At 41.9% G+C, this 72,089-nt stretch overlaps 1 protein-coding gene across 3 annotated transcripts; it reads left to right on the top strand.

Moving 5' to 3' along the window:
* The first annotated feature begins 48,140 nt into the window (after positions 1-48,140).
* On the top strand, positions 48,141-67,890 carry LOC142097852 (ADP-ribosylhydrolase ARH1-like). 3 transcript variants are annotated; one of them, XM_075180058.1, is made up of 4 exons: positions 48,141-48,215; positions 51,554-51,653; positions 63,844-64,204; positions 66,166-67,890. In XM_075180058.1, exons 1-4 carry the CDS (start codon positions 48,177-48,179, stop codon positions 66,560-66,562), a joined length of 897 nt encoding a protein of 298 aa, XP_075036159.1. In that variant the 5' UTR covers positions 48,141-48,176; the 3' UTR covers positions 66,563-67,890. The 3 variants fall into 3 exon arrangements, with proteins under 3 accessions (XP_075036159.1, XP_075036157.1, XP_075036158.1); XM_075180056.1 differs by having other exon boundaries at positions 51,554-51,911; XM_075180057.1 differs by lacking the exon at positions 48,141-48,215 and adding an exon at positions 50,189-50,253 and having other exon boundaries at positions 51,554-51,911.
* The last annotated feature ends 4,199 nt before the right edge of the window (positions 67,891-72,089 follow it).

The raw sequence follows: 72,089 nt of genomic DNA, 5'->3' as shown, positions 1-72,089 counted from the left end.
TCTCCCAGGATTTGCTGAAAATGGCAATGTCATCCAAATATGCCTGAGCAAAGACTGTACATCCTTCCAGCAGGTAATCCACCACACACTGGAAGGTGGCTGGTGATATCTTCATCCCAAATGGCATGGACTTAAACTCGAACAGGCCAAATGGGGTGATGAATACCGACCATTTGTGAGCCTCAGGGGTCAGCGGTATCTGCCAATACCCCTTGCTCAAGTCAAAGGTGGAAATATACTTTGCTCCAGCTAACTCGTCTAACAGAGCGTCAATTCAGGGCAGGGGGTAGGTATTAGACACAGTCACCTCATCCGGTAGTCTACGCAAAACCGGGTTGTCTTGTACTTCTTGGGAACGAATACAACGGAGGACGCCCACGGACTATGCGATGGCTGTAAATATTTATTATTTAAATCTTACAACCTTATATAAACAAGCTTAACCAAGTGTGGCATCCACAGCATAAAACATAAATATATATTAGGGGAAAGTGCCCCGTAAAAGTCCAGCTTAAGACCATAATAAATGATCAATAAAACATAACATAAAACAGAAAGGTTGGCTCACCAAATAAACAACAGAAATCAAATCATAACAACATATCAAACCTATACAGACCCTTATTCCAAAAAAATTCCAACTCAAGCAAAGAAGAAATAACCAAGACATATGCAAAGCCATATTTGAAAAATTACATTTGATTCAGAAAATATAGTGGGGGTGAAAGGATAGAAAGCTTTAGACAGAGAAAGCCACCAGATTGTGACCCCATTATGGAGGCCTCAGACCCCGCCTGAGTCTAACCCAGTTTGCATTGTTCATCCGGTGCTTCTCCTTATCCCTTAACTTCCAAACCTCATGGAGAATGTCACCCACCACCACTTTACAGGGAAGGACCTTTTGTCTGATGGAAACCTGACACCTAGCATTCCAGGTGAAGTATCTAGTAACTAAACTAACTAAAATAAAGGTGCCAAAATCAAAATCCTGCCACCTATCCTTGAATGCACCATAGACCCATTCAGGGTAACTGAGCCCCGAAACTCAAGGGAGGCCCAAGGACCTGGAAACTCTCCTGTGTATTTTTATGTTAAAGGGGCACTCAAGCAAGAAGTGGTCCATGGTCTCCTCCTGTCCCTGACACTCCTCCCATGGACAACCACAATCATCGGCACTTCTATACCTCAGGTTCCCTCTCACATAGAGTCTCCTATGGAAAGAGAGCCAGGCAATGTCCCAAAAATTAAGAGGACCTCTACTGGAATTAACCAAGGAAAGACCCTCCGAACACACATTCCCTGGGCAGTCGCTCAGTGACAGCTGAACCCATAAATGAGAGTGCAGGATTCTCCTCTCCAACTCCCTCCTAGAGCAGTTCCTGACTTCCCCCACCTTCAGGCCCCAACGCCTTGTCACTTTCAATCCCAGAGAAACATAGATCGGGATATACCCATGACGGACCCGGAAGGTCCTCACTCTGCTACCTTCCATCGAAACATTAAGAAAGGGATGCACCCAGACCCTAAAGCCACTACCCATTGAGGAAGAGTCTCAAGAAAGAGACTTCTGAGGTGTAACTTTAAAAAAGTTGTTAGAAAGTACAGCACAGGGTTAACAATACCCAGGTCTCCATCCCTCCTCGATCTGTAGGTCACAGCTCGCTTGAACAGGTTCAACCTATTCCCCCAAAGTAAAAGGAAGAAAATGGCACTAACCCTAGAGGGTAAAGACTGTAATAAAAGTCACACATATCTAGTGTACAGAAACTCCGGGATCAGGTCTTCACAAGTTCTACTCTTTCCCTCAGAGAAAGTTTCCACCTCCTCCAGTTCTCCACTTTCCGAGAAGCTTCCTCCAGTTTTAACTCCCAGTTTTGCTTGACGTAATCACCAGGTTAGAATTGAATTCCTAAATTTTGATCTTGCTACTAGCCTGGGGATGGCTGTCCGGGAGGTCGAACTGACAACCTTCCTCCCCCATCCAGAAAACTTCACTCTTTTCCTGGTTTACTTTCGAGCCACTGGCCTCGAAAAACCTGCAGACCAGAGTTGCTACCTCTATTGCCTCTGCAGGAATCAACAAGAGGACAATGACATCGTCCGCATAGGCCACCACCTTCAAAGGACACTTCTGGACCCAGCTGCACCCCTCCTATCGATCCACCTTCAATCCTTCAGATGAAAGGATCTATTACAAACACATACAAGAGGGGGCTCATGGGGCAACCCTGCCTTACTCCAGAGTTGACCACAAAGGATGGAGCTACTCAACCATTCACAAGAGGGAAGCTCTCGGCCTGTTTGTAAACAGTACAAAGCCAATTCACCACCCACACTGGAAGACCATACCTCAGATGTAGAGCCCACAGTTACTTATGATCCACCCTGTCAAAAGCTTTCGACTGGTCCAGAGCTGAAATATACTTTCCCCACTTCTCAGTGGCACCTCTCAGTGACACCCAACACCGCTCAATAGCCTCCCAGACCCCCAGGTCAGAACTGAAGGTACTTCGGCCTTTGGCAGTGCAATGCTATGAGGGGGAAAGCATTTGACCAGAAATCTGCATCAGTCTATTAAAAAGCACCATTGCCAAAATCCTTCTGTCGGTATCGAGAAGGGCTATGGAGCGCCAGTTCTCAATACGTGACTGATCCTTCCCTTTGGATAGCAAAATAAGTGCGGAAACCCTCATGGAGGGAGGTAATAAGCATCTCTCCAGGCTCATATTAAAAACCTCCACAAAGCATGGAGCCAGAATATTCACAAAGATCTTAAAGTACCCAGAGGTTAAGCCATCCGGGCCTGGAGATTTCTTTTTAGACAGCTCATCTATGTCCATTCTGACTTCATCCACTGTTATCTCGCTGTCCAAAGCCTCGAGCGAACTACTCAGATACTCAAAACCAGGTTTCTCCCTCAGGAAATGGTCCATATTCTCTCTGTCTAATGATTTCTCAGACGGGAGATCAGAGTAGAAAGACTGAACAACACCAAGGATGTCCTCATTATCCTTCCTGAGCACTCCCTCCGCATTGTACAGGCACCTCTTTCATATCTACCAACTTCCTACATCTCAGGTAATGGTCGGGCGAGTGGTACTTCCCGTAATCCCTCTCCAGAATCAAGGAAGCGAACCGGTCATATTGCACCTCTCTCATCTGAACCTTCACTCGGGAGGTTTCCCCACCATCTCCCTGTTCAGAGATCAGGAATCCAAGTTTCCTTCTTAATGCTGAATAGGTATCACATCTTAGCAAGTTGATTCTAGCTACCAGGTCACGGAAGAAACCCTGGGTCCTCTTTTTAAATACCTCCCACCACCCTAAAGGACTGTCTTATCAACTCTTCCTCTAGGAGCTTAGAGTTCGGGCGCCAAAGGCCCCTACCGAGTCAAGGGGGGGGATTACAGGGGGCACGGTCCAGGAACTGGGCACCCATTTTAAAAAGTGAAGGAGTCGGCGTTCCAGTGCCAAGTACATGGCAGGGTGGACCTATATGCTGCTGAGGACCGCCTGCAGTGTCTGAAGGAGGAAGCCTGGAGCATACAACAGGTAAGGTAACTTAAAAAAAAGAGGACTGTAATATACTGCACACAAACCATCTGGAAATGGCATTCTTTTTTTTATATATGAGCAAACACTAAGGAATAGAATTAACTGATTAGCTCATTTTTATGATGGTTATTTAGCAATGAACTTAACTGATATATTGAGATATTGAAATAAACATTATATCTATTTTGCTTTACTTTATAAGTCAGAATAAACTTGTTATTGATATTGATTATTATGAAGTTATTGGTCTCCAGTATTTAAAGCTGTATATGAACTGTATAATCCGTCAGTGTTGTATGTAAGTTAGGGTTAGTGATATTCTTAAAATGTTGGTTTTAGAGCTGCACTACCTCCCAGGGCTGCTATATGTATATTTTTGTTTCTGGGGCTCTGCCAGTTCTGTAAAACACACTAGCTGCTCAAGGCACAGTCAGTCAGGGTGACCGCATAAGTGGCACCAACAGGACCACCTCCTTTCCTCTGCCCAAAGGATTGCACAATGCCATATATAGACACTGAACGGCCTCTTTGTATACATACAATGTGCACCCTATAACCCCACCTCTACACCCTTTGTGCTACGGAACCACCCCATTGGAGAAAAATACCTGCAGGCTTGGAACCTCTGCAAAACCATAAAGGCAGACACCATCAGACCAACATAATACAAGTGCAGACGTCCAAGGTTACTCCCCCAAAGGGATTCCCACCACCCCTAGTATAAATATTTAATATCTGTATAAATGGTAATGTGACAGGATGGACCGCCTATGCCACCTTGTCTGTTGTTGCTAAACGGCTGGGCTTACTTTGCCACCGTTCCCTTTCATTATCCCAAATGTGCCCTCTTGCCAGAGTAGGAGGGGCTTACTAATGCTGCCACCAATGGACTCCTTACTGGCATCCAGTACCAGGTTTCTTCTGGGTAACTGACGCTGCAAGTGTACCCCGTTGCTGGTATACCTGGGCTGGTACTCCTGACCTCTTCCTATGGATCAGGGTTGCTGTGGATGGATCCCCACTGGCCTATCACACTGGCCACAGCTGCTGGGTAGCGGGCAGAGTGGTGGTACTGGATGCTGGGTCCAAACCTAAGAAACAGCCGGGAACAGATTAGATTTTGGGTCTAATCTGTAGGTTACATTGATAGAGAAGTTTCAAAGTAGGTCTTTGAAGCAGGTGATGTTTATTTGCTCACTTGGTTGAAGGTACCAGGGAGCAGGTCAGATGAAGCAAAAAGAACACTTTTCAATACAAGACAGTGCTTTTTATACAGATTTAGACACAGCCTCACAGGGTAAGCCACCCCCCTGAGGTCTGAGGAATTTTTAGAATCAGAATGCAATTTGTTTACCCAAAAAGGATTTACATGCAATGAAAAGCTAACAATATTTACACTTATCTGTGATATCCTAAAACTTGCTGTGATTTCCTGCATCTTGTTTTAGACGCAGGAAATCTAGTAGCAAGTCTAATTAAACCTCCTTGTGCCTTCAGGTGCTGGACACTCACACATCAAAATGTCTAATAAACATGAGATTAACATGGATCTTTCTTCAGACAGCTGCAGAGTACACATTCCGAAAGAAAGTTACAAAACCCCAAACAAGTCATTTCCCTACTCCAAGATACACAAAAGACTTCCTCAACAAACTCTTATTGTATCAGATATATACCTCAGAAATAATTAATTTCCTCTAGCAAAGTTAAAACAAACAAATTTCTTCCCCAGGTCTCAGAAATAAAGATATCTCCTTTACCAACATACACACAATATCAAAAATAAGTACATTTTCAATCAAATAAATAAGTGCCCTGCGCTATTTGCTTTCAATAAATTTATACCATAAGTTATTTGTAAGTGATCCAGTCACACTCCTCGCCCCCTTGTCCATGCGGAAACAATGTGCCATGTCCCAACAATTTGGTTCCTTATTCCGCAGTATCTTAGGGTCACCGGAGATTAGGCTTTTCCTGTCAAGACAGTCCATCCGCATTGCTGTGAGCCTTTCCTTGTTTGTGAATTATGTGGAAGACATAAATTTGAAGGGCAAGGCTCCAGTGCAACAATCTGCCATTTTCCCCTGAGGTGTGTTGTAGCCACTTTAAAGCATTATGATCAGTCACCACAGTAAAATGTCGTCCACAAAAATAAGGTTGAAGTTTTTTCACTGCCCACACAATGGCCAAACTTCTCAATTCTGGCATACCTCACCTCCCGGTTTAGCAGTTTTCTGCTCAAATAGGCCACAGGGTGCTCCTGCCTATCTGGCCCCAACTGGCTAAGTACTGCTTCCAGTCCATAATGTGACACGTCAGTTTGCACAATAATGTCCTTGTCATAATTGGGCGCCAACATTACTGGAGCACGAACCAGGGCTTCCTTAAATCACTGAAATGCCAGCTCACAAGCGGGTGTCCAGTCAATTACTTTGGGGAGTTTCTTCTTAGTGAGATCTGTCAGGGACTTCGCTACAGTACTAAAGTCTGGAACAAAACATCTGTATTACCCTGAGGTCCCTAAGAAGGCCGATACTTGTTTTTGGGTTGTGGGCCAGGGCCAGTCTCGGATTGCCTCTACCTTAACTGGTTCTGGCTTAACCCTACCTCCCTCCACACGATGACCCAGGTACTGTACCTCTGACATATCCATTTGACACTTGTATGCTCTGATGATCAGACCTGCCCATTGAATTTTCTCCAACACTTGCCCCACATGTTTCAGATGATTCTCCCAGGATTTGCTGAAAATGGCAATGTCATCCAAATATGCCTGAGCAAAGACTGTACATCCTTCCAGCAGGTAATCCACCACACACTGGAAGGTGGCTGGTGATATCTTCATCCCAAATGGCATGGACTTAAACTCGAACAGGCCAAATGGGGTGATGAATACCGACCATTTGTGAGCCTCAGGGGTCAGCGGTATCTGCCAATACCCCTTGCTCAAGTCAAAGGTGGAAATATACTTTGCTCCAGCTAACTCGTCTAACAGAGCGTCAATTCAGGGCAGGGGGTAGGTATTAGACACAGTCACCTCATCCGGTAGTCTACGCAAAACCGGGTTGTCTTGTACTTCTTGGGAACGAATACAACGGAGGACGCCCACGGACTATGCGATGGCTGTAAATATTTATTATTTAAATCTTACAACCTTATATAAACAAGCTTAACCAAGTGTGGCATCCACAGCATAAAACATAAATATATATTAGGGGAAAGTGCCCCGTAAAAGTCCAGCTTAAGACCATAATAAATGATCAATAAAACATAACATAAAACAGAAAGGTTGGCTCACCAAATAAACAACAGAAATCAAATCATAACAACATATCAAACCTATACAGACCCTTATTCCAAAAAAATTCCAACTCAAGCAAAGAAGAAATAACCAAGACATATGCAAAGCCATATTTGAAAAATTACATTTGATTCAGAAAATATAGTGGGGGTGAAAGGATAGAAAGCTTTAGACAGAGAAAGCCACCAGATTGTGACCCCATTATGGAGGCCTCAGACCCCGCCTGAGTCTAACCCAGTTTGCATTGTTCATCCGGTGCTTCTCCTTATCCCTTAACTTCCAAACCTCATGGAGAATGTCACCCACCACCACTTTACAGGGAAGGACCTTTTGTCTGATGGAAACCTGACACCTAGCATTCCAGGTGAAGTATCTAGTAACTAAACTAACTAAAATAAGGGTGCCAAAATCAAAATCCTGCCACCTATCCTTGAATGCACCATAGACCCATTCAGGGTAACTGAGCCCCGAAACTCAAGGGAGGCCCAAGGACCTGGAAACTCTCCTGTGTATTTTTATGTTAAAGGGGCACTCAAGCAAGAAGTGGTCCATGGTCTCCTCCTGTCCCTGACACTCCTCCCATGGACAACCACAATCATCGGCACTTCTATACCTCAGGTTCCCTCTCACATAGAGTCTCCTATGGAAAGAGAGCCAGGCAATGTCCCAAAAATTAAGAGGACCTCTACTGGAATTAACCAAGGAAAGACCCTCCGAACACACATTCCCTGGGCAGTCGCTCAGTGACAGCTGAACCCATAAATGAGAGTGCAGGATTCTCCTCTCCAACTCCCTCCTAGAGCAGTTCCTGACTTCCCCCACCTTCAGGCCCCAACGCCTTGTCACTTTCAATCCCAGAGAAACATAGATCGGGATATACCCATGACGGACCCGGAAGGTCCTCACTCTGCTACCTTCCATCGAAACATTAAGAAAGGGATGCACCCAGACCCTAAAGCCACTACCCATTGAGGAAGAGTCTCAAGAAAGAGACTTCTGAGGTGTAACTTTAAAAAAGTTGTTAGAAAGTACAGCACAGGGTTAACAATACCCAGGTCTCCATCCCTCCTCGATCTGTAGGTCACAGCTCGCTTGAACAGGTTCAACCTATTCCCCCAAAGTAAAAGGAAGAAAATGGCACTAACCCTAGAGGGTAAAGACTGTAATAAAAGTCACACATATCTAGTGTACAGAAACTCCGGGATCAGGTCTTCACAAGTTCTACTCTTTCCCTCAGAGAAAGTTTCCACCTCCTCCAGTTCTCCACTTTCCGAGAAGCTTCCTCCAGTTTTAACTCCCAGTTTTGCTTGACATAATCACCAGGTTAGAATTGAATTCCTAAATTTTGATCTTGCTACTAGCCTGGGGATGGCTGTCCGGGAGGTCGAACTGACAACCTTCCTCCCCCATCCAGAAAACTTCACTCTTTTCCTGGTTTACTTTCGAGCCACTGGCCTCGAAAAACCTGCAGACCAGAGTTGCTACCTCTATTGCCTCTGCAGGAATCAACAAGAGGACAATGACATCGTCCGCATAGGCCACCACCTTCAAAGGACACTTCTGGACCCAGCTGCACCCCTCCTATCGATCCACCTTCAATCCTTCAGATGAAAGGATCTATTACAAACACATACAAGAGGGGGCTCATGGGGCAACCCTGCCTTACTCCAGAGTTGACCACAAAGGATGGAGCTACTCAACCATTCACAAGAGGGAAGCTCTCGGCCTGTTTGTAAACAGTACAAAGCCAATTCACCACCCACACTGGAAGACCATACCTCAGATGTAGAGCCCACAGTTACTTATGATCCACCCTGTCAAAAGCTTTCGACTGGTCCAGAGCTGAAATATACTTTCCCCACTTCTCAGTGGCACCTCTCAGTGACACCCAACACCGCTCAATAGCCTCCCAGACCCCCAGGTCAGAACTGAAGGTACTTCGGCCTTTGGCAGTGCAATGCTATGAGGGGGAAAGCATTTGACCAGAAATCTGCATCAGTCTATTAAAAAGCACCATTGCCAAAATCCTTCTGTCGGTATCGAGAAGGGCTATGGAGCGCCAGTTCTCAATACGTGACTGATCCTTCCCTTTGGATAGCAAAATAAGTGCGGAAACCCTCATGGAGGGAGGTAATAAGCATCTCTCCAGGCTCATATTAAAAACCTCCACAAAGCATGGAGCCAGAATATTCACAAAGATCTTAAAGTACCCAGAGGTTAAGCCATCCGGGCCTGGAGATTTCTTTTTAGACAGCTCATCTATGTCCATTCTGACTTCATCCACTGTTATCTCGCTGTCCAAAGCCTCGAGCGAACTACTCAGATACTCAAAACCAGGTTTCTCCCTCAGGAAATGGTCCATATTCTCTCTGTCTAATGATTTCTCAGACGGGAGATCAGAGTAGAAAGACTGAACAACACCAAGGATGTCCTCATTATCCTTCCTGAGCACTCCCTCCGCATTGTACAGGCACCTCTTTCATATCTACCAACTTCCTACATCTCAGGTAACGGTCGGGCGAGTGGTACTTCCCGTAATCCCTCTCCAGAATCAAGGAAGCGAACCGGTCATATTGCACCTCTCTCATCTGAACCTTCACTCGGGAGGTTTCCCCACCATCTCCCTGTTCAGAGATCAGGAATCCCAAGTTTCCTTCTTAATGCTGAATAGGTATCACATCTTAGCAAGTTGATTCTAGCTACCAGGTCACGGAAGAAACCCTGGGTCCTCTTTTTAAATACCTCCCACCACCCTAAAGGACTGTCTTATCAACTCTTCCTCTAGGAGCTTAGAGTTCGGGCGCCAAAGGCCCCTACCGAGTCAAGGGGGGGGATTACAGGGGGCACGGTCCAGGAACTGGGCACCCATTTTAAAAAGTGAAGGAGTCGGCGTTCCAGTGCCAAGTACATGGCAGGGTGGACCTATATGCTGCTGAGGACCGCCTGCAGTGTCTGAAGGAGGAAGCCTGGAGCATACAACAGGTAAGGTAACTTAAAAAAAAGAGGACTGTAATATACTGCACACAAACCATCTGGAAATGGCATTCTTTTTTTTATATATGAGCAAACACTAAGGAATAGAATTAACTGATTAGCTCATTTTTATGATGGTTATTTAGCAATGAACTTAACTGATATATTGAGATATTGAAATAAACATTATATCTATTTTGCTTTACTTTATAAGTCAGAATAAACTTGTTATTGATATTGATTATTATGAAGTTATTGGTCTCCAGTATTTAAAGCTGTATATGAACTGTATAATCCGTCAGTGTTGTATGTAAGTTAGGGTTAGTGATATTCTTAAAATGTTGGTTTTAGAGCTGCACTACCTCCCAGGGCTGCTATATGTATATTTTTGTTTCTGGGGCTCTGCCAGTTCTGTAAAACACACTAGCTGCTCAAGGCACAGTCAGTCAGGGTGACCGCATAAGTGGCACCAACAGGACCACCTCCTTTCCTCTGCCCAAAGGATTGCACAATGCCATATATAGACACTGAACGGCCTCTTTGTATACATACAATGTGCACCCTATAACCCCACCTCTACACCCTTTGTGCTACGGAACCACCCCATTGGAGAAAAATACCTGCAGGCTTGGAACCTCTGCAAAACCATAAAGGCAGACACCATCAGACCAACATAATACAAGTGCAGACGTCCAAGGTTACTCCCCCAAAGGGATTCCCACCACCCCTAGTATAAATATTTAATATCTGTATAAATGGTAATGTGACAGGATGGACCGCCTATGCCACCTTGTCTGTTGTTGCTAAACGGCTGGGCTTACTTTGCCACCGTTCCCTTTCATTATCCCAAATGTGCCCTCTTGCCAGAGTAGGAGGGGCTTACTAATGCTGCCACCAATGGACTCCTTACTGGCATCCAGTACCAGGTTTCTTCTGGGTAACTGACGCTGCAAGTGTACCCCGTTGCTGGTATACCTGGGCTGGTACTCCTGACCTCTTCCTATGGATCAGGGTTGCTGTGGATGGATCCCCACTGGCCTATCACACTGGCCACAGCTGCTGGGTAGCGGGCAGAGTGGTGGTACTGGATGCTGGGTCCAAACCTAAGAAACAGCCGGGAACAGATTAGATTTTGGGTCTAATCTGTAGGTTACATTGATAGAGAAGTTTCAAAGTAGGTCTTTGAAGCAGGTGATGTTTATTTGCTCACTTGGTTGAAGGTACCAGGGAGCAGGTCAGATGAAGCAAAAAGAACACTTTTCAATACAAGACAGTGCTTTTTATACAGATTTAGACACAGCCTCACAGGGTAAGCCACCCCCCTGAGGTCTGAGGAATTTTTAGAATCAGAATGCAATTTGTTTACCCAAAAAGGATTTACATGCAATGAAAAGCTAACAATATTTACACTTATCTGTGATATCCTAAAACTTGCTGTGATTTCCTGCATCTTGTTTTAGACGCAGGAAATCTAGTAGCAAGTCTAATTAAACCTCCTTGTGCCTTCAGGTGCTGGACACTCACACATCAAAATGTCTAATAAACATGAGATTAACATGGATCTTTCTTCAGACAGCTGCAGAGTACACATTCCGAAAGAAAGTTACAAAACCCCAAACAAGTCATTTCCCTACTCCAAGATACACAAAAGACTTCCTCAACAAACTCTTATTGTATCAGATATATACCTCAGAAATAATTAATTTCCTCTAGCAAAGTTAAAACAAACAAATTTCTTCCCCAGGTCTCAGAAATAAAGATATCTCCTTTACCAACATACACACAATATCAAAAATAAGTACATTTTCAATCAAATAAATAAGTGCCCTGCGCTATTTGCTTTCAATAAATTTATACCATAAGTTATTTGTAAGTGATCCAGTCACACTCCTCGCCCCCTTGTCCATGCGGAAACAATGTGCCATGTCCCAACAATTTGGTTCCTTATTCCGCAGTATCTTAGGGTCACCGGAGATTAGGCTTTTCCTGTCAAGACAGTCCATCCGCATTGCTGTGAGCCTTTCCTTGTTTGTGAATTATGTGGAAGACATAAATTTGAAGGGCAAGGCTCCAGTGCAACAATCTGCCATTTTCCCCTGAGGTGTGTTGTAGCCACTTTAAAGCATTATGATCAGTCACCACAGTAAAATGTCGTCCACAAAAATAAGGTTGAAGTTTTTTCACTGCCCACACAATGGCCAAACTTCTCAATTCTGGCATACCTCACCTCCCGGTTTAGCAGTTTTCTGCTCAAATAGGCCACAGGGTGCTCCTGCCTATCTGGCCCCAACTGGCTAAGTACTGCTTCCAGTCCATAATGTGACACGTCAGTTTGCACAATAATGTCCTTGTCATAATTGGGCGCCAACATTACTGGAGCACGAACCAGGGCTTCCTTAAATCACTGAAATGCCAGCTCACAAGCGGGTGTCCAGTCAATTACTTTGGGGAGTTTCTTCTTAGTGAGATCTGTCAGGGACTTCGCTACAGTACTAAAGTCTGGAACAAAACATCTGTATTACCCTGAGGTCCCTAAGAAGGCCGATACTTGTTTTTGGGTTGTGGGCCAGGGCCAGTCTCGGATTGCCTCTACCTTAACTGGTTCTGGCTTAACCCTACCTCCCTCCACACGATGACCCAGGTACTGTACCTCTGACATATCCATTTGACACTTGTATGCTCTGATGATCAGACCTGCCCATTGAATTTTCTCCAACACTTGCCCCACATGTTTCAGATGATTCTCCCAGGATTTGCTGAAAATGGCAATGTCATCCAAATATGCCTGAGCAAAGACTGTACATCCTTCCAGCAGGTAATCCACCACACACTGGAAGGTGGCTGGTGATATCTTCATCCCAAATGGCATGGACTTAAACTCGAACAGGCCAAATGGGGTGATGAATACCGACCATTTGTGAGCCTCAGGGGTCAGCGGTATCTGCCAATACCCCTTGCTCAAGTCAAAGGTGGAAATATACTTTGCTCCAGCTAACTCGTCTAACAGAGTGCCCCGTAAAAGTCCAGCTTAAGACCATAATAAATGATCAATAAAACATAACATAAAACAGAAAGGTTGGCTCACCAAATAAACAACAGAAATCAAATCATAACAACATATCAAACCTATACAGACCCTTATTCCAAAAAAATTCCAACTCAAGCAAAGAAGAAATAACCAAGACATATGCAAAGCCATATTTGAAAAATTACATTTGATTCAGAAAATATAGTGGGGGTGAAAGGATAGAAAGCTTTAGACAGAGAAAGCCAACAGATTGTGACCCCATTATGGAGGCCTCAGACCCCGCCTGAGTCTAACCCAGTTTGCATTGTTCATCCGGTGCTTCTCCTTATCCCTTAACTTCCAAACCTCATGGAGAATGTCACCCACCACCACTTTACAGGGAAGGACCTTTTGTCTGATGGAAACCTGACACCTAGCATTCCAGGTGAAGTATCTAGTAACTAAACTAACTAAAATAAGGGTGCCAAAATCAAAATCCTGCCACCTATCCTTGAATGCACCATAGACCCATTCAGGGTAACTGAGCCCCGAAACTCAAGGGAGGCCCATGGACCTGGAAACTCTCCTGTGTATTTTTATGTTAAAGGGGCACTCAAGCAAGAAGTGGTCCATGGTCTCCTCCTGTCCCTGACACTCCTCCCATGGACAACCACAATCATCGGCACTTCTATACCTCAGGTTCCCTCTCACATAGAGTCTCCTATGGAAAGAGAGCCAGGCAATGTCCCAAAAATTAAGAGGACCTCTACTGGAATTAACCAAGGAAAGACCCTCCGAACACACATTCCCTGGGCAGTCGCTCAGTGACAGCTGAACCCATAAATGAGAGTGCAGGATTCTCCTCTCCAACTCCCTCCTAGAGCAGTTCCTGACTTCCCCCACCTTCAGGCCCCAACGCCTTGTCACTTTCAATCCCAGAGAAACATAGATCGGGATATACCCATGACGGACCCGGAAGGTCCTCACTCTGCTACCTTCCATCAAAACATTAAGAAAGGGATGCACCCAGACCCTAAAGCCACTACCCATTGAGGAAGAGTCTCAAGAAAGAGACTTCTGAGGTGTAACTTTAAAAAAGTTGTTAGAAAGTACAGCACAGGGTTAACAATACCCAGGTCTCCATCCCTCCTCGATCTGTAGGTCACAGCTCGCTTGAACAGGTTCAACCTATTCCCCCAAAGTAAAAGGAAGAAAATGGCACTAACCCTAGAGGGTAAAGACTGTAATAAAAGTCACACATATCTAGTGTACAGAAACTCCGGGATCAGGTCTTCACAAGTTCTACTCTTTCCCTCAGAGAAAGTTTCCACCTCCTCCAGTTCTCCACTTTCCGAGAAGCTTCCTCCAGTTTTAACTCCCAGTTTTGCTTGACATAATCACCAGGTTAGAATTGAATTCCTAAATTTTGATCTTGCTACTAGCCTGGGGATGGCTGTCCGGGAGGTCGAACTGACAACCTTCCTCCCCCATCCAGAAAACTTCACTCTTTTCCTGGTTTACTTTCGAGCCACTGGCCTCGAAAAACCTGCAGACCAGAGTTGCTACCTCTATTGCCTCTGCAGGAATCAACAAGAGGACAATGACATCGTCCGCATAGGCCACCACCTTCAAAGGACACTTCTGGACCCAGCTGCACCCCTCCTATCGATCCGCCTTCAATCCTTCAGATGAAAGGATCTATTACAAACACATACAAGAGGGGGCTCATGGGGCAACCCTGCCTTACTCCAGAGTTGACCACAAAGGATGGAGCTACTCAACCATTCACAAGAGGGAAGCTCTCGGCCTGTTTGTAAACAGTACAAAGCCAATTCACCACCCACACTGGAAGACCATACCTCAGATGTAGAGCCCACAGTTACTTATGATCCACCCTGTCAAAAGCTTTCGACTGGTCCAGAGCTGAAATATACTTTCCCCACTTCTCAGTGGCACCTCTCAGTGACACCCAACACCGCTCAATAGCCTCCCAGACCCCCAGGTCAGAACTGAAGGTACTTCGGCCTTTGGCAGTGCAATGCTATGAGGGGGAAAGCATTTGACCAGAAATCTGCATCAGTCTATTAAAAAGCACCATTGCCAAAATCCTTCTGTCGGTATCGAGAAGGGCTATGGAGCGCCAGTTCTCAATACGTGACTGATCCTTCCCTTTGGATAGCAAAATAAGTGCGGAAACCCTCATGGAGGGAGGTAATAAGCATCTCTCCAGGCTCATATTAAAAACCTCCACAAAGCATGGAGCCAGAATATTCACAAAGATCTTAAAGTACCCAGAGGTTAAGCCATCCGGGCCTGGAGATTTCTTTTTAGACAGCTCATCTATGTCCATTCTGACTTCATCCACTGTTATCTCGCTGTCCAAAGCCTCGAGCGAACTACTCAGATACTCAAAACCAGGTTTCTCCCTCAGGAAATGGTCCATATTCTCTCTGTCTAATGATTTCTCAGATGGGAGATCAGAGTAGAAAGACTGAACAACACCAAGGATGTCCTCATTATCCTTCCTGAGCACTCCCTCCGCATTGTACAGGCACCTCTTTCATATCTACCAACTTCCTACATCTCAGGTAACGGTCGGGCGAGTGGTACTTCCCGTAATCCCTCTCCAGAATCAAGGAAGCGAACCGGTCATATTGCACCTCTCTCATCTGAACCTTCACTCGGGAGGTTTCCCCACCATCTCCCTGTTCAGAGATCAGGAATCCAAGTTTCCTTCTTAATGCTGAATAGGTATCACATCTTAGCAAGTTGATTCTAGCTACCAGGTCACGGAAGAAACCCTGGGTCCTCTTTTTAAATACCTCCCACCACCCTAAAGGACTGTCTTATCAACTCTTCCTCTAGGAGCTTAGAGTTCGGGCGCCAAAGGCCCCTACCGAGTCAAGGGGGGGATTACAGGGGGCACGGTCCAGGAACTGGGCACCCATTTTAAAAAGTGATGGAGTCGGCGTTCCAGTGCCAAGTACATGGCAGGGTGGACCTATATGCTGCTGAGGACCGCCTGCAGTGTCTGAAGGAGGAAGCCTGGAGCATACAACAGGTAAGGTAACTTAAAAAAAAGAGGACTGTAATATACTGCACACAAACCATCTGGAAATGGCATTCTTTTTTTTATATATGAGCAAACACTAAGGAATAGAATTAACTGATTAGCTCATTTTTATGATGGTTATTTAGCAATGAACTTAACTGATATATTGAGATATTGAAATAAACATTATATCTATTTTGCTTTACTTTATAAGTCAGAATAAACTTGTTATTGATATTGATTATTATGAAGTTATTGGTCTCCAGTATTTAAAGCTGTATATGAACTGTATAATCCGTCAGTGTTGTATGTAAGTTAGGGTTAGTGATATTCTTAAAATGTTGGTTTTAGAGCTGCACTACCTCCCAGGGCTGCTATATGTATATTTTTGTTTCTGGGGCTCTGCCAGTTCTGTAAAACACACTAGCTGCTCAAGGCACAGTCAGTCAGGGTGACCGCATAAGTGGCACCAACAGGACCACCTCCTTTCCTCTGCCCAAAGGATTGCACAATGCCATATATAGACACTGCACGGCCTCTTTGTATACATACAATGTGCACCCTATAACCCCACCTCTACACCCTTTGTGTTTGTGTCTCTCTGTCTTCCCATTGTGGGTGTCTGTCCTTTCCTTCGCCCCCTTTATGTGTCTGTCTCTCTTTGCCCCTATTATCACATGTATCTCCTCACCTTTTTCTACCATTTCCCAGCATCTATTTTTCCCCTGTGCAACCATGTCCAATGCCTCCTCTCACTCCCACCGTCAAGGCTTCTCTTGTGCTGCTCCGCTCCTATGGAATCCCCTACTACGCTCAATCCAGCTCTCCCACAGTCTCCAAATCTTTAGACAGTCTCTTTTTTTTAGAGGTGACCTTATCCTCGAAAACACTATTCACACTAATGCACCCTCAAAGCTATCATAATCTCCAATCTGAACCACAATCGCTCCTCTTGTTCCTCTCTAATGAGCAGGGTCCTCCATACCCTTTGTTTTCAAGTCTTCATTTATTTAGTCTACCTAGTATGTCCCTGTTTTATAAATGTACTATTTTCCCTACTGTATGGCTCTGCGGAGCACTGTGGTGCCTTAGAAATCTACGATAATAAATAATAATATTATTGATACCACCTAACTGAACCTGAACCTCAAAATTCTGATTTTAATAATTTTTGATAAGCGACTGAATGGTAAAGTTTTTCTACATTGTGTATTAGTTAGCAACTCTCTCTTTTGTGAATTATGATACTATGCTCTTAATTTTAGACCATAGCTACCCCCTGTCTTAAGTGCCCCAGGCCACCCAAAGCCTTAATCCAACTCTGGGGGGAGCTGTCCACAGACCGTGTGTGGTGACAGTGTATGTCATCATATACTGTCCAGCAGCCTACAGAGCAGGCCTGGAGCTCCAAATCTCACAAGACAAGAGTTACCTGCTCACTCTGCAAGGCATTCTTTTTTACTCTGATGTCAGCTGCATAGGTAAGTACAGCAGGCTGGGGGGGTGTCATAATGTGTCTCGGGGGGTTATAATATGTCTTGTGTGGCATGATAATGTGCCTTGGGGGTGGCATGATAATGTGACCGGGTGGTAGCCTGATTTGTCTGCAGGGTGGCATGGTGTGATTTGTCTGGGGGGGTATTGTGGTGTGATGGGTGATGTGGCAGGGAGTAGCGTGATGCAGGATGTGGCGTGATGTGTCTGAGGGGTGGCGTTATGTAGCTGGTGATAAATGTAATATTTTATTATAATGTATGTATTTTATACTGTGTGATCTGTGTCATGTACAATGTTCACTTATTGCTCGGTTTTCCATATATACATTTTCCAACAGGTCCCAACATTCCAGGATCTATGCAAGAATCCAGTACCAGGTTGTGAAAGCTGCAATAACCGTTAGGGGAGAGTAACACCATTATAATACATAATGGGGAAATTCAATTAGCTGCAAAGTGAACATCTGCGAGACACTTTGCGGCTGAAATTTGACATAAATCACTGTTCATTTTTCCTCTCAAGGAAAAATAAGCAGAGATTTCTACCGTAATTGCCAGCAATGTGTACTGCGCGATACCCATGTATCACATCACCAGCAATTGAGTCTCCCCCAATTTGTTTTTCCACGCCACATATTGACCACGCCCCAACATTATGCGACCACACCCCTTTACTGATGCCGCTGAGCGACAGTATACATCTCTCTTCCTGTGCACCTGTGGGGGTGGGCAAAATTTCACTGTACCCCAGCCCCAAATTTCTCTTGCCAGTCCTGTGCATACCATTATCTGATACTGGTGCACCCTATGCTGCAAATAGAGATTCAAGCTGCACATAATACATTAATATCTCACGGGACACCATATAACAATGAGCTTTACAAAATGTACTGTAATTATTATTAATCTGGAACAGAGGTGTGCTTTAAATACCAGGACTGATTTTTAGTCCCAGTCCGGCCCTGCTCTGGAGCCAAAGTTTTCGAGCTCTCCTTAAAAAAACACCTATCTATCCTAGACCTCCAGCTACCTCTATAATAAGTGAAACCCATGAGGTCTGAAGAATGTCAAATATGCACATCCACCAGACCTGCCTGCCTTGTCATACTAACTAGAAAAATGGAGTCATAGCCCAGAGAAATCCTTGAACCTTCCCTGTCCTAGGTCCTAATAATAGTGTTGAAGTCACCACCAAAGACTCTCTGCAGGGCCGAAAAAAGATATGGCTTTATCTCCATGAAAAGACACTTTCTTTCCCATTTGGTTTGCGGACCATTGATGTTGCTCAATCTCAGGTTGTGCCCTCTCAGGTTGATATCCAAAACCATACATCTACCTACTTGAATTTCTATAACTCGTTGGACAGTTATCATATCGGTAAAAAGGACTGCCACTCCATCATATGGCTCGGCCGCAAGAGTACAGTATGAAGGCCTATGCCTCCATTCTCTCTTAGCCTTAGCAAGCCGACCTATTCTGGTCTCCTGCAAAAATAAAAAATCAGCCTCAACCATGCTGAAAAAATCAAAGGCCATGAAATAAGCTCATTTCGACAGAATAGATTCCACATTAATGGTGGAAAACCTTATAGGCTGGGAAGGCATCCTTCTGAGTTATACAAGTAGGACCCAGGTTACTTCTTCTTTCCTCGTTTGATGAAGTCCTCTTCTGATGAACCCCATCTCTTTACACTTAAAGGGACATTCTCACTGTCAGAGAGGAAAATTTCTACATCCTCCTCTCCAGAAGTCTCAAAAACATAAGACATCTTACCCCTTGTTATTTTACATATTACCAACTCGGACTTAGATGCCTTCGCTACATCCACAGAAGATTCCACCCTGTTTACCCCTAAATTACCCAAGGGAATAGGGGCTAAAGAATCTGGAGGACCTGGATCTATAGGGACAGAAGTGGGGTTGGCTAATGGGGGAGGAGTTAGGGCTGGGAATTCAATTTTCTCAGAGGGAAAGGTATGAACTAGGGCCATCAAAGAAGAGGAGCTAAATCTTCCACACTTAGTGGATTAATCTTAAAATGTGCAGATGGCTTTAAGAAGTCTTTATCCAGGTGAGAATCCACTTTTTATTTTCACTTTTATCTTTTGTTTTTTTATATACGAAACTTGGTTCACATTGTGTTGTTAGCTTGAGCTTACTTTTCTTTCTCACTACCTTAGTTCTAAGCATCAAACTCCCATCTACACTGTCTCACCACATCCCCTTCCGCTTCCTCATCACTTAAAAAGAACAAGGAATCTATTTTCAAAAATAAATTCCTCTTTCATTTTTCCAACCTCCCTCCACCCCCCTTTTTACCTTTCTTTTTTGGGACTATAAATGGCTCCTCTGCTGCTTTCTCCACCACAGTCACTGACCGTATCTTCCTCGGTGCAGAAACAGGTTTCATTGGAGCAGGATCAGGTGTCAGTTGAACAGTAGATGTATTTACCTCTGCCACTACTAATTCCGCAACCCGAGCCAGTTCACTGTCCGGTACTTAACCTTGTGGAAGGCTTGGGGACAACGACTAAAGGGGTGCCCAATTATGCCACATATATTTGTCACGGGCACTAGGAGTCTTTGCCCAGGATATCACCAGATGATGGACTTACCAGAGTAATATAGTTGGTAATATGGTTCTCTGGTAGCAGGGTGACAACGGAACAGGAGAAACAGCAGATGGTGAGAGAATGCTCGAGGAAAGTCTATGACTAGCAGCAACTGGTAATGAGTAGATGAATGTACACGAGGAACCAGATGGACAAGGAAACGTGAGGACAGTCAGTGGTCTGCGTATAGCAAGTTGTACCACTGCTATAGTGAGGTGGAATGTCCAGGAGTAGCGAGGAGGTAGTGAGAGTCAGCGGTCTGCGTATAGCAAGTTGTACCGCTGTCTAGGTGAAGGAATGGAATCCAGGTGAAGGTAGGTAACAGGGAAGTCAGTGGTCTGCGTATAGCAAGTTGTACCACTACTTATGTGAGAGGATACTTGAAACTGGTGTCACAGGGAACAGGAGTCAGTGGTCTGCGTCAGCAAGTTGTACCACTGCTATATATATGTGAGGAGGGGCACGAGGAGATGAATGTAAAGCAGAGTATACACGGGGCACACAGAACTTGATCCCACGATGATATCCACAATACAACGAGAACTGACAAGCACTGCTTAAGTATACAAAGTCACAATAACTATCCAGGTAATAGGAAACAAAATCAATGGTAACAATAGCTTCAGTGGATAGGAGGCTCCGGAGGAGAACACAACTCAGTCCAGATGGATATGCAATACACAAGCACAGTCAATGGAAAGTATGCATACCGCGGTTCAGGAGAGCAGGCTTTTAGAGAGACGTGCAGGGATACCTGAACGGCTGAAGGCCAGCAGGAGGAGAGACCACTGGAGGGTGGAAGCAGTAATCAGGTTGGTGCAGCACACGGCAGGTAATCCAGAATGAATGAAGCAATACTCAGGAAGCAGTAGTAAGTGGAACTGGAAACATGATGAACACGGGAGAGTTGAGGCTGTCTGGTTTCCAGTAGTAGAGGTGGAGGCAGCGGAGTGCTGACACGATAAACCCAGGAGAGTTGAGACGATCAGGAACTCTGTAGTAGTAATGGAGGCAGCGGATAGGAATCAGCTGAGTGCAGGCACGATGAACACAGGAGAGTTGAAGTGAACAGGAACTCTGTAGAAGTAACGGAGGCAGCGGATAGGAATCAGCTGAGTGCAGACATGATGAACACAGGAAAGTTGAAGTGAACAGGAACTCTGTAGAAGTAACGGAGGCAGTGGATAGGAATCAGCTGAGTGCAGACACGATGAACACAGGAGAGTTGAAGTGAACAGGAATCAGCAGGAGCTGAATACACGAGGAACACAGGAACACCTTCAGAGGCTCATGGGGAATGAGACTCCAAGATCAGGCAACCAGGTGATGATCACAGGTGGTTTAAATAGGGAGGGTTGCCTGATCATCCAATCAATTAAAAGCAACAGGTACTGAAGGTTTGATAAGGGCTGCACATGCGCAGACCCTCAGGATGGCGGACGGCCACGGTTCCTGAATACACGGGAAGTGGCACTCACAGTTCGGTGAGTGACAGTACCCCCCCCTTTAAAGGTGGGCACAGAACACCTGGAACCGGGTTTGTCCGGAAACTTGGAATAAAACTTCTTAAGAAGAGCTGGAGCATTGAGATCTTCTGCTTTGATCCATGAACGCTCCTCAGGACCAAAGACCTTCCAATGAACGAGGAAACGAAGAACTCCTTGCGAAATTTTTGCATCCAATATGTGAGTAATCTCAAAGTCCTCCTCTTGATGAATTTGAACTGGCCGAGGTGCTGAAGGAGGGACCGAGAAACGGTTGATGATAAGAGATTTGAGCAAAGACACATGGAAGGCATTGGAAATACGAAGGTTCTTAGGAAGTAGAAGTTTGAAACAAACTGGATTTATCACTTGAATGATCCTATAGGGACCAATAAAACGAGGAGCGAACTTCATAGATGGGACCTTCAAACTAATATTTTTGGTTGATAACCAAACACGATCTCCGATTTTCAGTGGTGGAATAGTCCGCCTCTTTTTATCTGCAAAAGACTTATATCTGGCAGATGTCTTCTTTAAACAGGTTTTGACCTGAGACCAAATATTTTTGAAGGTTTGACAAACAGTCTCTACAGCAGGAACTTGGGTGGGAGGGAGGGCAGGAAATTCCGGAAAAGACGGATGGTGACCGTAAACCACAAAGAATGGAGTTTTAGAAGATGACTCATGATACATGTTGTTATGAGCGAATTCAGCCCATGGAAGCAATTCTACCCAGTTGTCTTGATTGGCTGAAGAGAACATCCTTATAAAAGTCTCAAGATCTTGATTGACCCTTTCGGTTTGTCCGTTTGATTGAGGATGGTAGGAGGATGAGAGTGATAATCGGATACCCAAGGTCTTACAGAGGGCCCGCCAGAATCTGGAAACGAATTGTACTCCTCTATCTGAAACAATCTCGGAAGGACATCCATGAATACGGAAGATTTCTTTGATGAAATAATCAGCCAGAGTAGAAGAAGAAGGCAAACCAGTCAAAGGAACGAAATGCGCCATCTTCGAAAATCTGTCCACCACTACCCAAATAGTATTGCAGTTTTTACTAGGAGGAAGATCAGTAACAAAGTCCATACTAATATGGGTCCACGGCTTGGAAGGAATGGGTAGTGGTTGAAGCAAACCCGCTGGAGTTCTGCGGGGAGTCTTGAACTGGGAACACAATTCATATGCAGCCATAAAATCTTTGACATCTCCCCTCATAGAAGGCCACCAGTAACTTCGAGAAAGAATTTCAAAGGTCTTGCGTTCACCAGAGTGTCCAGAAAAACGAGAAGAATGAAACCACAAAAGGATTTTCTTCCTAAGAGCAGGAGGCACGAGGGTTCTCCCAAATGGTAGCACCTTAGTGGAAGAAGCAGCCAAAGAAACACATTTGGGGTCTAATATAGAGTGGTTGGGACCATCTTCAACGTCTGAGGAAAACACAAAAGCTTGAGATAGAGCGTCTGCTTTTTTATTTTTTGCAGCTGGTTTGAAGGTTATGATTAGTTCAAAACGAGAAAAGAAAAGAGACCATCTTGCTTGACGAGGATTCAAACATTGAGCAGACTGTAAATATGACAAATTTTTATGATCAGTAAAAATTGTCACAGGATGACGAGCTCCCTCCAACAAGTATCTCCACTCCTCTAATGCTACTTTTATAGCCAGCAACTCCTTGTTCCCGATGGTATAATTCTTCTCCGCAGGCAGAAGACCCCGAGAGTAAAAGGCACAAGGATGGATTTTTTGTTGCTCCGATCTTTGGGAGAGAATGGCTCCTAAACCAACATTAGAGGCATCTACCTCTAGGAAGAAGGGAAGCGTCACATCAGGCTGTCAAAGAACAGGAGCAGAGGAGAAGGACTCTTTGAGAAACTGGAAGGCTTGAAGAGCCTCAGAGGACCATTGTTTAGTATTGGCCCCTTTACGAGTTAGGGCCACAATAGGAGATGCAATCAAGGAAAAATCTTGAATGAAGCGTCTATAGTAATTGGCAAAACCTAAAATACGCTGAATTGCACAAAGAGTAGTTGGCTGAGGCCAATGTAACACAGCATTCACCTTTTCTGGATCCATCTGAAGACCAACTCCGGAGACAACATATCCCAGAAATGGAATCTGGGACAACTCGAATGAACATTTTTCTAACTTGCAGAATAATGAATTTTTCCGGAGTCTGGAAAGGACCTCTGCCACATGTTGATGATGAGAAGGCAGGTCCTGCGAAAAGATCAATATGTCGTCCAGATAGACGACAACACAAACATATAACAAGTTCCGGAAGATCTCATTAATGAAACCTTGGAAAACAGCGGGGGCATTACATAACCCGAAGGGCATTACTAAATATTCATAATGCCCGTCTCTGGTGTTGAAATCTGTCTTCCATTCGTCACCGGACCTGATTCGAATTAAATTGTAGGCACCACGAAGATCCAACTTGGTAAAGATCCGGGCTCCCTTGATACGATCAAATAACTCAGTAATTAGTGGAATGGGATACCGATTTTTGATAGTTATGGCATTAAGTCCACGGAAATCTATGCAAGGGCGTAATGATCCATCCTTCTTTTTTACGAAGAAAAACCCGGCTCCAGCGGGAGAGGTAGAAGGTCGAATAAATCCTCGCTGGAGATTCTCTTGGATGTATTCAGATGTAGCTTGAGTTTCAGGTAACGAAAGTGGATACACACGTCCCCTGGGAGGAGTCTTGCCAGGTTGAAGATCAATCGGACAGTCCCACGAACGATGAGGAGGAAGACGTTCAGACTGAGTTTTATCAAATACATCGGCAAAAGAAGCATACTAGGGAGGAAGTCCCGGTGAGGAAGGTGAAATGGAGGATTGCTGTATTTTGAGAGGAACGACTTGAGAGAGGCAATGATGATGACATTCAGGCCCCCAAGACGTAACTTGAGGAGTGTGCCAGTCAATCTGGGGAGAGTGACGTTGAAGCCATGGAAGGCCTAATACAATCGGACTGGTAGTAACAGGAAGATTTAAAAATGAAATTTCTTCTTGGTGTAATACACCAATTTGAAGGGTTACTGTAGACGTACTCTGGGTGATGAGACCATTAATAATGCGTGATCCATCGATAGCAGTCACAGTAATAGGTGTCTTCAAAGTAATCACTGGTAGGGACAATTGATTCACGAGGATTTGGAAATAAAATTTCCTGCAGCTCCAGAGTCAATAAGTGCTTGGGACTTAAAGGATTTGGTAGCAAAGGAAACTGTAACATCAAAAGCACAAACTTTTAATTTCGTAGAACATGGAGAGGACTCCAGGGACCCTAACTTCACCTCTCCAGAACTGGTTAGGGCCTGGCATTTCCCGATTTTTTTAGGGCATGAATTGAGCATATGAGTGGAATCAGCACAATAGATACAAAGTCTATTTTTTACTCTTCGGTCCCTCTCCTCTGAAGTTAATTTGGAGCGACCTATCTCCATGGGTATCACCGGAGATGAAGCTGGGCGAAGTTGAGGACTTGAGCGAAGAGGTGCTTTAAATGAAGTTGTTTTTTCAGACTCTCTTTCACGAAATCTCATGTCTACATGGTGGCAAAGAGAAATCAAATCTTCTAGAGACGTAGGTAATTCTTGAGTAGTCAGTGCATCTTTAATTTTATCAGAAAGCCCCTGCCAGAAGGCGGCAATTAACGCTTCAGTGTTCCACTGAAGTTCAGAGGCTAATATCCAAAATTGAATGACGTACTGGCCTACTGTACGAGAACCCTGACATAGACGGAGGATGCTGGATGCAGCGGAAATAACACGACCAGGTTCATCAAATACACTTCGAAACGTGGAAATAAATTTGGCACTATTCTGTAATAATGGATCATTTCTTTCCCACAGAGGGGAAGCCCATGCGAGAGCTTGTCCGGAAAACAAGGAAATGAGATAGGCCACTCTGGAACGATGAGTAGAGAAATTGTGAGGTTGGATGAACTGAGCATTGATTTAGAAAACCCCTGCATGTTTTGGGGTCTCCATCATATTTTGACGGAGTAGGCAGGTGAAGCGTGGAAGCAGTAGACACCTGGGATGGCACTGGGGAAACGGAGGAAGGCACAGGAGCATCAACAGTAGCTGTGATATTTTGCACAGACGTTCTTTGGGAGGCTAACGCCTGGTAACATTGCAGCAAAAGTTGTTGGCGAACATTCTGTTGTTCCATACGGGTAACCAGATGCTGCAGCATCTCTTTAGCTGTAGGTTCCGCACCTGGGTCTGTCAGGCCTGATCTTACTGTCACGGGCACTAGGAGTCTTTGCCCAGGATATCACCAGATGATGGACTTACCAGAGTAATATAGTTGGTAATATGGTTCTCTGGTAGCAGGGTGACAACGGAACAGGAGAAACAGCAGATGGTGAGAGAATGCTCGAGGAAAGTCTATGACTAGCAGCAACTGGTAATGAGTAGATGAATGTACACGAGGAACCAGATGGACAAGGAAACGTGAGGAAAGTCAGTGGTCTGCGTATAGCAAGTTGTACCACTGCTATAGTGAGGTGGAATGTCCAGGAGTAGCGAGGAGGTAGTGAGAGTCAGCGGTCTGCGTATAGCAAGTTGTACCGCTGTCTAGGTGAAGAAATGGAATCCAGGTGAAGGTAGGTAACAGGGAAGTCAGTGGTCTGCGTATAGCAAGTTGTACCACTGCTTATGTGAGAGGATACTTGAAACTGTTGTCACAGGGAACAGGAGTCAGTGGTCTGCGTCAGCAAGTTGTACCACTGCTATATATATGTGAGGAGGGGCACGAGGAGATGAATGTAAAGCAGAGTATACACGGGGCACACAGAACTTGATCCCACGATGATATCCACAATACAACGAGAACTGACAAGCACTGCTTAAGTATACAAAGTCACAATAACTATCCAGGCAATAGGAAACAAAATCAATGGTAACAATAGCTTCAATGGATAGGAGGCTCCGGAGGAGAACACAACTCAGTCCAGATGGATATGCAATACACAAGCACAGTCAATGGAAAGTATGCATACCGCGGTTCAGGAGAGCAGGCTGTCAGAGAGACGTGCAGGGATACCTGAACGGCTGAAGGAGAGACCACTGGAGGGTGGAAGCGGTAATCAGGTTGGTGCAGCGCACGGCAGGTAATCCAGAATGAACGAAGCAATACTCAGGAAGCAGTAGTAAGTGGAACTGGAAACATGATGAACACGGGAGAGTTGAGGCTGTCTGGTATCCAGTAGTAGAGGTGGAGGCAGCGGAGCGCTGACACGATAAACCCAGGAGAGTTGAGACGATCAGGAACTCTGTAGTAGTAACGGAGGCAGCGGATAGGAATCAGCTGAGTGCAGGCACGATGAACACAGGAGAGTTGAAGTGAACAGGAACTCTGTAGAAGTAACGGAGGCAGCGGATAGGAATCAGCTGAGTGCAGACACGATGAACACAGGAAAGTTGAAGTGAACAGGAACTCTGTAGAAGTAACGGAGGCAGCGGATAGGAATCAGCTGAGTGCAGACACGATGAACACAGGAGAGTTGAAGTGAACAGGAATCAGCAGGAGCTGAATACACGAGGAACACAGGAACACCTTCAGAGGCTCATGGGGAATGAGACTCCAAGATCAGGCAACCAGGTGATGATCACAGGTGGTTTAAATAATGAGGGTTGCCTGATCATCCAATCAATTAAAAGCAACAGGTACTGAAGGTTTGATAAGGGCTGCACATGCGCAGACCCTCAGGATGGCGGACGGCCACGGTTCCTGAATACACGGGAAGTGGCACTCACAGTCCGGTTAATGACAATATTACACCTAATGATCTTACACTGTTTCATCTCATGCCTCAGGTCTCCACAATGTCCTCACTTGACCACCTGACATTTCATGCTGAGGTGACGAAAATCCCCACAGCGATAGCATATCCTGAGCTGGCCAGGATAGAAACACTGAATGCGATCTTGGCCAGTGAAGGTAGAGAATTGAAAATGTACAGAGCCAGCCTCCATGCTTCTCAACTTTACTGTGGCAGACCACCCACCACCCCAGACATGCCGGCTCGGGTCCGGAAGTTTCTGCAAAGGCTTTATTAAATCGCTGTAACTCTTTAACCAAAATGTTAGATCTGCCACTGGCAGGGACTCATTACGCACCGATATTGTAATTTTTACCATTTCCTGCCGTGTAATTGGGATTGCCCTATAATTTACCAAATGGGGGAGTCTTTATGTTTAGACCAGCCTGACCAAAAGGACTAGAGACCATAATAGGACATGAAGGCACCCACTTCCTGGCAAACTCCCGCAGCAAGTTGGCAAACTCCTCATGAGTGGCGTAGAAGTCCTTTGTAAAGTCCCAGAACTTCAGACGATAGGTCTCTGGGGTAATAGTGTACTGTTTAAGGAGTCCCCTTTTCACTATATCATAGTCCGCACAGTCCTTTGTGGGCACCCCACGGTAGGCCTCCACTGCATGTCCTTGCAGTGTGGGCACCATATACTTAACCCATTCCTCTCTGGGTACAGCATGTAGCCTACAAGTCAAAATAGCATAAATAATATAACAAAAAAAACTCAAACAATTTAAAAACCTATATGACAGTATTGTGGAGCCTTTACCAAATGGCAGAGGAAATATCAGCTTTCAGAGAAACCAACCATATGGAACAGGTCTGTTACAAAAACAATTCCCTCCAACACTGTCCCTTCTGCATAATCGCTTGAATCCACAGAGCGCCAACGCATTTCCACCCAAAAACGAGGGTCTTTATCAAGGCTGTCATACCTACTCCAACGGTGCTTCTTAAATAGTGTCTCTATCTGCAGACCGCAACAGAGCATAAGAGGTGCCCCCTTGATCCATGTGCACTTACGATATCCATATCCTCAATATAGTTCCAAAACATCGCTTGGTTCATAATCAACTTTATTTAGTGTCCTTGTCAGTTCAAATGACAATATCGGGGATCATAAATACACTACATAATCCGAAAATCCCCACTAATCCTCCCACAAATCGGATCACCATGAAATCTCCTCAAACAGCATATTCATGAATGAAGAATATGAATTACCTCAATAAATCAGAAAAGAAATCAGTAAAAAAAGATTAGTAAAAAAACATATACAGAATAAAACACTCATAATTATGTAACATTATAAAAAACATTTGATTTCGAAATACATATTTAAACCTTCTGGCACTAAGGCTTTGAGATTATAAATCCATCTCATCTCTGCCTTTGCCAAATTACTCTGTTTTTCCAAGAGGATTCTCTTGGAAAAACAGAGATATAGTTAGTAATTTGTAATTCGTAATTTTTTCCTGTCAGACCAGTAAAAATAACGGTCATAGTACTGTTAGCTGCGCTCTGTATGTATATATATATATATAAGTCCCCCAAACGCACATAGAAGGTGAGCGGATGCTCCCCACTACTTATATATATAAGGGAGGAGTCTGTATGCCCACAATAACCTGCACAGATAAGCAGAAAGAGAACCACCAAGTGCATTACCAACCTGGCTGCTTCTGTATATTGTATATACAGGTGTATAAGTTCAATTGTATTCAAACTGCTACTTCTACTGTTGAACTACTGCTGTACTATAAGTTACCAACTGTGAGTAGCTACATTTATTCATCTATTGTTATCATCTTTACTAAACAGAAACCTGCTTAATTTACAAAAGTGTTGTGGCTTAACATCCACATTAACACCACTGAACACCTTTATTAGCATCAAAAGGTATAACCAACACTTTTACACGTGATCCCCTCCACTGCCTCCTCTTGTGCCTATTTCCCCTCCCTTTAGTATGCAAGCTCTTACGAGCAAGGCCCTCTTCCCTTCGATCTCAATACCATTTATTCTTCTCCAATGTCATTGTACTTGCTATGCTTGGAGCTTTTTGAGTCTTGGTTCTACTTGTTTTGCTCTGTTTTACCCTTTACTGCCTTGGTCCACTGTTTTTTGTATTTGTACGGTGCTGTGGAAACCTTGTCGCACCATATAAATAAAGATTAATAATAATAATAAAAAAAAAACAGGATTCCCGTCCGTTGATGTTACAATGCTGCCGTCTTGTCTTCCCCATAGGTGTGACCGCTTTCGGGTGTCTTTGCACATGCATGACAGCTGACTGATGTAGTGAATGGGAGAGCGTGTAAGAACATGCAGCGGTTTGCTTCTATAAGAGTTTAATGTGAATAATATGGTCCAAGTCCAACACATTTTGCCCATGCTGTAGACGGACTTCATCAGGGATGAAGAATAGTCTGTGTTCTTCCCACATGGATCTAATAAATATTTTTTAGGCGGTGTAGATTAAGTGTGGTGGAGGAAGATACCAGGGCAGGAGGTGGCAATGGAGTCACAGGAGAGTGTAGAAGAGACAGGGGGAGACGAGAATAGGCAGGTAGGTAACACTAAGGCAGGAAGGAATGTGAGGTTTTCTCATGATGAAAATTGCGGACACTTTCACTCATGTACCTTTATGTGCCTTATAAATCCTGGTTATAATTAAACGGATGTCAATACTCCTCCTTATCTGAGTATAATTGAGATTCAAAGTGATAAAACATAATTGAAACAAAAGCTATTAAACTTTTATACTCTCGTGCTGAAAGATAGTTAAGGTGTAACTTAAGAATTAAGGCAGTAACTAGCCTCAACTAGCTATATAAAAATATGTTGCAATCAAGCTACCCAATTGTACGAAATATTGGCTACATAATGATATCAAATTGCTCATTTCTCAATTTAAAAAATCCACCTTGAAGTACATTAGCAGAGCAGCGAAGGCTGTGATACCCGTCCACTGGAGATCCCAAGCAACCCCTTCTATTAAGGAATGGTTCGCATGTTTGGACTTGTATATATCTATGGACGACATGATTTACTCCTCAGCTGACAAATATAGAGAATATTACTTACTATGATTTGAATGGATTGAATTTAAAGATTCCCCACTGTACACCCAATATAATAAATGAGGCCCAAACCCTCTCACCCTACTTCCCCCTTCCCCTCTCTCCTTCTTCTTTCTATCCCCTATCCAACAAAGTAGTTAAGCAAATACACTACACCTGGCTTGTTCAATAATATTTTCTACAGTTCCGCTTGTGGCACTTTTCAATAACCTTCCCAGTTTGATGAACGAACCGCTTTACTGGTGATGTAAACCGTTGGAACGATGTTAATTAATATGCAGCTTGCAATACTGTTCAATTGTGTCTACCTTGCCATATGTATATGCTGTATTATTTTCAATAAAAAAAGATTATACAAAAAAAAAATATGTTGCAATCAAGAGCACAACAAGATAACATTAACCATGGTGCTAATATATCTGAGATGGATATAATCACCCTATAATTACATACAGAATTCTGTTTAGTGACATTGGTACTATTTTGAAAAAGATTATTAAGAAGCACACTTGATTATAACCAACAATATATTATACGCACTCATAGAAAGATTGGGTTATACTAAATGATTAAATAATAGTAACTGAGAAATATGAAATATATGATTGCGTAGGAAGCAGCATACAGGAGGATTGCTTTACCCTCTTTAATATCCTGTTGAATTAGTGTATTATATAATACAAAATATATCAGGAGAAATATGTGATGAAAAGAAATTCTTAAAAATATTAGAAGATTTTAGATATACAGTTACAACAAACTAACCACACGACTCCAGTGTCAAATTGTGGGATTTGCGGAAACTAAAGAACTTTAGTGGGTGGACCCAATGCCCAGTGTCGGACTGGGACATGAAGGGCCCACCGGGGGAAATGCAGCGGTAGGGGCCCACTACAATGGGGTGTGGCCAACTGTAAGAGGGGTTGTGGTCAGTCATTAAAGGGGATGGGGTCAGGCCATGGAGGACAACGTATAGCACCTTAGTATGGTCCATAAAGAAAAAGAGGACATTTGCAGTGAGGAGCCGCGAAGGAAAAGACAGAAGAGAAGAAAGAAGTCAATAGGAAAGTAAGTGAAGGGGAGCAAATGCAGCATGGAGGGCACTGTGTGAAACAGGGGAGACAGGGAAAGGGGAGGGATGAATTGAATACAATCAATCATCATCAGCTATTTGTGTGCTGTCCATTCTTTGTGGTTAGTGTTCTCTCCCCTCATAGTGTACACAGAAAACAAATGCTATACTACAGTACTAGAGATCAACCGTTCATCATATGAAAACCACAATATAAGGGTATAGACTAAAAATTAATATATCCATGAAGCACTATGGAGACCACAAAATTATTAGCATAAAAATATATGCACATTTAAAATATTACATAAATCTAATTACACTCTAGACACTGGCAAATAAAAACAGGACTCTAAAAAATGATCTACCCACAAAATGTACACTCAATAATAATCCAATGCCACTACAAAGGACAAAAGCAAAACATTAATATTAAAGCATATAGCAGATGCAATCCTATAAGGACCTAACTGTCTGAATGTGTTTTATTCTGATTAAGATATGCTTCTATAGGGAATAGAGTCCCACAATTGATTGAAAACAAATAAACATGGAACATGATATAAACAGTGAATTTGGTTACTAGTTTATTAGGAATCCATTCATTGGTCAGCTGCAATAGGATCCTTTTATAGAGGCACTGAAGACGTATATTGCAATGAAGCCATTCTAATTTATCTCCCTCCCTCCGAGGTCACACAGTGGAGAGCTCTAGAGAAGTTTGCACGATTTATTACTTACTGATTACACGGACTCACACTGCAGTTGCGGATGGCAACTTTATGACTACAGGACGCCTGCAACTACAGCAGAAGGAGTAATCTGAGATCTGTGTCACTGTGAAGCATTTCTGCCTCTCTCTGTCTCAGGAGCAGGAAGTGTTCTCACGTGCTGGCTGTAGGCAGGGATTTATTAGTTTGACAGTCTCCGTTTCATATGTAGACTGAGCGCAACTCAGTAATTCTCTGCTCTGCCTCACCAACAAAGAGGGCGGGGTTATCAGGCAACAGGGCCTCCCGGGGGATACCCCGGCTCCCCGGCAGGCCAGTCCGACACTGCCAATGCCTCTATAATGTATTCTAGCACGGGGTCCACCCATTGCTGCCTTAAAAGCGTCAATCGCACTGTGACCACTGTAAATAACGAGCTTAGCAGTTGCCAGATTTTCTCTATTCGCAATTTACAGATGACATGTATAACTGGTGCCGGAGATAAAGTACATCTAAATAATGGTATGTAGCTATTCACTGTCATCGTGATTTTTGTGTCGTTGTCATTCTTGTCATTATTCTTTCATCTGGAAACTGACTACCACCGTAAAACATTGTTAATAATAAAACATTGTAGTTTAAGCTCAACACAAAATTTAAGAGAATAAAAATAAAGAATAATAATAAAATACATATATTTTGGGTATTAATACTACAAACACCAGCATAACCATGGTTGCTAAGTCTGAGCTCTATATAATTATATAGCATAGTTCCTGTGGTTGTACCTGTGATAGGTAAAATAGCAGTAGAACATTTTCTTTCTCTTTCAAAAACAGTTGTACGAAATGTCGAAGTCGTATAATTGGATGAACGAAAGTATATTGGTTAATATTGTTTTACTGTGCGATTGCACTCAGTATGCCACCCTATACGTGGCATACTGCGATCGCACGGTAAAATATGCACGCACACACTCGCATTACAACATTTGGTTATTTATATATTTCATATTTATTAAAGGTTCCAATACACATTCATTTATTAGTAAAATGTATTAGATTGTATATTTATTTATTTATATATAATACTGTAGTAAAGGTTTTTATGGTTCAGGTGTTTTAAAAGATAAAGAGTTTGGTCTCATATTAAAGCTTATTTCACCAGCATTAACCCGGTGTGGACGGAATAGCGATCGTATCTAGCGATTGCAAGATACAAGCAATATGATTGTGTGGGTCAGTTTGAACTGGTCATTCAGAGTCAAATCATGGGAACAATAGGGTGGGGGATGTTCCCCTCACCCTTTGTAAGGATCAAATGAACTGACCTATAACTTGCAAGGAACTGGAATGCCATCAAGCCTGGACCAATGAAGACCTCACTAAGAGTTGTAATCTGTACAGTATATACAAGCATGTTGGCTTTTGTTAGCTCTCTTGGAAGCTGGAAAGGTGACTGCATGGCTGCATTCATTAAACCTGAGTGAAACCTATAAGGAAGATGTAATGTATTCAGTGTTTTATACTTACTTAATGTAACATCTTTAATAGGTATCATGTATCGGCTATATTGTACTGTATTGTACTTATTTATTGAACTGCTAAACAAATTGCTTTTGCTAAATAAATTGCTTGTGCTTCGGAAACACAATACAATCGCTTGGGCAATGCTTATTTGAAACAATAGAATTACTTTAATAATTTGGGGGCTCGAAAAGGCACTACATTGCTCACAGATTCACAAAACTGACGGATTTCGGTTTGCCAACAAAGGGTGGGATGAGAACGTATGCCTTTATTTCATCTAGTGTTGCTCAATCGAATATCCGCTTTGTGCAATCTATGGGGTGCTAGTGAGAATCTTAGGACAAGAAAAAAAAAAAAAACCTGTCTCTTTTTCATGTCATTTTGCGATTTAAATGTGGTTTGTTTGCATTGCATAGCATATGTGTTCCTGCATTGCATATGTGAACTTCCGGTATTGTTACCACGTGTTTAAACAATCATGTTCATAGTCTGTTATACATGTATAATATAATTACTTGGTAAAACCTCTGAAAAAGATATTACTATTGGTTGGGAAAGTTATTTTCTGCGCAGAAAACTAAGGTGTATGTGTTTGTTGATTTTGAAGTGAAAGTTGATTTACTGTTGAAAAGACAGGCATATCGGTTGCCGTCTGACGAGGCAGGCTGGACAACCGAGATTAAGTATACACGACAGGTATACTGGCAGCAAAAGCTCTGTTAAAAGAAGCTTTTGGAACTTTCTTCCCAATAATAACCGCAAAGTTTAGCGATAATTAGTATTGCTAAGCGGTGCGATCGGACCGCATGGTTTATTCTGCAACCGTGCTTGTGACTTGGGTTGAACGGCTGGAGGAATTACGCTTGTAAGGCGGGTAAACTCCGATACTACCAGTTCAGTAATATACTCAACAGATTTTGTGGTAGAGCCAGGATATCGAGGAGCTGATAGCCCTGTGGCCCACAGTGATATTTCTGGGTTAGGAGGTGTGTGGGTATAGCCTGTGAAACCGTCCACAAATAAAAAAAAAATCACTAGTTGGTTCTGTTTGAAAGGAGAACAGGTAAAAAGGCCCTGTTTGCACAGCGTTGAGAAATAGGTTGTTTTCACAATGGGTGCGAAGCAAACGCTAGAGATGGTTGATGTTGTGCTGCCTAAGGAAGGACCAATTGGTTTGGCGAGGTTCCTTATGTTTAGAAAGTATGGTGCATATGCAACAGTGTATTGCGACAAATGGGTCAAGATGACCCAGGAGTGTGTAAAACCTTTCCCAAACATAGGTAGTTTCGAGTCAGAGGTGTTAAATAATGTTAGAGATAAAGTACGGTTGATTAAATCAACAAAAACGAGAATTGAACATGATGACTGTTTAAAATTGTGGCAACAAGAAGGGTACACGTGGTAAGGCAGCACGTGCACAGCGAAAGTAGGCGTGGTGAAAAGTGCGTGCATTGCGGAAGTAAGCGTTGCCAAGCGAAGAGAAGCGAGCGCAAGGCAGGAAAGTATTAAACATTGAATATAATTTAAAAAAAAACTTATAAAAATAGCAAATGTAACTATCTGTGTAACTATTCAGGTTTAAAAGCTGAGTAACTTAAATGTATATTTTTATTTTTATTTTTTTGTGTATGGTGGGTGTGATTGAATTTAGGAAAATAACCCTGCAATAGAGAAAAAAAAAAAAAAAGACCAGGTTTTTTTAAGCAGTCTGAGGAAACTTTACTTTTCTCTTTATTCCATGCATAAAGTACAGCCAGGGAAAAGAAGTGTAACAAAGAAATTTGTTGTGTCTATGCAAATGGTTAGATTCAGGAATCTAGAAAAAAAAAATCAGTGTCTCCAGACAAATGGTCTTAGTTAATTGACCCAGACTGTAATGAGGCTATATAGCCTTAGAACAATACACAAAAGACTGGAGATAGGGTTGCTAAGGAATTATTCTGCAGTGAATGAAGAGACAGAGAGTTTTGTTTTTTTGGTTTGTTTGTTTTATGTTGTGTTGAGTTTAGGTTCCTGTCACAGGTCGATGATAAGGATTGAAAGCAAAAAAAATATCATGTTTGTTTTTTTTATTTGAAACTGACTTTATTTTGTTTCTCTTTTTGTAGGTAAGGACAAAGAAGTATATATACTTAGTTATTATGGGGATTACGAAAGAAGTATAAAGCTTTCCCTTGAAAGACAAATTAACAATAATTTATTTGGTTGAGATTCATTATTTAAAATGAAGTGTGCACATACTTCGCTCTAATGTTGTTTTATGTATTTCAGGAGGACACACATGAGAGATATAAAGTATGTGTCACAATGGGTAAACTTTGCACTTCTCCATTATAGTCATGAGATACTGAGTTCCATATGAGCTAACGACGGACGACACTGGATTGCACAGTTGAAGTAAGACCCCCTAGTTAAGTATGGGGAGGGGTCATAGTTTAGTGAATAGCTAAGGGGATTAGTGGAATAAATACAACCATTTTCCCATAGTGTCCAATCCAGTTGTCATGTTTGCTGTAAAATCTCCCTTTCTACATGTCTATTTGTTTTCAAACCCTTGTATTCAAATCTTTGTATTCTTATTATTCGTTGCTCTCCTATTTTCTCATTCTTTACATCTATGCTAGTATCTCTCTCTCTCTTCTCTTGTATAGAAATACAAAAAGACGTAGACACGGTCTCAGTAATGGGGCTAAGACATTTTCTTGACATAAGACGGACTCAGGGATATACACACTAAACTGACATGAGTTACAGAAACAGTTAGGGGTTTGGTGTTAAGTGTATAGAAGCTGCTAATTTTAAGCAGAAAGTTTTTTATTGTGGAAATATGATTCATGTTTTTTTTAGATTGCATATCTGCTTTTTGCCTCCTGTACAAAGTGTGTCTTTATATTTATGCACAAAGGGTGGAGAGATCGCTAGAGGTTAGGCATACAGATATGCATCTCTGTGTAGAACATTGGAGTAGGATTTTTACCACAAGATACGACATAATGTGAAACCCTAGAAAATGTAGAATTTTCGTGTTTTATATTTTTTTCACTGTTAGACAGACATGTACTGGATACTGTTATATTTTGAAGAAAGTGTTATAGATATAGACCCCTTTGCCCTTCTCACTTAGTCAAGTAGCTGAATGTGGGGTACTGAAAATGACATGTGAGTTGGCAGAGGGAAAATCGATTGATGTACATTGGTCTTCAGCATTTTTCTAGTCTAGGGGGCGACGTTGAGGTGACTGAGAAATCCTTCATAGCAATACCAACACATGAGTAGGACACTACAAAGAGGACTTTACACAGTGACACAGTTACCAACTGAAGTAGCTGCTAGTAAAATCCACACTTACATACACACGACTATACATGGCTGTCACACCAGGGCGATCATAGCTGTCAATTACACAGCAGGGTTGTATGTGACAGCTGACAAATCTATGTTTAGTTTTGTTTTCATTGTATTGTTTTAAAATGTGAACACACACGCATACATACACATATTGGTTAATATATGAAGATTTGTGTTACCTGAAGAATAAACTGTCTGGAAGCTGAAGAGATGTGGTTAGGAGTCTGGCGGACCCTGGAGAGATGGACAAGGTAGACCAGTAGCTCCCAGAGTGTATCTTCCAGACCTAGCGAAGGCCGCACATGGTCTGGCTCAGCTGGGTACAGAAGGTATGTGCAAGCTGATAACAGTATATTGGGGTGCACCAGACGTTTCTTCTCAAACTAGTAGAAAGGCAACGTCCTGTCTTGATTGAGAGAATGTCAGGAAGATGATAACAATAGAGCCATCCCATAACTCTCCTGCAGATGGGTTTTTCTCCAGGTAAAACAAATCCATGTCATCCAATTACCACCTTGCAGGATCCTCAAGTATACACTGGAGTACCAATGAAATATGTCTGGGTAAAGGTGTATTGAAATGTGTCTAATGTATTTCTGTGTCATACTCAAAGCTTTGTTATTCAAAGTGATAGTCCTAGAGTTATAATAGGTGATAGGGGTATTCATGTTATTGATAATAAATGTATAATGTATGAGTAGTGGTAACAAATTACAAACTTTTTGATTAGCCACAAACCAGTGTGAACATAAATTAGCCATACTAGTTAGAACAAATTGAATAGAATGAGAGTTGGAACTTGATTGAAGTGGCTGATATCTTTGGCCACTAGTCCTTCCCCGCTATCAAGATCACTCCTAGGCTGCCTCTTAACCTGTTGACTTTTGAAATGTTCTTGACCCCTTTTGGGATGAGTTTGTAACTGAGAGACTAGTTTAGACCTTGAGAGGGTAGGTAAACAATGAGACGGCAACCGAGAACATTCAAAACACTGTTTCCTGAAAAGTTACACTAACTGTCAGGATGTTGGACCGGGAGAGTAAGTTGTGGAACAGTAATTTCCTAGTAATTTGACAGACAGGTACCAAGTGTAAACTACCAGCATCACGACTTCAAGAGTAGCAGAGACACTGGTACCCATTTCACCCACTGCAGAGGAGCCAACACTCAGAGAAGGGTCCAAGTGCACTCATGAATCTGTTCTGGAAGGCCTGATATGCAGTTAGTAGCACCTGAGCCAAAGGCTAAGACAGTTGTCCAGCATGAAGTTGTAATTTTCCTGTTCTGTGTTTCTCTCATCACATTCTGTTTTCAGGACGGTCAATTCTTTTGAATATTGACAGGTGACAGAGGCTGGTTCAGGTAATGATATTGAGGAATTGGGGATGGAGGAGAAGATAGTAGCACAATCGGTCCAGCCAATTACTCTATTCAATTCAGGGGTAAAGGAAAATTTGAAAACCTTGAAGCATTGAGAAAGTGCGAGGGGCTATTGTCTGAGTAGCATTAGGTCCGTAAGTACGTTGACCCCATAGTTGAAGAGAGGTACATCCAGCGATGCCAGTCCAGTAATATTCGGACTTGAGCGGGCATCCTTGAGAATGATTATCTTTCTTGGGTGGATAAGGTTGTAGACCATTAAGTGCTGAATGTGCTCTCACGTGCCTCAGTGGTTATATCTAGTAGGACTTGTTCTGTTTCCACTAAATATTCCTGAGGTACCCGAATTATGGGTGGGATGTCACTAGGGGAAAAGTACCACACCTAGGTCCCTTAGTCTGGAGTCTCCCAATATTTGGCAAGCCGACCACTGTTTCATGTACAAAGAAACTTGAGTAATGGGAAACTGGGAAGAACAAACAGACAATAGCCCGCTCACAAGTGTTGATGAAAAGAACTGATGAGATTATTAGAGTGTATATACTAACGCAAGCTGAAGGAGATTGTATATGACATTATTGATAGACATAGGATGATGTTATTGATGAACATGTACTATATAAATGTTGTCTGAGCTAAAAGAAATGCTTTTTTTTACAAATGAACCTGTTAGACATGAAGAACTGTAGTAGAGTATTCTGTATTGTTGATACATGTTCTATTGTACCCTGTACCATTCAAAATAATGCATTACATGTTTTATTGTACCCTTGAAGGTATACAAAAAGGTTATCTCCAAGCTCCAGAGGTATACGGTCTATAGAAAAAGAAAAAATTGTTTTGAGAATTAAGACTCTCTATTATGATAACTTGTTTAGATCTACAGACAGCGTGGTCATACACCAAGGGGGACTTACATTACAGAGCAATGAAACGTGGTACTGAGATCCTGCATATAAAATCATTAAGGTGATAGTTTATTATACTATCAAAGGGTGGAACTGTCGAAGTCATATAATTGGATGAACGAAAGTATATTGGTTAATATTGTTTTATTGTGCGATTGCACTCAGTATGCCACGCTCGCACGGTAAAATACGCACGCACACACTCGCATTACAACATTTGGCTATTTATAGATTTCATATTTATTAAAGGTTCCAATCCACATTCATTTATTAGTAAAATGTATTGAGATTGAGATTAATGCTCTTAAATACTTTTGTGTGGGTCAGTTTGAACTGGTCATTCAGAGTCAAATCATGGGAACAATAGGGTGGGGGATGTTGCCCTCACCCTTTGTAAGGATCAAATGAACTGACCTATAACTTGCAAGGAACTGGAATGCCATAAAGCCTGGACCAATGAAGACCTCAGTAAGAGTTGTAATCTGTACAGTATATACAAGCATGTTGGCTTTTGTTAGCTCTCTTGGAAGCTGGAAAGGTGACCGCATGGCTTCATTCATTGAACCTAAGTGAAACCTATAAGGAAGATGTAATGTATTCGGTGTTTTATACTTTCTTGTTTTAATGTAACATCTTTAATAAGTATCATGTATCGGCTATATTGTACTGTATTGTACTTATTTATTGAACTGCTAAACAAATTGCTTTTACTAAATAAATTGCTTGTGCTTCGGAAACACAATACAATCGCTTGGGCAATGCTTATTTGAAACAATAGAATTACTTTAATAGAAATGAGCTGCAGTATGTATTCAATCACAACAGCCAATCAGTTAGCTTATACCTGTTAAGTGCAAGTCAGATAATAAAAGCAAGGATCTGATTGACTGCTATACTTTAATGCACCTAAGTGCAATGTCAGTAAATGAATCCTGGTATGTACAAGAATTTTAAAGTGCTATCTACTTATAACTAGATGCCTACGTACCAAAGCAGTTTAAACATCTTAGTTTCATTTTCAAAATCAAAAGGAAGGTGTCACCTAAACACAATGAAGGCACACATTTTGTGAGCTAAACCAGTAAAAGTATATAGCCTATCGATTCACAAGGCAACAGTGCTCCATGAAGTGTCGGCTATCAATGCTTCCGCGTGAAAAGTTAGTCCACCTTCAGGACCAATGCATTCTGGGTGTTCTAGGCAACCACACAGCCCGCCATTTGCCAGGTGTGGCCCCACTTCCTTACCTAGTTTGGAGCGGGGGCAAGTAGCATCTGCTTGGGAGGGAATGTTGCTCTGGGCAACATTCCCAGAGCCACAGCCCCACCCCATCCCAAACATGGAGGAGCTGCACATGTAAGATTTGGGATACCGCCATGACAATAAACACACTGAATGAGTGACATTATGTCTCTCAGTCAGTGTTTTAGGTGCCGCTTAAACCCTGGCTCCCTAGGCAACTGTCTAGGTCTGCCTAGAGTTAGCACTTACCCTGGACACACAAACATGTCTTAAGTCCATGAAAGGGTTGCATCCACTGTAAGAAGATGACCAAGGCTCTTTAAACAATGTTGTACAAAAACGGAAGATATTGAAGGGCGTTGATCAGTTTAAAGTTTGCCATAATCAAAATCCAAGATCATATCCTAAACATGTACTTAACATGACTTAATTAACGCTACAAGATGAGCCGTTTCTTTTGTCATCAGTCTTTTTGATGTGCAATTAGGGCTTAAGGAGCGTCACCAAATCAAGGCTTAGAGTTGGATTAGAATGTTGTAGTTTCCATTCCACTACTATTCTTCATCCATTAAACAGATGAAAATAAGATTCAACAGTGCAGATATTGGTCAACTAAAGCTTCCACCACGCTAGGTCAATCAAATACGGATTGCCTTTATTCTAGGAAAATAAACAAAAATTCTGTCCTGGGAGAAGGGTCTGACATTTAAAAATGTTGGCTGATAGCAGCTGCGAGTAAGACACCACACACATTCCATTTGTACAGGTGAGGTATCTCGGTCACATGTGCTGATGGGTTGTCTGCCAATAATGTAACATCTTCCTCATTCTGTATACAAAGCAACAGCACATTTTGCATACAGAGATCCTATATGATTACATTAAAATGGGTTTCCCCACCTTTTTTGAATACTTTATTTTGTTGTCTTGTACATGCCCTCTAGCAGCTTCTGAAGACATAAATTGCATTTTTCTAGCCGCTGATTGCTGCATACTACGAATGTAAAATATAAATTTAAACAGTGGCTCCCCAAACATACACACAAGCACACACAAACTATTTTAATAATCAGGACTTCCTTTACCATAAATAAAGGCTAATTGTTTGTTTGTTTGTTTGCTTTTATTAAGTTCCTATCAGTAAAAGGTGGTAACAAGTTATGCTGCAAGCCAACTTACTGAAACAATTTGTAAATTTTTGTGGAGATACCAAAATTTCAAAAATTTCAATGTCAAAATGTGACAATAATACAATTTCATATCCCTGTAATGTTAATTTATGTATCTCATCTCTGCAACTGCGTGTTTAAAAGTATGTCCAGATACTACTACTCAGAACTACATTAATTTCTGTATCTCATCTCTGCAACTGTGTGTTTAAAAGTATGTTATAGGAAATTGTTATCAGTTCTAACTTGGGTATGCCAGAGTATTTTATTGATGCCTAATTTATGATAGGTATCTGGCCTCCTTTAGTCTTCAACAAATGTTTTCTTTTCCTTTGATTAGCTGACCAATTAGCACAGATGTAATGTGTTCCTAAATTAGCCTGACTACATCTTAGCTTCAGTCTATGGGGTGACGTATGTGGGGGAGACGTGTGTGTTTTCTACACTAAGTGGGATTTTCTCACAAAGTGGACGAAAATGCACAGTTAGACAACACAGTTGGACAAACATTGGACTACATTTGACTTGATTTTACTACCAGCAATAAGCTACATCTGCCACAGCCCCATTATCTCTAACAAGTACAACCTCCACCTGTCGCCAGAAAATAAAAAGTCACACATCTTACAATCCCCTTGCCTATCTTTCTCTCTGTCTGCTTCTATTAACTGCTGATATATCACCTAATCCAGGTCCCCCACACTCCTCACACACACATACATCAGAGCACTACCGTTTTATAGCAAATCTCAAACACATCACCTGTATCCCCTCTGTTCCAAAGTCCTTTAAATGTGCCCTTTGGAATGCACGCTCTGTTTGTAACAAACTTACCTCCATTCATGATCTCTTCCTCTCAAAAAAACTCAACATTCTGGCAATAACAGAAACATGGCTCATGCAATCAGACACTGCCTCACTTGCAGCACTTTCACATGGTGGCCTCCATCTCACCCACACCTCCAGACCTGAAGGCAGACAAGGAGGTGGGGTTGGACTACTTCTCTTCCCACAGTGCACGTTCACAGTCCTACCAAATGTCCCATCACTCACGTTCACATCATTTGAAGTACATGCTATTCACATTTTTAATCCATTCTCTCTATGTGTTGCTGTGATCTATGGCCCCCCTGGAACACACCAACAATTTATTGAGGATTTCTCTGCATGGCTCCCTCACTACTTATCTTCAGACATCCCCACCATCATCATGGGTGATTTCAACATCTCAATTAATAACCCACCTTCCAAAGCTGCTTCCAAACTACTCTCTCCAACCTCCTCACTTGACCTCTCCCAGTGGATTGAATCATCTACTCATAAGGATGGCCACTGCCTTGATCTTGTTTTCTCTAGACTATGCTCAGTTTCTAATTTTCTTAACACACCCTTCCCCCTCTCGGATCATCACCTTATCAGCTACTCACTCACCCCCACTGCTCTAACCTCTCCACTGTCTAACTCTACCAAGCCTCCTCATACCCACAGAAATCTTAATTCTATTAATCTTCAACAATTTTCCACCTCTCTTCAACACATTCTCTCCCCTATCTCTACATTCTCATCCCCTGAGATGGCAGTACCTCATTTTCACCTAACCTTAGCAACGGCCCTTGATCAGGTGGCTCCAGCGACACTACATACTACACATCGACCTCGATGCCAATCGTGGCACACTAAAGCAGCACGAAATCTTCATAAACTGTCCCGTAAAGCCGAACGTCAGTGGCGTAAATCTTGCACCTCTAATTACTTCTTCACATATACTTCTGTCCACCACTCCTATCGAAATGCTCTGGACACTGCAAAACAAACATACTTCCAATCTCTTATCTATGCTCAGGCTTCTAACCCCAAATGCCTTTTCAGTACATTTAAATATCTTCTCAATCCTCCCACCCCGAACCCTCCATCTACTATCAGTGCTCAGGATCTTGCTTCCTACTTCAAGGACAAGATTGATAAGATCAGAATAGAAAGGGTATCTTCTTCCTCGACAAGCAATCAGCTCAATTCCTTCCCACAACCCTCTGACACCCTCTCTTCATTTGACCCCACAAATGAAGAGGAAATTTCTACGCTCTTCTTATCTTCCTCTAACTCAAATCTGTAATCTCTCACTATCTACTGGCATCTTTCCATCACTATACAAGCACACAGTGATTACTCCTATTCTAAAAAAACAAAACTCTGACCCAAACTCTCTCTCAAATTACCGTCCCATCTCTCAGCTCCCTTGCCCCTCCAAGCTTCTAGAGAGACTTGCCTACACTCGCCTCACACGCTTTCTTTCCGCTAACAACCTGTTGGATCCTCTTCAATCTGGCTTTCGTTCTCAACACTCCATAGAGACTGCATTGACCAAGGTTGTCAATGATCTGATCACTGCTAAAACTGAAGGCCATTACTCTCTCCTAATTCTCCTGGATCTCTCGGCTGCATTTGACACCATTGACCACTCTCTTCTCATAGAAACGCTGCAATCCCTAGGTCTTCAAGACACTGTTCTATCCTGGTTCTCATCCTACCTCTCTAATCGCTCTTTCACTGTTAATTTCTCCGGAGCCACCTCTGCTCAGCTTCCCCTATCAGTTGGAGTACCACAAGGCTCAGTGCTAGGTCCTCTGCTGTTCTCTATCTATACCGCTTCTCTTGGGAATCTAATAAGTTCCTTTGGCTTTCAGTATCATCTCTATGCGGATGATACCCAAATATATCTATCCTCTCCTGATCTCTCGACATCTGTGTTGTCCCGTGTAACTGACTGTCTTTCTGCCATATCATCTTGGATGTCCTCTCGCCAACTCAAACTTAATCTTTCTAAAACAGAGTTAATAATATTCCCACCCACCAACAAGAGCATACCTGACATTTCTATCTCTGTTGATAACATGACCATAAATCCCACCCCACAAGCTCGCTGCCTAGGTGTAATCCTTGACTCACACCTATCCTTTGTTCTCCACATTGACTCTATCTCTAAATCATGCTACATACATCTAAAGAACATTTCCAGAATTCGCACATATCTCACGGAAGACACTGCAAAAACCTTAATTCATGAACTTATCATCCCCCGCATTGACTATTGCAATTCTCTCCTTACTGGTCTTCCTAAAAACAGACTCAAACTCCTACAATCTATTTTGCACGCTGCGGCAAGACTGATTTTCCTTGCAAATCGTTATTCCTCTGTTGAATCACTCTGTATGTCTCTACACTAGTTGCCTGTTTTCTACCGAATTCAATATAAAATACGTTTACTAACCTACAAGGCCATCAACAAAGCTGCAGCAACATACATCTCCTCTCTTGTCTCAAAATATCTCCCAACTCGGCAACTCCGTTCTACACAAGATCTGCGTCTCTCATCCACCCTCATTGCATCCTTCCATTCTCGGTTACAGGACTTTTTTCGGGCTACACCCACTCTATGGAATTCTCTCCCTCGCACAATAAGACTCTCCTCTGGTCTTCAAACTTTCAAGCGTTCTCTAAAAACCTACCTCTTCAGACAAGCTTATAATATTCCTCAACCACCCTCTTAACCTCACTACCGTTAGCCTGTTACTGCCTGTTACACAATTTCACACAAGACAACTACCCCGTGACCAACATTGTTGTGTGACAGGATCATTTAGCTTATGAGTCAATTTTACCTTTGCAGTCTGGCTGGGCCAAAATGCAAAATGTAGACTTATCCTCATGGGTCGATCTCCCATTGTACCATAGATTGTAAGCTTGCGAGCAGGGCCCTCTCACCTCTTTATCTGTTTCACCCAGTTTGTTTATTAATTTATTATGTTTGTCCCCAATTGTAAAGCGCTACGGAATATGTTGGTGCTATATAAATAAATGATGATGATGATGATGATGATGTAACAAACATAATCACACATTTAGTTTAGCGTCACGAAGGAGCATTTTAATCATGATTTCAAGCAATAAAACAGTAAAACATATGGGCTTATTTACAAAAAGAAAGAAAGAAATGAGCTTATAAGCAGTAGGGATTGATAAATATATTACTAAGAAGCATAAAATTCTCGCCAGGCCAGAGTAAAAGTTTATTTGATACTTGCCAACATTGAGTTATAGAGCCCCTGAAGATCCCAGATAGGTGGTGTGGTGGGAGGGCAATAGGGGGCTGGGTATGGTCAATCTCAGCATTTTGACCCAGACCCGCGATTAAATCAATATTTTGTCAGAGGGGTTGGACCAAAATGCTTTGACTCCCTTTGAATCGCGTCATTGAGGCTCCCATCCTGCCCACTTCACTAGGAAATTAGCAGGATGCAGGAGAATTGCCTGCTCTCCTGGGAGTTCGGGAGACCAACCCGGATTTTGGGAGTCTCCCGGACATTCCGGGGGAGTTAGTAAGTATGGTTTATTTTGATGGGGGCGTTGATGCTGGTCAATCTGTTACTGAGGCCCCTATCTGCTCTTCTTAGCATGTGTGGGGGCTGGAGCGTGTGCAGTGAAGCTCTTTTTTGGCTTTTATTGCCAGTGAATGATCAAAAGTCACTTTACTGTACATGCTTTGGCACCAGAATAGCTGCAGATTGACTGGCATCGCCAGACTCTCCCTCATTTCTGGACCACATATCCGCTGCAGCCCCTGCAATAGCGAAGCGATATTACCACTAAAATTGTCATGAAAAAGAATAACGTTTTATGCTTTAATAACCCTGCACTTAAGTTTCTTATTAATAGTTTTGCAAGCTATTTTTATATTGTCACTGTCACTATTATGATTCCTATACATGACACTTATATGTACTTTCCTGCTTTCCTGCAATATCTGGGAGAATCACGAATTTTGAGGAGACTGTGAAGCGGGCTGTGCCTTGACTACGCAACTTGCACCTTCAGGCTCCAGCTACGCTGCAGGTGCAGCGTTCAGTATGCACTGCTTGATGAAAGTAATCACTTATGACAAGTAACCTCCCTGGTACCTCTACTGTATCTCTCCTGCCACCATTACAGAGATGGACATACATCACCCATATACTCAGTCCACAATTTATTATTATTATTATTATTATTATTATTAATAATAATAAATGTTGCTGTTTTATTTAAGTACACAGAATTCAAGCATATAGAACAATAAAAATGTTGCTGTGCATACTTGCCAACCTTTAAAAACTGGGTTCTGGGAGATCCCGGGCAGGTCACGGTGAAGCGCAATTCAAAGCGAATCGCGTCACTTTGGGGAGTAAGTTCCACTATGCGGGATACTTGCCTGCTTTCCCGGGAGTCCGGGAGACCTACCCGAATTTCGGGAATCTCCCGAACATTCCGGGAGAGTTGGCATGTATGGTCAGTATTAATAAACAGGAACATGGTTACAATATAGCGGTGTTAAGAAAGGGATACATGGGTTACAAATTTTTATATATGCCCTCATACACTGTGCTTTATTCCTTAATGTCATATATAAACAGCCCACAAAATTTCTCTACTGAGTTTAACGGTTATGTGCGATCCTTTTGAAGGTTAGAGAAATGCAAATGCGGACCCTGAAGCTTATCAGGTTGCCTATTGTGTTAAATGATAGATAGAATTTGATTTCTGTTGCTACGAGTAACAGCTCCACTTTTCCTTTTTAGAAGGTTTATTAAATTTACCCGCAGCAGTGCTCAAAATGAAAGTGGTGATGCAACATATATCTGCTGGAGAGAGAGGTATATCGCATACTTGCCAACTCTCCCGTAATGTCTGGGAGACTCCCGAAATTCGATCCGCCTTGCCCCGCCCCATCCTGCCCTCTAGCCACGCCCCTCTCCCGAAATGCACTTGCCAAAAGTAGGCAAGTATGGGTATATGGTCTTACTCAGAGACTAATTAAGGTGGGGGACACGTGTCCTGGTGTTCCCTCTCTCAGCTGCATACATTTATATGGAGAAGAGCAAAAAATAAGGCCATGATGGTGGTGTCTGCAGGGGTACATCATTCTCCAACCTCTGATCTTGGGGATTGGGGTGAATTGGGGGTGTAGTGTTGATAATTATATGATAGCTTGCATCTCTTAAGCGTCTCATTTGGTACTACCATGCAAAGACGAGATTTTGTTTAGTGGGACAAGATATTTAAATAAAACAGTTTTTACTACAAAAAAACAAAACTGCTCTTTCTGTCACAGAAATAAAATAAAGTTCACTGAGATACACTAACAAATAAAAACGTTACTATCAGCAAATGCAATTATATGTATGGTCGCAAAGCTGCAAAGAAGACCGTCATTAAGGAGTTAAAGTGCAAACTACATCCGATCATGAAGGCGTTAATATCAGAAGCTACAATGCTACATATGAGTTGGGGGAAAGTTTCACAGCATTTCCTTCTTGTACCCACTAGGGGGAGCTGTGTAATATCCTGGTGACATACTGTAACGATGACAGCACTGCTTTCATTTTCTATATGAGTGTCAGCAGGGACAGAGTTAGAAGCTTGTTTCTGGTAAGTACTTTATATTAGATTAAATGTTGTTTTGTACACTGTCATTATTGTACAACTAAGGTCATGAGATGTCCTTTCCAACCTTATAGACTATGGAAATCGGAGGACAATGGTGAGAAAAGAAACCAGTTACAATGTAAATTTACATGAGAGCCATGGTGACTCTACATTGCAGAGTACATACTTTGGTTATTTATTCTGTGGTTCTTTATAATTATTAGCAGTTTGTATGTAGAGGTAGAAATATTTTTGTTTATTTTCGGAACAGCCAACATCTTGTAGGACACACCCATACTAAGAAAAGTGTTTCTACATTGTGCTTTATAATGCTGCAGAGCCTCTGTCGATTACAGTCACATCCATTAGTACCAGTTATTAGTAATTATCTCAAGCTTCAGTTATAAATGTCAGCTTTGATGTAAAGATTGTGTATTTGTTATTTGTTTTTTACAGTTATCTTTGTATTTTGTGCAATATACACAATGTTATATGCTAAACTGAGCAGGTATGGGGCACACCATATTGTAGGCCAGAGGCAGAACTACTGTGGGTGTGTAGCAGTTACTGAGTCCATAAATGGGGGGGCTAGGATATGAGATGGGGCGGCTAAGTAATGCTGGTCAAGCAGCAATAATGAGACCGTGTCCATTATACAAAAACAATAAAAACACAAAATAAAAAACAGACACAATTGTGAAATAAACTTTATTTGAATAAAATAATCCAGATTCACAAAATACTTGTACACACAGACACAAATATATATTGCATATATCCCTCCCTTCCTGCTGCGGGTCGCCTGGTGGCCACCCCTTTATCTTGCTTGTCCATTTTTAATAGGGATCTCAGGTCCATAAGAGATATTTTAAACCTGAACTGTCTGGTATAAAACAGAGAAGTGGCACAATTTTAAGCACACATTTGTGTCACAGTTGACACAAGGCTGTAATCCACCTCTGATACCCTCCCACAGAATTTAAACAGGGTTGTGTACTAACACCTGATGAGAGACATCCCGACATGAGTTACCCCGACATTTTAAGTGCAAAGCGTGGGATCCCCGACATTGGGGTAAATGTATCAATATGCGGGTTCTTCAACACCCGCGTGTACAGCCTCTTCCGCGATTAAATTTAAAACGGCGCTGCATTGTAAAGGGAAGTTAACCCTTTAGAATGCAGCGCCGCTTGAAATTTAATCGCGGAAGAGGCTGAACATGCGGGTGTTGATGAACCGGCATATTGATACATTTACCCCATAGTGTCCATATCAACTGTTTAAAAAAAATGACTTCTAATAATTTCGAGGCTTAAACATGCAGGCAGCAGGGAATGACGTTACTTTCAACACCGACACTAATCTTCCTACACTTAAAGGTGCAATGGAATCAGACGCCACCTTTGCATTATAGAAGCCTTCCTACGAAACATTGTAGAGGTGGTGCCTGTTTCCATTGCGCCTTTAAGTGCAGGAAGATTAGTGTCGGTGTTGAAAGTAACGTCATTCCCTGCTGCCTGTATGTTAAAGCCTTGGAATTATTAGAAGTCATTTTTTTAAACAGTCGATATGGACACTATGTCGGGGATCCCACGCTTCGCACTGAAAATGTCGGGGTAACTCATGTCGGGCTGACCATCATCAGGGATATGAGTACCACCGATTCAAACACTTACAATGTGTTATTGTGAAGCGAGAAACTATAGACTGTCATTATTAAGTTTTCTAAATCTACATTTTCTCATTATTGTAAACAGGCTTTCCACTAGTTATTTGCTCTCACAATAGATATGGACATGGTATAAAAGAAGTTTATTATCATGTATCTACTGACAGACAATTACCATACACTGTGCCCAGAGACAGCAGTCAGATCTGAGATTAGAGAGTAAGGACACTCTGCATGTGTCAGGAAGGGCAGGTCTTATTTTAGCAAAATGTGAGACATACATAAGCCGAGTGTGACCACAAATAGAGGACACTAGGATATCAAGGAAACTCTGCCTGATCTCCAATGAAGAGGACAGTGTTTACACTTCTGGTACTTATAGTGAACTCTTCTGTTAAATGTGTCTCTGATCATGTCTTTCTACACAATTGCATATAACCGGCATAGGCAACATAGGGCTCTCCAGCTGTTGTGGAACTCTTAGATCCGGAATTCTCTGCTGGAAATCAAAGATCCACAACAAATGGACAGTGAGAGTTTATGTACTTTTGGCTTAGTTTATTTGACACATTTAAGACTTTCTTTTTTGTTTTTGTTTGTTTAGTGTATTGAAATAAACTTATAGTTTGCGGTGACAGTTAACGGTCCCATGCCTACATGTAAATATATTTTAATATACGGTATTGCTCATTTCATAGTGTCTGACTTACAAGTGGCCAAATGGTTACTACAGAACTAGAATGTATTCTATGTAACTACAGTTATATAAATAAGCTATTTTGTTGCTGCCATGTATCCATCTAAAACTGAAATATTAACACTTATTCATATGATAACATATTCCTGATATAAATCCATTCTTATTTTCTGCATTCATGATTGATTATTTGCATGTGCATATTAGTAAATAGACCACAGACCAAAACAGACACCATATTTCTGGCTGATCATTGCACATGGAAGGAAAACAAAGTTGCACCTACACAAACACAAATATATTGAGAGTTTAGTAAGTAGTTTTGGGGCTTCCTTTTAATAAAAAGGCAACAACACTGTGCTTACTTTTGTTGCTATACCCTTATGACAAGCAAGTAAAGAAACACCCCTCTATCCTCACCTTCTTAGGCATTCTTTGCAATCGCTCCGTCATGCCTAAAGGCAGTTTCACATATATGTCTTAGAATACAACAGTTTCCCAACCAGGACATTGTGACAATCTGAAGTGATAAAACAGTTTTGCAGTGTGACATTTACATAAATTGGATACCATGCTCCTCTATCACACAACAGTTCTTTAACATAGTGCAGCTTTTTCCATTCTCCGTTCACACACTTTAGTGTCCATCATGTAGCATGCAGTGTGAATGCTCAGTTTGTGTCACTAGTGTAGATACACTGTATACCTGGAGTTTTTCACTAGCGTGGTACAATTATACAGTAGTTTCCAATCAGCTACCAGTCAGATGTTTACTTTTATTAGACTCATTTGTATGATTAAAGTTTATTGCAGATTAGTTGCTATCATTTATTCCACTTTTGTATTATATTAGTAATCCTTATTATTCAGTTCCTTTCTGACAGCCACCTATATTAATTTACTCTGTCGTATTAGTTTGACATATGGTAAATATACATAATGGACTGTGTAATATGTTATCTTTCTCTTTTTTAGCTTTTGTTTGCTGTATTGTTCTATAACCCCTTCTTCAGAAGTAGCATGTGCTCTGGACTAGAGGAAAACTATGTGGCCGGCATGGTGCTCAGTGGAACAGGTGATGCCCTGGGTTACAATAATAGAAACTGGGAATTCTGTAGAAGTGGACCTAAGATCCGTGCTGAACTGGACAAGCTGGGAGGAGTAAAGAATATAGATGTAGAAAAGTGGATAGTGAGTGATGACACTGTGATGCACATTGCCACAGCTGAGGCATTGGTGGAAGCAGGGAAAAATATAGAGCCTGCCAACCTGTATCCACTGCTAGCAAAGAAGTACAAAGAATGTATGGATGATATGAACGGAAGAGCTCCCGGTAATTTTAACATAAATATTTCACATATGACATAAATGTATACTCTATCAGAACATATATATATAAATATATATATATATATATAAGTTAACCCGTGCATGATACTCATGCATTCTAGTCAAATCAAGCTACTTAAGGTGTTAAAAAGGTCCTTGTCATGCATTTGGGCCATAGCCCAGGCCTTAACCACCAACCACTCCCCACTGTCACCCCCGGCAACCACCAACCACTCCCAATTGTCACTTCTCCTTCAAGAAATATATGTATATTTTTTTTAAATCTTTATAAACACTTTTAACAATGAACAAATTAAATTAACAAATTAAAAACATCTTAGTATACCAAATTTCAGCCCTTTCTGAATTTGTTTTTCCACACACACTAATAATTTAGTAGGTCAGTGTATAACTCCGCCCAGCAGGTGGCGCTACAGCTTGGTTTTATTTTTTCCACACACAGACAGACTAACACACGCCACTAGACATTTATATTATAGATATATATAATCGTCAGGTATTTATATAGCGTTACTAATTCAACAGCACTGTACAGAGAATTCACATCAGTCCCTACCCAATTGGAGTTATAGCTTACAGTCTAATTTCTCTAACATTCACACATACAGAGAGACTAGGGTCAATTTGATAGCAGAAAATTAACCTAATTGTATGTTTTTGGAATGTGGGAGGAAACAGGAGCACCTGGACTAAACCCGCGCAAACACGGGGAGAACATACAAAAGCCACACAGATAAGGCCATGGTCAGGATTGAACTCATGACTCCAGTGCTGTGAGGCGGAAGTGCTAGCCACTAAGCCATGCAGTGGAACACAAGGTTAAGATTGAACAATGTGCAGTCATGGCCAAAAGTTTTGAGAATGACACAAATATTGGTTTTCACAAAGTTTTCTGCTTCAGTGTTTTTAGACCTTTTTGTCAGATGTTGCTATGGTATACTGAAGTAACATTACAAGCATCTCATAACTGTCAAAGTCTTTTATTGACAATTACCTTAAGTTTATGCAAAGAGTCAATATTTGCAGTGTTGACCCTTCTTTTTGAAAACCTCTGCAATTCACCCTGGCATGCTGTCAATCAAGTTCTGGGCCACATACTGACCGATGGCCACCCATTCTTGCCTAATCAATGCTTGGAGTTTGTCAGAATATGTGGGTTGTTGTTTGTCCACACGCCTCTTGGGGATTGAACACCAGTTATCAATGCGATTAAGGTCTGGGGAGTTTCCTGGCCATGGACCCAAAATTTTGATGTTTTGATCCCTGAGCCACTTAATTATCACTTTTGCCTTAAGGAAAGGTGCTCCATCATAGTGGAAAGGGCATTGTTCATCGGCAAACTGTTCTTGGATGATTGGGAGAAGTTGCTTTTGGAGGATGTTTTGGTACCATTCTTTATTCATGGCTGTGTTCTTCGGCAAAATTGTGAGTGAGCCCACTCCATTGGTTGAGAAGCAACCCCACACATGAATGGTCGCAGGATGCTTTACTGTTGGCATGACACAGGACTTATGCTAGCGCTCATCTTTCCTTCTCCGGACAAGAGTTTTTCCAGATGCCCCAAACAATCTGAAAGGGGATCATCAGAGAAAATGACTTTACCACAGTCTTCAGCAGTCCAATCCCTGTACCTTTTGCAGAATATCAGTCTGTGCTTTGCACTGGTGGTGCCCCACTTTCTCAGCTGAATCAACTTTAGGAGACGTTCTTGGGTGCCCTGAAGCCTTCTTCACAACTATTGAACCTCTCTCATTGAAGTTCTTGATGATCTGATAAATAGTTGATTTAGGTACAATCTTACTAGCAGCAATATCCTTGCCTGTGAAGCCCTTTTTGTGCAAAGAAATGATGACTGCATGTGTTTCCTTGCAGGTAACCATGGATAACAGAGGAAGAACAATGAGTTCAAGCACCACCCACCTTTTAAAGCTTCCAGTCTGTTATTCTAACTCAATCAGCATGACAGAGTGATCTCCAGCCTTGTCCTCGTCAACACTCTCACCTGTGTTAACGAGAGAATCACTAACCTGATGTCAACTAGTCCTTTTGTGGTCGTGCGGAAATGCAGTGGAAATGTTGTTTTTGCGATAAAGTTCATTGTCATGGCAAAGAGGGACTTTGAAGTTAATTGCAATTCATTCACTCTTCATGACATTCTGTAGTGTATGCAAATTGCCATCATAAAAACTGACGCAGCAGACTTTGTGAAAAATAATATTTATGTAATTCTCTAAGCTTTTGGCCATGACTGTATCTACTCCATTTATGAATGTGTCAATTTTATGCTTCATTTGTCAGTTAATTCATAATAATATATAATCTTTAATCGTATGTATAAACCAGTGAGGAATGTGTTTAGCATTTTAGGTGTATTTGACATTTAAAACATAAATGTGATGATTTTTGATGTCGGGTTGTGAGCTGAAATGCTTTCAATGCTTATATCTAAGTCTGCAACTCATTAATTTTAGTTGTTGTTCTCTAGGGTGTGAGAACCAGTTCTTTAAGTTTTTTTTGTATTTGTCTGTGGTGCCACTGTGAATAGCAATTTGAAATGGCTCTGGTTGAGCGCTTGAACAAACCTCCAGTCAATTATTATACCCTTTATCTAACACACAAATGGTGCATATTGATATTTGTTTAGTCTTCTCTTGTTTTCAATTATATTTTTGTTATGCGACATTAATGCAGTTTAACGCGTCTAAATAGAACTTCATACTATTTCCATTCATGTGAATGAATATGGTTAATCTCATGCATCTGAATGCAATCAGCAATGCGCCTGCCAAACAAGTACAGTACAGTCCGACTCAATCGCACAGACGGCAAGCTTTGTGGCAATTTGTTTCATATCTTGGGATCCATTTCATGCAATGTAGCCTAGCCCACTGAAAACACAGCAAGTAGAATTTGGCTTTATAAATGTGCTATATAGAGCATCATGCTCTGTACTGTGTTTACACAACTTCTGATTCCATTTAGTGAACTTATTTTTATCTTATATAATAGAAAATGCCTCAAAATATGTGTGCAGGGTTCCCTATATGAAATTCAAGTTAATACAGTTCATCCAGCTTGTTTAAGGTGCACCTGTCTTTCCCACATAAAAACTATGTTTTTGTCTGAAAAAAACTTTTTATTTTATCTTGATTGATGAGAACTATCCTCCTCTTATTACATCTTGCTTGAGTTTTTTATTTTGCTTTGTTTTTAAATTTAGATTTTTGTAGATATTTTTATGCAAGAGTAATAGTAAGGGAGGGTTAATCAATTTTTAAATCTTTAAAATATTTTCAAATATGAGTTTTCTGTACAGCACTGCGGAATCAGTGGCACTATATAAATAAATGGTGATGATGTTGAAATAGTGTTTACAAAGGGTTGAGAAACCATAGAGACACATTGTGTATATATAGCAATAAAAGAGAAGAGAAACCACAGAGACACATTGTGTATATATAGCAATAAAAGAGAAGAAAGAGGTACACGTTGGTTTCAAACAGCCAGAAATTAGGGTCCAGAATTTTAATCCATTAGAGCTCCATCTTATGAATAATTTTGCATATCATGGAGCATATATATAATATTTTATTGTTGTCTGAGATTTGCTATGTTTTTAGTAGTGTTGAAGGTTTAATTGGTCATGGGTAAAGCTTAGTTGGAGTGTGTCTCTGTGCCTTCATGACAGCGGATGACTTAGAGGTGAAGGAGGAATTGTAGTGTTGAAGTTAAGGGTGAGGAGCTGGTCTGTAGGCACATTTGGTAATTAGGTAGATGCTATCTATCATTTTGATAATTAAGCTAGGTGCGTTGAGAGGAAGAAGAGACCTCAAAGTACATTGTTCATAATAGTCAGGTGATCATAAAGCTATTTGGAGAATTGTGTAGGATACTTGTGATGTGTTCCATCGTATACTCTTACTGTATCTTATTTATAAAAGAAGGGATGCCTGGGTGTTTTCAATGTGCATCCATTTGGCATTTTGTTGCATATAATATATGCCAAATTAATTTCTGTGTGTGCTTTAGCATATCTATAATAGGCCAGGGGAGTTAGGAATATAGAGGTGAATCTGGTATGCGGGCATTTGTTATATCTAGGATAAGATTATGTAGATGTCAACTAGACCATCATAGGGCAATTCCAGCAAATGTGGGACAGGGTGCTCACCCCTCTGCAGGACCTCTGGCATTTGTCGGAGGTCTTCTGCTTTATATGAATGGAGCACAAACCAGCACTTTATGTAAATTCAGCACTTGATGTACATTACCCCCCCACTGCATTTAGTCTTGCAGTATTTGCCATACACATTTCATGTCCTTTCTGTAGTTTTATAGTATAATATTACATTAATGTGCGTGTTATCTGACTTAAAACTATTTTCTCCAATGATACATTTCACTAATTTAGCCCGTTTTTATATATATATATGTGTTTTCTTTTTGTATTAGTTACATATATTCAGTAAATAAACTGCAATCTTTAACTTTATACCGTGATTACCAGATGTTATACTTTACAAATACTCATTTTAATCAGGGAAATCCACTTTTGTTCAGCTCCCTGCTATCATACCTCCTCCACCTGGGTAACTAATAGGGGGTCTCTTGCCCTGCTCACTCCTCCGTTATCTGACGCCAGGAGTGGTGCTCACAGCACGAGGAGAGGGAGTTTATCCATGGTCCTCCCATGGTGCTTCTTAGAGCACTTCTAATGGAGAAGGAGAGGCATAGATGGACTCCCTCTTGACCAGACTCAAAACTCACAAATTATGCTGAATTTTGCCTAATGCATTTAATACTAGTGACTCTGCAATTCGCTGTAAATTGTAAGTTGGAATCAGTAAATCATGATTCACATTTGCTACCTAGCTGTGTCAGCAGTACTGCAGCATTTCCTGATCTATCATCACCATCAGTTATTTATATAGAGCCACTAATTCCGCAGCGCTGTACAGAGAACTCATTCACATCAGTCCCTGCCCCATTAGAGTTTACAGTCTAAATTCCCTAACATACTCATACACACACACACACACACACACACACACACACACACACACACACACATACATACACACACACATACACTCTAAGGCCAATTTTGATAGCAGCCAATTAACCTACTAGAATGTTTTTGGAGTGTGGGACGAAACCGGAGCACCCGGAGGAAACCCACGCAAACACAGGGAGAACATACAAAGATATATCTTCTCACATTTGCTTTTACATACTAATTACTTAACCATATAGACAAACTCTAATGGAGAAAAGTAGATTTGTAGGGAAAAAAATAATAATTTTACAAATTGTCCTTATCTTCACTTCCTGGATAACAAATTTGTGAATTATTTATAATATCAACTCTAACATTTTTATTTTGTTATATTTGTATTGGCAACATAGGCTTTTGTATGTCCATGATATATACTTTCAATAGCCGTGTTATTTGTTGTAGAGCTGTGAAAGTGTTTGTTTCCCTAATTCATTGCTGTCGAAATAGACACCTAAATAATTATCACATCTAGAGATCCATTTGTTTTTAAAATACAGTGGCAAAAAATTGTTTCTGCACTTGTCATTAGGGCCTTTGGCTTTATACATACCCAGGCAATATATCATGATGTCTCCACTAGGGCCCAGGGTGCTCACAGTGCTTCTGCCAATCCTAGAGATGTTATAGTCATGCTCAGAGAGATGATGAGGATGGAGATAAAATTAATAATGGGATAGCAGAGCGTGCCAGGGCTGGTAGTTTTTTCATCACATAACCTTATAAGCAAATGTCAAAATTTTTTCAATCCATGAAATTCAAGCTATATATTATTGGAATGGCCAGACATCACTGCAAGCTGACAGTTGTTAGCTTAAACAGTATTTGGAGTGCCATGAATAACATAGCAATGGCAAAGTGCATAGTGTGTGAAAAAAGAGTGAGTCAAGGTCAGCAGGGAACAAAGTTTAGAACCTCTGCCCTTATCCATGATATGGGATGGTATGATTGTCTCCTTTGGGAAAAAGCACCTGAAATCCAGATTGCAGTTCAAACAATGAAGTTGAATATTTCATTTGTACAACTAGCATTGTTGTCCTTGCTGATGATGGTGATTGTGATGGTGTAGATGATCATCATTATGGAAAATAACTTGCATCAAATTCCACACAGAAAAAGGGAATTTTATATGGTGTGTACTATGTGCCATTAATTACACTAAAACGTATTTTTATGGATTAAAATCGCTTTTATTTGCCATGCACATAATAATAATAATAATAATAATGAAAATAATAAAAGAAAAAGCAGCTAAATAAAATAAAAGACAGTGTTGAAAGTATAGAAATTTTATGAAATTAAAATTGACTCACCTTTAATATCACGTATTTGCATAGATGCCTTCTTATATTGATAAGAATATTGTTTGAGGGTTAAGTAATCATTTATAATAGAGGAACATAGTGAAAAGTGAAGACATAGATACTGTTAATCATCTTATGGTCAATTGTTAATATTGACGCATGATGTCACGGAAATGGATTTTCCATTCTGCAGTGTTGTGTATCATATCTGACTTCTTGTGTGTTTTAAAGAAAATTACCAATTTGCTGCTATAATTCTTTAGATATCTGTTTTAATGGTATTGAAAAAAGTGATTTTAAATATGTAAAACTGATTTAACAGACACACCACATATTGTCACAATTTGTGCAATGTGCAGCATGTACATGCCAGTGAGTGTGTCTATATTTCACTAAGTCTCTGCAGCCTGATAAATTTGATAAATATGTCAGAATCAGGATTGTAATTCACAAAGATTGTGACTTTGTAAGCTCTATGAATATCTGCCTAATCGCATGGGGCCTAGGTCTTGAATGAAGAGTAGGTTGTGCCGAGTGCAATGACGGAAAAGTTGATGCTTTCGGCCCAGCTGGAATGTGTGTGAATTCTAGAGTGGGGCGAGTAATGTGTAGTCAGAGCGCAATTGGTAAGTGCGTGTGGCTGTGTCCCATATAGAAAGGTTAGAATTTGACCGTGGGTATGTGGGAAATTTCTTTAGGTCTCTGGTTTGGGAGTGTCCATAAAAAGGAATATGGTGAGTAGTAAGCTAATAAATCCGATTCAATGTACATCCATACTCTGTGGTGTGGGGAGTGCCAGGCCACACACTTAGAAAGGTGAGTAGCTATATAATATTCTACAGGTGGGGGACTTCCCGACCTCCCAACGTCTGGTGTTTCTGTAGGATCCTCATACGACTTCTGGGTTTACATCCTGCCCAAATAAATTTTGTTATCTATTGTTGCAGGTTTCTCAGAGCATGAGTGGGGACATGGATAGGGACGGTCTGCCAGATATAGAGTAGTCTCAGTAGGACGTTCATTTTAACGCCATTTAACGCATTTATATGCCAAAACCAAGGGATAAGGGGGTAAATGTATCAACCTCCGGTTTCTTCAACTCCCGCGAGTTCGGCGTCTTCGCAGCTTAAATGTAAAGCGGCGCTGCCTTGTAAAGGGAAATACTTTCATGAATGGCTTCTTCTCTATTAGTTTCTTTGTCTATTGTGTATGAGTAGGGCAGTGCCTCTGCGCTTGGCGTCTGAGGTAGAATAATAAGCATGAGGATATTGTTTAGAGGCTAAAGAGAGGTGAGGTGTCTTGAAATGTGTTTCCTGGAGAAGGATGATATCTGGGTCGAGTCTAAAGAACTATTGGAGGGCCATGGTGCGTTTTGTTGGAGAGTCAAGGCCGTTGATATTTAGGGACAAAAGTTTCATCATCATGGCGGATATTGAGGGTGGAGTTCTTGTTCAGATAGGGAGGAGGTTGGTTTCTGCAGTGTTAGTAGGGCAAAGTGGGGGGGGGGGCACTGGGAAAGGCAGAGGTGAGGTAAGGGGAGCGACCCTGTGTCCTAAGTGGACATCAGGTCCTGGTTCAAAAGGAGCAAGTTCACAAGGGGGACTCTCCTTTAGGTTGGGGGCGGTGGCCAGTCGCGAGCGGAAGGTGTGTGCGCAGCATGAGCTAAATGTGGGGTGGGAGCGAGAGGAGAATATCAGCAATGCAAAACATATACAGTTGAAACAGGTGAAAATATAGCACATGAACTGAAAACCATAAGTAATCTTAATAAGAACAAGAATGAGGGCCTATAGGCGGTTGGGTAATATGAGCGAGATTTGCCATATCAAGACTTGGAACCCCAGGTGGTCGCTTGATGAGGGGGCGGCACAGTGAGATCTGTGGCTCCGAGAGGGATAATCCAGACAAACATCTCAAGGTTAAGTAGAGAAATCTAAATCAAGATTCTAAGTATGTATAGTATCAGAAAGATTTACATCTATGGGAGTAAAAGTCATTGTTATGAAGTGGGTGAACCTAAACCTGTGAGATATGGCTGCTGGAGATCTGCGGGTCTAAAGTCTGTGTCTGAACCTCAGATTGTTGCTACTCCGAAGTGGGGGCCGGTTATCAAGTAGAGGCAGCTGGGGCAGCGGGACGTTGATCCGATGAGGCCTCTGGTAAGAGTCCAAGGGCTAGATCTACTAAAGGGCAGTTTGCTAAAACCGCCGCTTTTCGGCTATTTTTCCGGCGGTTTTGAAACCGCCGGTTTTACTAAAGCCCAAACCGTCAAAATAGCCACAAATGACATTTTTCAAAACCACCACTTTACAAACCACCATCCCGATTTTAACAATGATAAACATACAAACAGCCAGATTTACTAAGCTTGGGTTTTCAAAACCGCTGCAAAACAGCTATCCAAATGGCCAAAATAAAAGAAGTGGTCGTGAATGGCGAGATTGTTCAAACTGCATGTTGTTGATCTATTTTGCCATTCAGAAGATAAGAAAAAGCACCGTTGACATTTAAAATATTTGGAAAATCATTATTTCTTGATAAAGGGACAAAATTAATTTAATATTAGCTTATGGGGGAATTTTTTTTTTTATATATTTTTTTAAAGGGACACTATTATAGCATTATATTATGTGGGAAATGTGAATATATAATATTAGCTGATTGTTAATGGTGGATATAATTATTTATATTGCATAATTTGTCATTTCATATTGTCCGAATAATATAAAAATTAAATAATTTTATCCCCTTAATATAATGATTTTTTTTCCCCCTCATAAGTTGTTGTTTAATTCATTTTGCCCCTTCATCAATAAATAATGATTGCAAATCTAATTAAATGACAATGGTGCTTCTCTTATGTTCTCAATGGCAAAATAGTTCAAACAACATGTTTAAGCTATCCAACCATTCTGAAGCAGGAATTAAAACTGTCCTGTGCTGTCTTTTGGATAGTGGTTTTGATGGCGGTTTAGCTTTTTCAATCCACCATACATCGCCAGTCATTTTAAATTGAAGCCTAATGCCGCCCTATAGTAAATGCGGCGGTTTGGACCACTATACCACCAGTGATGGTTGGTGGTTTCAAACCACCACCAAACTCGATTCTTAGAAAATCGTTTAAGAAGATCTAGTCCCTGTTTCGGTGTCTTTAAAGAGTGGTTGGGGGCCATCTTTGGTAATGGTAAGTTGAAACAGGAAACCCTGTATTTTACCGAATGATTATGCAGTGCCTTGGTAACTGTCATTAAGTCTCTGAATTTTTGAGAATAGAAGGTGCTAAATGTTGGTAGAGCTGCACTTGAGATCTGGCGTAAGTGACACAGAAACCATGAATTATTATTTTGCTTTAAAGTAATGAAAGCGGATAACCACATCCCTTGGGGGTTGGTCTGAAGATGGCTTGGGATGAAGCGCTCTGTGTGCCTTAGTCCAGATGGAGTCGGTCTTTGGACGAGTCAGGCAGCAAGTGTTTAAATAGTTCCTCAAGATATTGCGGGATGGCTTCCGGGGTGACAGTGCACGGAATATTTTTGATTTTTATATTTTTGCACTGATTTTGATTCTCCATATCTTCAAGATGATCTTTGAAAGTATCAAGTTCAGTTCGCAATCCAGAGATCTCCGCATCGGTGACTTGTTGATGCTAATAGACCACGTCAAGCTGATTTTCCGCAGTATTTGTGCGAGCGCCCAGTTCAGCTATGTCAGTACGTAGTTCTGAAACTATCGCCTTCACTTCAGGCTGGAAAGTTTTGGTTACAATTACGATGACATCATTAGCTGTGAGTGGCGAGAGCACAACTGAAGCCTCATCTGAGTCTGAGCCCATATCTGTGGAGTCTGCTGTAGACTTGGAGGGTGCGCCAGCTTTCTCTAACACTTTGATGATTGTGTGTTTGGGCGTAGCAGATGCCTTTTTATGACAATGTGACATTTTAAGAAATCAGACTGCATCAGATATATGTTGTGGAGGTCTGTGTCAAGGGTGTAGTGTACCCCAGCGGATGACGAAACTTCTCAGTACGGTTCAGTAGTTCAGGTAAGTAGTGTTAGCACATAGGATTATACAGGCTCTCCCCTCTCGCACAGCAACCTCATTTGGAACGGATCATGGTTGCCTCATACACAGATTAAAGAAAGTTATATGAGCAGGCATTGTGCTAGAAACTTAGCGGTATCCAGCTCATGTGTTGTCTGTGGAAAGAATCTCTATGCTAAGAATTGGTAATGTGCAACTGTATCCACAAGGTGGCAGCAGGAGTGCAGGGCTGCTGCAAGATAATGATGCGGGTGAGGAAAAAGATGCAGCATGTACGAAGTCTTTTACTGTGAGGCAGGGAGAAAGGCTTGGTAACTGCCAAAGATATAAGTGTTAATAATAGTAGTTAGGCAGGTAGGTATTAGATAACCAGGGCAGGCGCCTAGGGAGCATAAAGACTTTTTCTTTTTGTGGAGCACATACCTTCCCAGAGTGATGATGGTACGTGATAACTCAGTGTTACTGCAGATAGTACTGATATGGGAAACCTGTATGCTGAGTGGGGAATGTCAAGGGACTGCTCCTGCTGTGGGGTCTCGTATCCAATATGGCGCCCAATGGAGCACTAGTCAGACATATCAGGTTCCAGCGTTTCCAGAGTCGGTTTTAGCACTAAAGTGCTAAACTGTGTGTAGTAGTGTGTGTGGCGACCAGCGTGATTGTAGTCTGCAACTGTCACAGTGGCGCAGTTAACAGTGCTTTCTCCGCTTCTCATGTGTACCTGCATCGGTCGCCTTATTTCTGCTCTGCAGCCGGCACCAGTGCAGGAGGTTTGCAGTTGTCAATAACAGGTGCCACTAGGGAGGTCACGTTGTCCGGCGGCTGTGTGGCATAAACAGTCTGAGGCAGAGAGACTTCGAGTGGAATTGTGGGACTGCCATGTTTTTTTCTGCCACTTGACCCTGCTGCCCACAGTGAACCCATCCAATAGCTTTGGGGCAAATAGGAGGCAGTTTACCTCTAGAATCTATTTTTGGGGCTCAATGTGTAGGGAGCTCCAGAAGAGCATGTCTTGTTCAGATGTCGGCTAAGCCACACACCCCATAAACTTATTTTTTAATGGCTTACAGGCAACATTTGTGTGAGTTGTACTACAAAAACGGAGGAGCCTGGGAAAAATTGTTTCAGCATGCAATCCTTGGGACTCCATTATACGGTAGGATTAGGCCAGAGAAATCTTAACATGTAAACAAGGATTTCTGCTACAATAGGATGCTCACTATATTGGTCACCAAAATGCTGCCTTGTAGAAGTCACTAAAGAAGGCTCTTCATTAAATATTGGTCACATGTTGCTGATTGTATTTAAATTATAGTTCTTTGCAATATCATTTTTGCCTATATTTCAATGGCTGGTTAAAAACACACTCATAGTTATGAACACACCCACTCTTTTATATTTGGCACTTAGTTATGCATTACTGTCACTATAATAATAATTAAATAATTGCTGTAGTTATTGACACCTATGCCTGTTATATACTAAACCAGTATAGCTAATGTCTGACTGTATACAGGTGACACCTGCGTTTCCAGTGCTTACAGGCTAAATCCTGAGGTCCCAGATGGATGGATGATCCCATTTCACAAATCTGCAGGAGGTTGCGGTGCAGCCATGCGAGCAATGTGCATTGGGTTGAGGTTTCCGCACCCAGAACAGCTGGCTGACCTGATCAAAATCAGCATAGAGAGTGGTAGGATGACTCACCATCAACCTACAGGGTATCTTGGTTCATTGGCGGCTGCCCTATTCACCGCCTTCGCTGTCAATTGCAAGCCTGCACATGAGTGGGGCAAGGAATTACTAGATGTCCTGCCCAAAGCACAGGCTTATGTGATAGAAGCCGGGCGAGATGTATCGGATAATCTGGAAACATGGTAAGTTTACTTGTATAATTTATTAATTTGTGGTGATAAATATATATTTATCATTGCAGTCTTTTCTGTAAATTTCTTTTTAATTTAAAGCAACCCTATAATTAAAATATATTATGTGTTAAATAAAATAAAGCATAATACCATTAACAATGTATGTATCTGCAAAATAGTGTGTAATTTTTATTCTGTCATTTTTTTATTATGATGACTTATTGATCTTGTTCTTATTGTATGTCTATAGTGATTTGTTTGTTGTTATATTTGAAATGTTTTAATGGACAATAACAGAAATGGTGATGCATACAGACAGTGAAATTGAGAAGGCATTTCCTAATTTTCTAATTTACTAAAAAGGAAGATCATCATTACTGAGCCGTAAATATAATCAAATTTGCATAATATATTGAAACTAATGCTGAAGTATATCAGTTGCTGACCTCTGTATTCACATGTATGTACAATACACATTTTCTATGCAGTAAACTGAAATGTTGTTATGTTTGCCAATTTCTGGTCTCAAGAAGTGTCAGGGATTTCATAATCTTTCACAGTTACCTATTGGCCTACCTCTACAATCCTTAGCTCATTCACCGAATTGACACATATGTAGGTGTACTGTATATGGATTCGCAATTTACCGATCCCATAGTAATATTGGTGTAATAAAAAGTGATGATAAGGCGTTATGTCTAACTCTTTATTACTGCTGTGTTACATGTGTCATTGTTCCTCTCACCCACCAAATAAATTAATAAAACTCAGCCTCTTTGACTGCTCCATGAGGTTTTAGGTGCTCACTCGAAACAGATCACAGAAAATTAAGTTTTGTCTTCTGTGTAGGTGCCAGTTTATGCAAGAGAGTGTTTCTCAGGCAAAGTTGGTCTCTGGGAAAATGGCTGACACAGAAGTAGGTTTTTGTATATGAAAACGATAACTACTGTTTGAGTAAGAGTGCAGGAGATCAGAGACTCAAAGGCATCTTTATCTACTACCATGATAGAGACTCAATCACTCAGACCAATAATACCTGACTGATTATAAGAATTATTATTATCAGTGTGATATCAGTGTGACCATGACTTGTGTGTAGTAATCAGTGTGACTGAATATAGTGATTAGTGTGTATCTGGTGTGTGATGTCAGTGTGACCTCTGTATAGTGATCATCGTATATGATAGAGGTGATATCAATGTAACCTATGTATAGTGATCAGTATGTATCAGGTGTGTGATGGTAGGGTGACCTCTGTATAGTGATTAGGTGTTTGATATCAGTGTGACATGTGTAAATACACAAGACCCCTGAACAAATAAATACCAATTAACCATTACTTTCTATGCAGAGATCTATTGGAGAGTTAATAACAATCAGATCATTGTATGTGCTGATAACAAATTTTGCCTCGGTCCTTGGGTAAAAACAGAACACGGGTTCCCTAGTAAGCTTACCTTTGCCTGCTAAGAATGTGCCTAAGTATTGTCCTGCTTGTTACCTTCTGATGTGCTTGTCTACTTAAGATGTACTGTTGTGTGTTTTATGCTTGGTATGCGACAGTGTGTTTTGTACAGCCTAACACATTTTAGTTGGTATGCATGTAAAGTAATTACTATATGCATACCACTTACAAATTTGTAGCATACATATCAGTTGTTTTTAAAGGTCGTGGAGGGAGTTTATTTTTTGCAACCAATGGATATCTGCTCAAGAATTTTGTCTTTTGTCTAATTAGCATACTCTTGTGTATCTTTGTATGGTCAGTATGTGACTTGCACTAAGTGTTATAGTGTATACTATGTTAACTTTTGGTTGATTATGAAGCAGTGATGCAGACACATGTAAACAATAGTGTGGGTTTCCTGCATGTCCTCCCTTTCATCACTTTTAATATAATCTTTTTTCCGATATCAATAACTTAAGTGGACCATTTTATTCTGATCTGCCATCTCATTTGTGTTCTCCAGGTCTTATTTTGAAACAAAGTGGAGATGTTACCTTACAGAAAGGGGCATTTTGGATGGAAAATCTGAGCCAAAGTTCCCTGAGAAGTACAATGTTGAGGAACGAGATGATTTTTATACTTCACTCAGCTTCAGTGGATGGGGAGGAAGCAGTGGACATGATGCACCCATGATTGCTTATGATGCCATTCTTGGTTCTGGCAACAACTGGACTAAACTCTCTCACCGGGCTTTTTTTCATGGCGGGGATAGTGATTCAACTGCTGCTATTGCAGCTGCCTGGTGGAGAGCCATGTATGGATTCAAGGGTGTTCCTAAAGCCAACTACAATAAATTAGAATACAGAGAGAGACTAGAGAAGCTGGGAAGTGATCTCTACCACCTCACATTAGAGCGTTAGTGAGAACAAGTTTTCCTATTTTTAATGAAAAATAAGTTTATCAATTGATTTTCTTTCCAGAATAACGACTTCTGTAGTATACAGCAGGGCTTCTTAACCCTTTCTGGCCATGACTTCACAATCCATAGTTCAGTTTTTCATTAAAAAAAAAAGATAGTGCATTGTGATACATAAGTATCACAATAATGCAAGATGAGTGTTTTTTTACAGGGCACAGACCCCCCAAAATGAGTTGTAACATTACAAACTAGAGGGTCTGCTATTCCTTATAATGTACAAGTAATAGTTTTTGACAAAGAAAACAAACATATTAGTATTCTATTCTACTTTATGACTGCCCACTACCTGTCTACCTCGTCATGGTCAACATCTGTCTCTGAGGTAACAAAGATTAATGGCAGGCGTTAGGCGGGCTGTCATTCATTTGCATGGACATTCATCTAGTGTCAACCCAAGGGTCCAGGGAGTAGGCAGGAGCTTCCGATTGTTTGAACACAGTGGTCAGTGTTGGAGTTATGTTAAAAATGCACTTCCACATTAAGTGCTGGGTGGATGTTAGAAAAACAGTCATCACTGGGCGTGGGGACTCCTCTAGAAGGTCAGGGCTCTTTTTTACATATCTGGTGGGAGTGTCCCAAGCTGAAAGGCTTCTGACTCGCAATCCAAAATAAAATGTTTACCATCTCTCAAATATATGTTTCTCTCTCCCTTAAGTAGTTTTTACTTCCACTTCCTGTCCCCACCACTATTTTGACCTCCACATGCTAGGTAGCAGCAGATTGGACAGCATCCTCTCCACCATCTTATGGAAATGGCCTAAAAAGAGTCTGGCATTCTTCTCAGATGAAATGCATAACAAGCATTCCTAAAAATTCATTGAGGACTTTCTGTAATATCTGTAAACCTTGGGTCACTCATTTTAATGTTCATTTTCCTACATAATAAGTTAATGATTAATGCATGTCCTAATTTCATTATGTTTTTAAAAATATCAATCAATTTCACTCTTATTAGCAAATCATATTTAGCAGTTTAGATCATTATTTTGCAACATTTTATTCCCCTAATACCCCGTACTCTCCCTTCTCCCCCCTCTCTGATATCTCTCCTACTTATTCCTCCACACTGTTATCCCTTTTTCTTTTTAATCTTCCTTCCTTCTGTCTCAAAAACACAAGAAAGAAGAGTTTAATCCTATGCTTATTGTTATTTATCTGAATATTAATAGTAACACACTCTTTGTTCATGTGACTCTTCAGTGTTATCTGTTCTTGTTAATTTTGTTGCTCTCATATATTGTATTACACTATATTGAACCTTCTCAATAAAGCATTTATTAACAAAAATTACCTAGGATCTACATATTCTAGTATGCATACACATCCTCATCCACATTTGTATTTACAATATATGTTAAGATGTAGATATACTTACAGGAAATGTACTAATTGAATAACATACACTTACACATTCATCAAATCATAATACTAAATCACATTTTAATTAAACAATTACCTATAATTACAAATCTCCCCTCACACCAACACTATTAGATCTACTGTAGCCTGAATCTAATGTTAGTTATTGTGTATAATTCTCTAAAGGGTCTCCCAAATTATAAAGTAACAATAATGTGAATATAAAAACAATTGTAAAAAATGTTTCTAATTAAAAATAATAATCTTCTGTAGCCCTCTGCTTAGCCTAATAAAACTACCTCAGTCATAGTGTGTGACACACTTTCATGGATGGTGACTGTCAGATACAATAAAGGTTGCAGCAAACTTTCCCAAATGGCTCCAGCCTCCCAACATAAGGTTTTGTGAAAGCCAGTGTATTGTATAGTGCACCCATGTGCAGCGATGGTAAACACAAAAGAAGCTAAAGAGCAGATCTTTATTACTAACTCCTATGTCAGACCCTGTACAATATAAATATACAGTATTTTTTATCTACACTTCAGAGAACTAGCTGTTTGGAGTAACTATTGATGGCTTCACTAATTGCGTAAAATGATCTGGAGTAGAATCATGGAACAAGAAAGTTTTGTTTCCTATTTTTGCCTGGTTTTTTTCTGTATCATTCCCATAAGATACAACGCATACCTGCCAACAATTTACAATAATATCCAGAAAAATGTTACTGCTGAAAAGGTGCATGTCAAGTGTGGGTCAGTCTTTGTAGACAATGGTGCATGACATTTCCTATGATGTTATGTTTACTGAACTTCATTATAATGTAATGCATTTGCATTCAATAAATATTAATGTACATGGCACAGAAAATAAGGATAGTCAACAATTCAGTATGCAGGAAGAGGGGTAATTGTGCACTTGGACAGATTTGAAAATCTGGCAAATTTTTCCAGGGACAAATCTTCAAAACCTGAAACTGTCTAGAATTCTGGCCAATATGCTAAATATAAAATACACTTGTGTATTCTAGGAAATAAGTTATTGTCAGTTAAACATTCACATCACCAAAACATGAACATTGTCGCTGTCTGGAAAGGATGGAGGGGGGCCATGTAGTTGTTTGGATATGCTTATATTTTACATTATGCATTCTTTTCTTTTTATTCTAATGAGAGGAAGGAAAACTGAAAAGGGGTTGCGCTATGTGAGAGGTTTGTGCCTCCCTGACAGCTATAAACAATTATAGTTGTTAGGTCCAGTGGCGGATCCAGGGGGGAGGGGGGGGGGCGATCGGGGCAATCGCCCCACCTAGCAGACACTTGCTGCCGACGGCTGCACAGTATGTGCAGGTCCGTCCAGCCGTGACAGGCAGGGACAGTGTGCTGCCCGGCTGCTCTGATTGTGTTTAAAACACAATCAGAGCAGCCGGGCAGCACACTGTCCCTGCCTGTCACGGCTGGACGGACCTGCACATACTGTGCAGCTGTCGGCAGCCTAAACTGTTAGAAAGGGGCGGGGCCTAAATCGCCCCCCTAAATTGCCCCGGTTACAGTAGTTTTCGAGATCCGCCCCTGGTTAGGTCCACCCATGAGTGTTGTACTCTTTTGGTAAAATAATTGAGACGGAATAGGAGCAAGGGCTAGACAAGTATTATTATTATTATTAATTTTTATTTATAAGGCGCCACAAGGCGTCCGCAGCGCCGTACAGAGACAAACAAATTACAATACAATGGGAGACAGCACAGTACAGTGTTACAATTTAAATGCCTTAGTCAGTATTTGCACAGGCTTACCTAGGGCGCGGAGTCTAATGGCCTTCCGGTCTTCACCAAGAACCACCGCAAGGTAGTGTGGTCTTTGCTGCCGAAGAACCGCAGGTCGCAGCCCCCAGGTTAGCCTACTGACGTAAGGGAGAAGGTTCTAAGTGATGGATAGTCAGACAGGCAATATGACAAGTGATGTAAGTACAGGCACTAACCGTGAATTCCAGGGTTTGAAGGTCTGGAGCAGTCAGCGGTAGATGCACGGAGTTAATGAGTGCGTAGCAGGAGATGGGTCCAGGAACACAGGAGATATCAGGTATACGGTGCCAGAGGGAAATCCAGAGAGTAGTTGATAACACAGCCGGGTCGGTACACAGGAGATATCAGGTATACGGTGCCAGAGGGAAATCCAGAGAGTAGTTGATAACACAGCCGGGTCGGTACACAGGGAAGACAGTCCAATATGTGGTGCCAGGAATAAGCCAAAGAATAGTCAGGTCACAGCCAGGTTGGTACACAGGAGTAGGAGGAATAAAGTAGTACACAGAGAGCAGGTTCACAGGAGTCAGGAACACAGGTACTGTTAGCCAGGAACAGGAAACACATTGCTCTGACACAGATAGTGTGTCAGAGCGGGAATAAGTAGTTTTTGAATTCCCCGCCCAGAGTCACATGACCCCTGCAGCGAGAATCCGGAAGTGCAGCGGCGCCATCAGGGAGAGCGCTCACCGCTGAAGATGACAAGCTGCCAGACCAGACAGCGCAGCGGAGCGGGGAACAGGTAAGATCCTAACATACAGTAAACAGTAAGCACAGCAACTCAGTAAGCTCAATGCACAGCTAGAGAGGGCGGGGAAGGGGGAGGGAGGATCCGCAAATGACGGGGCCCAAGAAGGAGGGCGCGGAAGACAGGGAGACCCCCAGGGGGGAGGAGGGAAAGAGAGTGGACGTGGGGTGGAGGACCCTCGAGGAGGAGGGCTAAGTAGCTGGAGAGCAGAGTTAGAAGTGGTGGAAACAGGAGGAGAGATGACCCTGCTCAGAGGAGCATACAATCTAAGGGGAGGGGTGGACAGACAGAGAGACGCAGGGGAGAGAAGGAGAGTAGGGGGACGGAGGCAGAAGATAAGGTAGGAAGTTAAGTGGGAGATAGAAAGGCTTTAAGAAAAAGGTGGTTTTTTAAGGGAAGTTCTGATGGAGGGAGGGAGCTTGTTCCAGTGGAGGGGGGCAGCGTGGGCGAAGTCTTGGATACGCACGTAGGAGGAGGTTATAAGGGGGGAAGAGAGGTGACGGTCAGAGGCAGAAAGGAGAGGGCGGGATGGAGCATGAATAGAGAGGAGGGTGGAGATGTAGGGCGCAGTGGAGTAGGCGAGGGCCTTGTAGGTGAGTGTGAGGAGCTTAAAGAGGATTCTGAAGGGGAATGGGAGCCAGTGAAGGGCTAGGTAGAGGGGGGAGACAGAAGAGGAGCGGCGAGAAAGGAAAATAAGCCTAGCGGCAGCATTAAGAACAAGTCGAAGGGGATCGAGATGAGAGTGGGGGAGGCCAGTGAGGAGGAGGTTGCAGTAGTCCAGGCGGGAGATGATCAGAGAGTGGATAAGGCATTTGGTGGCATCTTGGGAGAGGAAGGGCCGGATGCGACCGATGTTACGCAGCTGCAATCGGCAGGATTTAGCAAGAGAGAGGATGTGGGGGCCAAAGGAGAGAGAGGAGTCGAGGATGACACCAAGGCAGCGAAGTTGGGGGACAGGGGAGATAGAGGTGTTGTCGACAGTGATGGATAGGTCAGAAGGGGATCAGGTATGAGAGGGAGGAAAAATTATGAGCTCAGTTTTGGCAAGGTTAAGTTTGAGGAATCCAGGAGGAGATGGCAGAGAGGCAGGTGGACACCCTAGAGAGGAGGGAGGGAGAGAGATCAGGAGAGGAGAGGTATAGTTGAGTGTCGTCAGCGTAAAGATGGTAGCTGAAGCCGAAGGAGCTGATGAGTTCACCCAGGGAGGAGGTGTATAGAGAGAAGAGTAAGGGTCCCAGAACAGAGCCCTGAGGGACCCCGACTGGAAGGGTGGACGGGGGGAGAGAGACCCAGAGGTGGTGACAGAGAAGGATCGGTGAGTAAGGTAGGTGAACCAGGACAGGACTGGGCCGGAGAGGCTGAAAGACTGGAGGGTGTGAAGGAGGAGGGGTTGGTCAATGGTGTCAAAGGCTGCAGAGAGGTAAAGGAGGATGAGAAGGGAGAAGAGGCCCCTGGCTTTAGCAGAGAGGAGTGGTGACTTTAGCCAGGGCAGTTTCAGTGGAGTGGAGGGGGCGGAAACCAGACTGGAGAGGATCAAGGAGGGAGTATTCAGAAAGGTAG

This window comes from Mixophyes fleayi, chromosome 7, assembly GCF_038048845.1.
Source record: "Mixophyes fleayi isolate aMixFle1 chromosome 7, aMixFle1.hap1, whole genome shotgun sequence".
In the NCBI taxonomy this organism is placed as follows: domain Eukaryota; kingdom Metazoa; phylum Chordata; class Amphibia; order Anura; family Limnodynastidae; genus Mixophyes; species Mixophyes fleayi.
Note: the sequence above shows the minus strand (reverse complement) of the source record. Positions and strands in the feature narration are given on the sequence as shown.

Bases quoted from the DNA above. Each gene is read 5' to 3' on its own strand.
- LOC142097852 (XM_075180056.1), top strand. From the start codon at position 48,177: ATGAGTGTCAGCAGGGACAGAGTTAGAAGCTTGTTTCTG. The intron at 51,912-63,843 runs GTAATTTTAACA...GACTGTATACAG, and splicing joins TATGAACGGAAGAGCTCCCG to GTGACACCTGCGTTTCCAGT. The intron at 64,205-66,165 runs GTAAGTTTACTT...TGTGTTCTCCAG, and splicing joins TCGGATAATCTGGAAACATG to GTCTTATTTTGAAACAAAGT.